The sequence below is a fragment of the Pagrus major genome, chromosome 7 (assembly GCF_040436345.1).
Source record: "Pagrus major chromosome 7, Pma_NU_1.0".
NCBI classification, from domain to species: domain Eukaryota; kingdom Metazoa; phylum Chordata; class Actinopteri; order Spariformes; family Sparidae; genus Pagrus; species Pagrus major.
Window position 1 is genome coordinate 14,734,815 of NC_133221.1, and position 60,948 is coordinate 14,795,762.

A 60,948-nucleotide genomic window follows, 5' to 3' on the forward strand; every position below is an offset into this window, starting at 1 on the left:
GTTTAAAGTATCCCTGATGTACAACAGGTGCCTTGGTTCTCACAGAAAATGTATTTTAAACATGAAGACGAGGGGAAAGGACAGGGCAGAAGCTGATCTCTCCCATCTCTGCTACTCACATTACAACTGTCACATGGCTCAAGTCTGATAGCGGTCACTTTTAAGTTTTTTCAGCCAGCCTTGGATTAGGAAACAAAGGTGCAGATAATAACTTTTTACATGTAACTAAAGGAGTATCTGCCGTTTTGTTGACAGGGATTAGTTTTTACCATCCTCACTTTAAAGTCCTGTATGTAATGTGAAGCAGTTGCATGTCGCTTCATTGTGTATGTAAACGAATTGTAACGGTATTTTAAAATTGAGACCATCCCTTTCTTTCTCTGTTGTCTGTGACAGCCTGTAAAATAATTTCTATGTAAATAACTAATGACGTTTCTTTTCTGAGAAAATCCCAGGGATGCATAATGTTTGTGTTCGCTCCGAAGTGCCTTCCTTGAGCATCTTTTCCACTCTGGTATAGTGCTAACAGTGTGCAACGCTAACGCTAGCTTAGAAACAGAGTCCGCTAATGTCAACAAATAACCAACACTTGCCACAAACACAGTCCAACAAGTCTAAAGTCAAAGCTAACACTGTGTCACCTGTGAAATACATTGTAATATTGTCGTTTTACCTAGCTCTTGTTAGCTAACAGGAGCTTGCTTGCTAATGCTGATGATTTTTTTTGTATTTCGACAACAGTGTTGATTTGAACAAACAATTAATGATATGACGTTAAGGTGTATTCCTTTCGGCTTACTAACCAACACCGATGCAAAGCAGGGCAGTCGTCAAGCCTTCTGTAACCTAAGCTTAGCTGTGATTAGCTGGCTCGCTGTGGCTTGACTGCAAACATGGGTCTGGTCTTATTTTCTTCTTGCAAATAGCAAGCTAGTTAGTAGGCCTATCGTAAATAAAATATAGCAGCATTACAGATAGCAGTTTTATTCTGAATTATTGTAATTTACACCCAGCATTCAGTGTTCATTTCAGTTTTCAGTCACTTGTATGTCACATGCCCAGAGTAAAAGGTTTTTTTAAGTTTCAGACAGTACCTTTAAGGGTTGGGCCGATGGCAGTGCCAGCTGACAGCCATGGACTACTAATCCCTGATCATCATAACATTGTGTTTTAAAAGGCTCCCCGCCAGAGAGAACACTTAAGTGGCGTGTCCCCTCAGAGTTGCCATAGGGCAAGAGTTGTTGTTGTTTGTGATATGTGGGGAGAGGAAATAAAAAGAAGTATGTTGCTGCTCAGTGCAACATTACGTCTCCATGTCCTGTTAATTATTTTTTCATTAAACGAACCCAGGACTCTCGGTTGAATTTGTGGCTGCAGTGTTTTTTTTCCCGAAGGCTGCTGTTTCTCTCAGTCATGCTGTTTTTATTCTTCTTTTCCTTGGCTCGGCAACTAACGTTTTATGCATACGAGGCTGAACAAAACTAAGTTATGGGCATGTGAGTGCGGAGACGAGGAGGCTTTTATACCTGGCACAGGCATGTATGTCGGTGGTAACTCCGCAGGGTGAGACAGTTGGAGATTCATGTCAGAGCAACATTGGGAAACAGCGGTGGCAGCGGTGAGCTAATATGCAACTGCTGCCAACACTGACGGGACACGCTGCCTCAAAATCATAAACAACGATGTCATCGTCCATCACGATGTTTCACTGGAGACATCGGCATATGCCAATTCGGCGGACATCGCCCAACCCCAGTACCTTTAAAGCCAAACACAGCTGCACAGTGCGGAATAAGAAAAACTGTGAATTACAAAGATAATCGGTCTTCAATTGGTTTGACTTTCACCACCACGTTGCTTTTGATTTTTAAAATTGTCTTCAGTGTCAAAACTGAGCAATTTTTGAAATGCAGTTGTATAAAGGTGTATTGAAATATTTAACCGAGAAAATAACGTTTTATTGCTATTTAAATGTTTTCCAAAAGTTGGCTTTAAAGTGTATAGGCCTTGACCTGTGCTGTGTATCCTAAATACGAGAGTTTTAAAGTGTTTCCAAGAATAGTCAGCTCACTGACAGCCGCTCCACAATGTTTGGAGAACGTAACTTCATTTTGCTTTAACAGACGCTGCATGACATCATTTTGCGTGACAAAAACTTGATTCATGGCAGTATCTTGGCTGCTGTATTAGCTTCACATTGCGGCTTGTCTAAACTGTGACAAGCATATTGTCTTAGATGACAAGCTTCGATTACAACTGGGAATGCAAAAGGTGACCAGGCAACACAATGCACATGTAAATTCTGTTAGAAAACCTCCATTTTAACTCTAAACCCTCTATAAAAGTAAGATCTATTCTGTCCTCAAAGACTGATCCTTATAAGTCGATGCATTTTTCGGAAATTGCTTTTCGACCACTAGATACCAGTTCCTCAGAGGAAATAAATATATCCTCAAACATTTGGATGCGTGTAAAGGTGAAGTTGACCTGGCAGTCATCCTTCTTGATAATTATTTCCAGTGGATGACAGCGGGAGGAACTGCACTACATCACCGATGAGAGACACAGAAAAACTGTTTACCTTTCTCGTTTTTTCTCTGCATCACCCTCCCTCTGTCTCTTTTCTCTCTCTCTCCGCAGCTGTCAGTCTCTCGTTCTCACCCCCTCATAATCTGACGCCGTTGTCAACACTCCCGGCGAGAGGTGTGTGTTTGTTTGGGCGAACTGTTGACATGGCACTGTTGCTCATCTTTTAACAAGGACTTGTATCTAATGACTAATGTATCACACAGAGAGGAAGAAACCTCTGCTAAATGTAAACTAACCTCGGATTGATGGCAGGCAACGCTCTCCAGAATGGGCTGTGTTTTGGCCCACCTGCCTTGTTGTCATTGTATCACAGTCAACACACTGTACTGTAACCACATGCAGTCATTTGGCAGCTTGTAGGTACCAGAGTCTGATCAATGGAGCATCTTGTGGACTGGCAGACTGAATTAAAATGTGTTACTCGCTAACGCTACATAATCAGTACCAGTAGATATGTGGCTGGGCTCCACAGCCTTGGGCTAAGCAATTAGTCTCTGTCTGAAGTATTTTACTCTCATGCTGCATAATGATTGGCTTTCCTGCTGCATGACTTATCTCTCCACATGCTTTGATCAAATCCTCTTCAACCAGGTAGTGCCATGCGGTGCCTCGAATGCTCGTGACAATTGAAAGCGATGGATGGCTCAACAGAAATGGTCCTGATTTACAGTTTGGCATGTGGCATCAGCCTGTTGTGAGAAAAGGGAACCTCCTTAGAGCCGGGGACATTACAGTGAGCCACATGAGGCTGTTTACATAAACATCCTCCTTGGTGCAAACTGTATGAGCCATGAATCATAAAAGGATATCAAACAACTGCTTTGTTTATGCCAGTGTGTATTAATACAGTATGTGGAGCATCTGGAAATATGAACCATGCTGTGTCTCTCATTTCTCTGGTATTTGCTTAAATGGTTTTGTAATACCTGTGTCAGGACTGTTTTCTAGAAGCTCTCTTATTCTCCCATGTATGTTTTTCTGCCTGGATACTAAAGAGGAAAGCAGCTCGCCGTCCTGTGCACATTAAAATGCAGGGAGCTTTACAAAGCACTCTGAGACTTCCTGTTTTGTCTCTGCCATATGGATGGCCTTTACCCCACCATTTGATATATGATGTATGTTAGCATGTAAAAACCATTGGACCATTTCAAGTGCCATTTTCCTCTCAACACCTTGCAAATGTGGCTGAATTATCTAACTTTCCAGTGTGTCTAGTATACACAATTTCTGGAGCAGAGCGTGGTTTTGTTTCTGCAAAACGATAACACAAACAAACAGCATTGGGAGCGTGTCCAAACTATGCTCGCTGAAATACAGGAGGGGCGTCTCTCAAGCTTGTGTGTGCATGTGTTTGTTATTTTGCATACAGTATTTGTGCGAGGCTGTCGGAGGGATCACCAGACAGGTTCTGATCAAGTGCTGAGGTAATCCCATAAGTCAGAGGTGCTCTCTAAACCGCTCTGACCCCTGTGCTCCTGCGCTGCAGTGTTTACGCTGGCTCCGCTGGCATTAAACACAAGCCACATATTTTTGACATTAGGATCCTCCCGGCTCACCCTGGGCCATGTAAATAGTGTGCTGCCCGTCAGCCGGGATCAATCAGCTCAATGCCTGTTTGGACCAGCTCCATATGTGCGTGAGTTAGTAGGTGTGTCTATGTATGATTGCATCTATTGAAGCCAAAATATATCAGTCAGGTTCTCAAAAGTTTCAAACAATCCGCTCACTCCATCTGCAATCCCGAACTGACCCCATGCAGCGGTTAAAGAAGTGTTCAGATCTTTTTATTTGAGTAAAAGCAAAAAAATCACAATGTTCAAGTATTTCATTACATGTCAATATCCTTCATTTAAAGATTTTACTTAAGTATAAACGCACAAGATTTATCTGAAAAAGGTAGACTGACCACTTTTGGAGTCACAGACCATTATATTATATTATATGATTACAATTGCTGATTAATTAACATGTAAGCAGCTTTTAATGTTGAAGCTATTTGGGGGTAACGCCTTTGCTTTTGTGTCTCTTAATCTACAGTAAAGCATTGTATTTAAGAGCACATTGCATGCTTTGCACAATATGAAAAACGTGGCCTACAGAACCGAAATCTCAAGCGCTTGAGCATTCTCAAGTTGTGGGAAAATACCTGAAAAATGATTTAAGAGGCTAAACTTCTCTCATGCATCTGAGTGGCTTTTTTTTTTATTGAAACAAGGCCAGTGACATCTTGATATTTCTCAGCTGCTCGAAGCTGTCTTTGAATTCTCGTCCATGCAGGCGATGCAGGCAACACTGACCTCTTCTGGTCATCAGATGCCATACTGGGAGGATTTCGATGCATTCATCGAGAAGACCTGTGAGCCTCAAAAGATTAACATCTCACAAGCGAGGTCGTAAAATCAAACATGTTCAGCTAAACATTTACAACACTACTAAACTTTCCAACACGCACCAGCAGAACGTTGTAGATAAGTCAAAAATACTGACACTCCAGTTTCAACTCACCTCAGCGACCTTCTGAGTGTTTGTGTGGGAGGAGGGTGTGTGTATCCGTACACATCACAGCATCTGAGCATGCAAACTATCCATAAAAAACAGTCCTACATGCATTCCCACATGCACGTGTATGGCATGTGTTTCTAAGATGTTCACGGTGGATTGCTTTACGCTTGTTATATGTAACATCTCATGAGGTGTGAAATGCCGCACATTCCAATGTATGGCATGTCTAAACTCTGAGAGTTAAACATGGCGAGTGTGAGTGTGTACTTTTCGTGAGATAAGGTCAGATAATGGGAGACTGTGTGTGTCTTTCAGGGCAGCGGTGGTCAGGGGAAGACAGATGAGTTTTCTAGTGCTATCAAAATCATCTCATCTACCCTACTAGGCATGTTTATCTTGCTTTATTGCACTTCTTGCACTATTTTACGACTTGTTGCAAGTTGACGGTATTTCAGTTTGAAGAAGAAAACTAGAACTAGTTCAATTTTGTTTTCTCTTGTCCCTTTTACTGTAAACTTGGAGACTGTGGTACAAAAATATCTTACCTGAAATAATGGTGATTAAAATATAATGTCATGATTGCTGATTTTCTTTCGGCTTTGTGTTTTTGTTGCACAAAGTTGCCTTTGCCACTCCACATTAGTATGTCCTGCATATGTCCAATTGATATATTGTGTATGAAAAGCTGAATTGTGAATCCATATGTTTAGCTTAAGTATTTGGTCTGTATGTGTGTGTTACAGAGCTGTGGTTCAGGGGGTCCAGATGGCAGGCATGAGGGGCCCGGCCTGCACTGGAGTCTGGCTCTAGAGTCCACAGGGGCTCCCACTTCAACTGGACACATTCCACAGGTACGCATGAACACTCAACACTGCAACACACACAATTTAGCTGCGTTTTGGTGTACTGGTAGTACTTTTGGTAAAGTACCCACAGAACGCGTGGTACTGTACCTGTACCGAAACAATGGATCTGCTTTGCGTTTCCACTGCAGACAGTACCCATATATGTAGGTTGGGGTTGTTAACAAGGGCTTTGAGGGTTACCCAGTTAATTTTTCTAGCAGAGACAGAGTAGAGTGGACTTAACTTTTGAGAACCTTTAACGACCAAAGATGCTCCCGTGATTGTAAAATGAACAAAACCTTTTCTCAATCAAAGCACTAACCCTAACCCTCACTGACAGAAAATCTGTAGGGCAAGGCTATTTTTTTAAGATTTACAGCATGTATGCATGCTAGGGCTGCAACTATTTATCATTTTGTCAGTTAAAGGTGCACTATGTAGTTTTGGGGAAGAAAATCGAATCAGAAGAGAAAGATGTTCATTGACTGATTTGTTTTATGCCTAAACAAACCAAATAAACAAACTCTCTTTGTTTTTATGACTGACATGACTGACAACATGATTCCATACTGTTTTACTTTGTTTATATTTGGCAGACCCTGCCACCTTTCTAGCTTCAAACAGTGTTCGTTGGACCTTATTTCCACTGAGAACAGCTTGTTTGCTTGTTTGAGTTGGTATTATAACCAACTTAAAATTGTAAATATTAAAATTCTGAGTTTGAATTTCTTGTCCAAAACCACATAGTGCACCTTTAATCGAAGAGAATGCATACCTCCGCCATGGCCCGACAGTCCCATCTTATACTCACTTATAGATACCAGCCATCAAGATTTCTGCATTATTCCCTGAGAAAATAACAGAAATGTTGAAAAATCTGTCAACGTGAAAGAAAGTAAGAAAAGTTTGTGGATCTGTCCCTTTATCAGGATCTGCACCAAAATTTCACAGGGTCTATTCTGGGCCGAGACACATCCTCCATCCAAGTTTTGTAGAAATCTGTTCGGTAACTGTTGTGTAATCCTGCTGACAAACCAACCAACAAACGGACACGGCTGAAAACTTAACATCCTTGGCAGTACCTGACTTGAGTACTGCGGTGGAAACTTAGACAACAACCAGCTGAAGCAACATTTTAGTTTCTTAAAAATGTGTTCCTGGGAGTTAAAGTTTCTGTTACTTTAAGTGGAAGCGCAACTTTTCAGTCAGCAGATCTCAAGCTGTATGTATGTAGATTAGGTATAGGTATACATTGTCTGATTTCTCTTTTTCCTGTGTTCGGCTCAGGACGTGTGCCCATGAGGTCGTCACCACTGGTCCTGCTCCTCTTGATCGGCGTCCAGGCTCTACTGAACATGGGAGGTGGATTGGCCTGGAGCGACGGGGCAGCCAACCACAAAGTAGGACAGCGGACGGCAGCCAATCACAGAGCAGGACAGCAGCAGACAGCAGCAGGGGACCACCTTTCTGAACACCATTCTTCACAGGAACATCGTAGGACCAGCCACCACAGGACCAAGAGGCCCCATCGGGCTGCTTCACACTCCCATGATAGGAGCCCTGTCGCCGGGCACTCTACGTCAAATTCCCCCCCGGACCCATCTAGCCCAGTGGTGGACCCCAAGCTCTTCTCCAAGAGACGTTACCGCTCCTCACCCCGTGTTGTCTTCAGTGAGGTGCCCCCATCACATGATGCCCTGGAAAGCGAGGGCTATGACATTGAAGGGGTGAGGGGGGCGAGGGTAAGGCGCAGAGCAGGATCGCACACCATGCACCGAGGAGAGTACTCAGTATGTGACAGCATAAATACCTGGGTGGGCAACCTGACACGAGCCACAGACATAGCTGGGAATGAGGTGACAGTGCTGCCCAACGTTACAATCAACAACGTGGTGAAGAAACAGTTCTTCTATGAGACCACCTGCCGATCCCCCACGCACAGAGGCTCCGGGACTGCAAGCGGGGGAAGGCAAGGGGGCCGGGGTGGCAAACAGGGCTCCAAATCAGGCAACTCAGGCTGTCTGGGCATCGACAGTCGCCATTGGAACTCCTACTGCACCAACACACACATATTCGTAAGCGCCCTGACCATCTTCAAGGAACGGACAGCATGGCGTTTCATCCGCATCAACGCCGCATGTGTGTGTGTTCTCAGCCGGAAGTCTTGGGCGGGACGACTGGGGCACTGACCGGGGAGGACGACTTGTGACCAGTGAACTATGAACCAAGCACACACATTTCTACTAAACAGCCACTGCAGCTTTATTGCCAATACTGTAATCCTCCTCCCCACCTCCAAACATACACACACACACACACAGACCATAGCATTCATCCGACACACACATACACACACACTCTCACACACAAACAGCTTCATCTATCCAACCCCTTGGCCCCTGACCCTACCTCAGTCTGAGAAGTCCTGGTTGTTTTAAGTTATGAGGACCGCATGTCATATTTATGGTTTATACAGTCAAATATGAAAATATATACAGTATGTGTATATATACAAAATGAATCCAAGCTTTTAATGTTGTTGTTATTGTTGTTGTGTTGTTGTTGATGCTGTTATTTATTAAACACCTCAGTACTTGCCTGGTGTCTTGTGTCAGTTGAAGATAGTGTTTATGTCTGCGTTTTGGCTTTAAAGCTGCTATAATCAATATATTTATATTAATAATGAATAAATTGTCATTGTTTTGATGTTTACTTTTTTGGTTCAGTCTCACTGCTCTCCTCAGCATTGATTCAAATACAACAGGCAGTTTTTTTTCAGTAAACAAAGCTCTAATAAACCCAACGTACAATACCTGTCCCGCTCTAAACAGCCAACAGAGACAATTAGCGTCTTGTTTATTTGGCCCAACCAGAGTAGAAAAGAGAGTCAGTATTGTCCAGTGGCATGACTCCAGGTTAATGTAAATGTCAATGCTGCTCTGTTTCTTCTCAATGTGTAAGAAGGCAACTGCTCTCCATAACAACTCTATGAGGTGATCATATTTGATTGTGTTTACTGCCCCCAAGTGGGCAAAAATCTAATAATGCAAGGTTTGAAAGGCCCACAAACTGCATTTGTGCTCAAATAAGAGCAATAAGTGCATATGAGCCCTGCCACAAGATGAATCTAGGGGTTATTAAATAATTAGTGGGGTAGGAAATGGATTGTGCTCAGAATAAGTGCACAAAGAATAGGTTTTTTTTTTTACTTTTTTCCCCTATTATTTGTTTTACGATGGAATGAGTGGAACACATACTACTTTCAAACATTCATGAAGTTTGGTTCAATAATTAATTTATTATAGGTCGTCTGAAAATGTGACCACATCTGCTGGATCAAAGCTATAAACACAGCAACTTGGATGATTGATTTTAGTGATTATAGAACGTTGGCCTCTTAACCTCCTCTGAGTGATTATGATTGATAACAGCAGATGGCTTTTCTGAGCCCATTTTAATAGGGCTTGTTTGATACACCCATTAGACTCAGCCACAAACACTACAATGGGAAGGTCTAAAGAGCTCAGCATTGATCTGAAAGAGCACATTATTGATTTGAACAAGTCAGGAAAGTCACTTGGAGCCATTTCAAAGCAGTTACAGGTCCCAAGATCAACTGTACAAACAACTGTAAGTATAAAGTGCATGGCACAGTTGTGTCACTGCCACAATCAGGAAGAAAACGCAAACTATCACCTGCTGCTGAGAGAAAAAAGGTCAGGATGGTCAAGAGTCAACCAAAAAAACTAAAAAGCAAGTCTGCAATGAATTCGAAGCTGCTGGAAGGCAGGTAACAGTGTCCACAGTCAGGTGTGTTTTGCATTGCTAAGGGCTGAGAGGCTGCCGTGCAAGAAAGGCTGCCTTGCTCCAGACGCGGCACCTTAAAGCTCGACTGAAGTTTGCTGCCGATCGCATGGACAAAGAAAAAGGCTTCTGGAGGAAAGTTCTGTGGTCAGATGAAACAAAAATGTACTTGTTTGGCCACAATGAGCAGCAATATGTTTGGAGGTGAGAAGGTGAGGCCTTTAACCCCAAGTACACTAGACCTACTGTCAAGCATGGTGGTGGTAGTATTATGCTGTGGGGCTGTTTTGCTCCCAGCGGATCTGCTGCTCTAAAGAAAGTAAATGGAATAATGAAGAAGGAGGATTATCTCCAAGTTCTTCAGGAAAACCTAAAATCGATTGGGACTCAATCACTTATATACCACTATTTAATACTTAAATCAGCAATCAGTTAATCGACTTCTGATTTAAATCCTGCCCATTCCAAGTATGATACAGATACAGTAATTTAGTTGGGTGAACAGATACAGATAATGGTATACTCACTCATTTACTGTTTATATAAGTATGTAGTTGACAAAAAATGACTGTGGGCCTCTATTGACTGCCTTTAAGTGGTTTTTCTTTTGGTATACAAAAGTGTATTTAGAAACATGAACACAAATATGTTAATTTTGACACATAGCTCCTCTAGAAGACAGGTAAACAAAACAAGTATTAATGCATTGACCTTGCTTATCATTTGGGTTGATTTTGTTCTATCATATTCCTAAGATTATCTGCAATCAATCAAATTACAACAAACTAACTGACACACAATGGTTACATGGCCTACAGGGTCTCTGCGACAGTAACAGTCGCTTTAACCAGCAGGTAATTCACTCCCTGTGTGTGAGTGAGCGCCAATTACAGAAATCCATAAAAGATGAGAAGAAGATCATTTAATCTTTACCAAAACAGAAATCTCTGACAGGATTCTGTAAGAATATGCCTCCTGACCAAATGAAAAGGAGAGGAAAATGGCTGTGTTCTGCATCTCTCCTCACATCACCCCCATCCCCGGGTGTCAGACTGTGCTCTCACCTTCAGTGCTGCTTCACAGATCATACAGAACACGGTGCTTTTCAGCTCGGACTGTGTTGCCAGGAGACCTCATCGCAGCAAGGCTTTCTGATCAAAGGTTTTTGAAAAGGTGACCTCGGGTAACCTTTTACTTTGGCAGGAGCTGCAAACGGGCGGTGTGGTTTGTTAAACACTTTCTCTCATTTTTTTGCTGCGGCAGCTGTGAAGTTGTACAAGGTGGTAACCTGCACATGAAGAGTGAAAGGTTCAATTGAATTCTGGCTGCAAACTATGAACCATCACAGACCTCCAAGCAGACTGAACGGATGGTCTCTGCATTTTCTTCTTCTCGTGATTTATTCCATATCTTATACTTTTCAAAATTGGGTTGAAAAAATATAATAAGCATCGTGATAAATGGTGAATACATAGTTAGCTATACTTTAGTTAATAGTCATTTGACTGTTAAAGGAGACCTATTATGATTTCCCCTTCCTTCAGTGTGTCCTCTCTCTGATAGAAAACACTGCTCCTGAAGTGCCTGAAACTCCTCCTCACTAGTCCCGCCTCTAATTCTGTGATTTCTTGATATCAGTATGTCAACATGTCACACATTTGCATAATGTATGTCCATCCTGAGGACAAAACACCCAGGCATAAACAGAGTAATGTAGTTACCTACAATGCTGTACTGAGTTCCCTCCCCAGAAAGCTTAGCAACCATTCACACCTGGGCTCACCTAGCCTTAGAAACCCATATGAAGGCCGGTTTGGTCAACGACCCACAAGTGGCCCTAACGACTCTGAAACTCAGAGCTCACACTTGTCCTTAACGACTCTGTAAGGACACTCCCACACAGAGTTTAAAAGCCTGCAACTCCCCTCCAGTTAGTAACCCAAAATAAAAATATGAACCTGAAAATGACCACAATACGCCTCCTTTAACAAACACCACAATGCTTTATAAACCATATATTAAGCAGAGTAGGGGTTCTGGATTGTGGCCTTTGATGACCCTGATGAAGGCCACAAGTCGAAACATGTCGGTCTAATAAAATTGTTCTCTGTACTCCAGGAGCTTTTTGACCTCCTTGAACGATATATTAAGCAATTGAAAAGGTTATAGTTGCAGCTTTACAATAAACAATTGTTTAATAAACGATTTATAAAGCATTTAATTGTTTGTTAACAGTGAAATAAGTATTAACAAAAGTTAATTAACTATAAATTTACCATTAATTAATGATGGTTATAATAAAGTTGTTTCCTGCTCAAGTAGGCAAATATTGATGTGGATGAATATTGTGAATGTAAAGCACTCCCTACCCTCATCAGCTGCTGTCAAGAAGCCTTTTAAAACACGTCACCGTCATTAACACACAGCACAGCTTTCCACTATAAATAAATGATGCAATGTTTGCAGTCTGACCCATAGATGGTGCTGTGCTGCCACAGATAGAAGTCTCTTCCACCACTAGATTCTCCTTCCAGTTTGTTTTATTGCAGCTTGATTACATTACAAAAATATAAGATTAAAAATAAAAAATAAAAATAAAGAAAAGCCTTTAGAGCTTCAGTTTAGTTACAGCTTTACTCGCCTCCTAATAGCGTGAGACCATCGCTGACCCTTACAGCCAACCATTATCACAGTCTGTCATCAATAATGACCTCAGAGCTGAGGAAAAGGTCCAGGCCCCGACCCAAACATGGGTGTAACAGATAATAACAAGCTTTTACCGATCCCACCCATTCAAGGGAGAAGGAGAAAAGCAAGGACTTTATTCAAATTCAGAAGATATTTAAAATAACCAACACAACACGTTAAATTAATTTAACTTTGTCAGTAATATCAAACGTGGCGACAGTACTATCTGTTGTCTAAAAATACAGAGCCATTGAGAGGGCCAAACCCACAATGGACCTATGAGCTTCAAAACAACCTCGACAGCTATTATTATGGAGGGTCCTGTTCACATGTTTGGAATCACATAACTAATCCACCAAGAGGGACGCAGTGGTCTTGTTTCGGAAGTCTTATCAGCCTTTCCTCTTTTGGCTCTGCTCTGGTTAGCGTCCAAACTAAACTGTTTTTGTTTTCTCCCCGTCCTCCACATCGTCCCTTAATGAGTCTGACAGCACAAACTCCTGCTGCTCCGAGAAGCTTTGAGACAGCCACATGTGCGACTGGCTGAAAAGAGCCACACGTTGGTTATGATTCACATAAATACATCATCCACGCATTTGTTCTCGCCCCCTCTCTTTCTCCACAATGTTATTCATGTCTGACCCCTTCTTCCCTCCCTCAGCTTGGCAGACCGCTTTGTTCCTCTATAAGGACATTTTCTAACCAGTGCCTGATTTCCCAGAGATATAAATGCACTGCTCTTTGGATGTCCCCCCTGCTCTCCATGGTTGTGGGGAAAATATTTATGTCGAACATGGTGTTGCTGCTGAGTTTTACGCTCCCAGTCACGGATGACACTGAGGGAAGAAATCCAGCAGAGGGGCCACTCTTTCCATTTCATTAATAGCAGACTAAGTTTGCGTCTTGATGATTTGCACAATGCATGCAGGGATAAGAAATGCTTTGAGCAATAGGTTGACTTTGGTGGAAAACAATTCAAGTAACCGAATTATGTGGGCAGATTGTAACCACCTTATTTTTAGAATGACATTTCCATAAGTGTGTTTTTGTTCTCCCACAAACGATGACTTATGATGAAAAGCTTTTTTTCTTTTTTTCCAGGAACAGATTTTCAGGCCATCTTTAAAGATTAAGTTGAAAGAGGAGGATGGCAGATGATAAACGTGTATGAAGTAAAGCTCTTTAACTCATCACTCCAAGTTAGTGTCATGGAGAGCAAACAGAAGGAATCAGAGGCTGTTTTGGCTCCCAGTCCATCCGTTGAGTTTGTCAGCTAATCTTCTTGATAAGTTAAAAAGCAACTTCCTTTTTTAATACATGTGCACATTTATTTACTTCCGTAAAAGGTTTTGCATGTTGCTGCACCAACATCTGGTTCGGCTGCACAGGAAACCTTTAGAACGGTTGAGCTATTGCAGTTAGGAAATGCCTCAACGCTTCACCAGTGTGGTTTATCTTGTAAAAAGACAGTGAGTCAATGTGATTACAAAACAGTTCTTCTGAAACATCTGTTCCTGCTGTCTTAATAGCGAGCTATTACAGTAGCCTAATTCTTCCATCAAATAAAATAACCTGCAGGTTCCCTAACTTCATAACTGCTGATAAAATTTTGGGTAGTTCGCCTTTTATGTCTTCATAAACATGAGAACGTAGCCCACTATAAATAGCAGTTAAAGTACAAGATGCTACTATATTGCAATTTTATCCAAACTGAAAAATATCTCAAGGTTACTATAGTGATGTGGAACACTGACTCATTACAGGATGTCTGGTTTGAACTGGCACAGTTACTATTTCAAACTCAAACTATGTCACTTGAACCGCTCAATAAGCAGGAAATAATAAGTTTGTACACATGTTATGGTAGAAATGATGTTTGTCACTACATTAGCTTGTCACCACCAATAATGAAGAGAGACCACAGTGTGATGTGTGTCTCAAAATATTAGCTTCAAAATATCAGCTTAATGGACAGAAAAAAGCTTCTCAGCTTAACTAAACTGCTGCACAGTAGATTCATGATGCAGTAACCTGTTCCTTGTTTAGTTTCCTCAGTGATTTCAGTTTTCTATCTTATCTACCTTTTTAAATCAACTTTTACGTGCAATATTTGACCTCTTTCAATAGTTTTATTGCTTGTTTTTATATTTTATTCTCAGTCTTTTATTATATTAACTATTCATTGTATTGCAATTTGTGCATTAGTCTTTTAATGTGTGTTTTTTTCCCAATCACTTGCAAAGCACTTTGAATTGCGTTTTGATTTGTTTGCAAGGTGCTATATGAATAAAGTGTGATTGATTGAGGGCCCGCAGGAAAAAGTCTCTATCTAAAAAAATCATAATTTATCTTATGATTATATTTTGTATTATCAAACTAAACCTGCCAATTAATTAGTGACTTAAGTTGTTAAATAAATGTAGTGGAGAAAAAAGAAGACTATTTGTCTCTGAGCTGTTGTGCAGCAGAGGTATTGAGTAGCAGAAACTGGAAATACAAGTGAAGTACAAGTAACTCATAATCTAAATGTAGCCTACTTAGTTACTTTCCACCATTGTAAGTACCATGATGTGCCAAAATACAAAAATGGACACACTGAGGTTAAACAACTGCTCGGCCAAACATTTGCCAAGTCCCCATCGTGTAGTCTCGGCCCCCCCTGCAGCCCCCCTCCGTATTATTGAAAGGGGCGGTCTGGAAAGAGTTTAAGCGGATCCTGCGGTGTTTTGTGTGCGTGTGTGTGTGTATGTGTGTGTGTGTGTGTGAGAGAGAGAGAGAGAGAGAGAGAGAGAGGGAGAGAGAGAGAGAGGGGGGACCGCTTCTTGATGCACAAGTGTTCTTACCGTTATTGTTGTCACAGCGTGCGGGGCCAACACAACCCTCAGAGCTTTTTTGCGGGAATAAAGGCGCAACGCAGACACATCCAGCCGACATGGGGAAGGTGGAAGGAGGAATGAAATGCGTGAAATACCTTTTGTTCGTGTTCAACTTTATATTCTGGGTAAGTGCACGCTCGCCGTTGTGCTGTGTGTGTGTGCGTGCGTGCGTGGATGAGGTGTGCGTTAAATGAACGCGGAGCAAGTGCAGCAGCGCAGACTCCTCACTCAACACAGCTGACTTTCACACCCACGTGTTTATTTTAGGAACAACGCTGGGACTGTTTGAACATTTCGGCATCCGTCCTCCTCTCGTGGGTGTCCTTTGTGCAATATTTTTTAGTGGCCCGTCCGGCGTGGCGCGGAAAGGGTGACTGCCTGCTGGTCTTTTGGTTTTGGCTCACCAGGCTCAAATCAGATTTTCCACAGAGGGAAAAACCCGCCCCCCCCCTCCCTCCTAATTTTTCCCGGGGAAGCGTGTTTTTAAGACTGAATGAAAAGACAGAGATTGAGGGACAGCATGGAAAACTAACTCAGCAGTTGGCTCACGCACAGCTTCATTAACAAACGCTGGAGAGCTGATTGATAAAGTTACACCCACCCTGGGGCGCAACATCCCCCTCCACTGCTGCACCCCCTGAATTCTTTCAAAGCAGCACTTCAGGAGGACACACAAGAGTCACTTTAAAACAAACTGTCAGGTGCATGTGAAAGGTGTGTGTGTGTGTGTGTGTCTGTGTGTGTGTGTGTGTCCTGCACACTTAATTTGCACATGTGACATCTTTGTCCACTCCAATCAGAGTGCTTGCTGAGTTTACAAGAAGATTGTGAATGAGCTTTGTGAGTGTGTGTGTGCCACCGTTCTCACTCCTCAGAGGGGACGCTCCTTTGTGTGTGTGTGTGTGTGTGAGAGAGAGAGAGAGAGAGAGAGAGAGAGAGAGATTTTCCAACAAGCATCTGTGGAGTGGATCAGGCGCTGAGTGCACCGTGAATGGATCCATTGTGACAGCGGGACAATAGCATAACTTCAGTCTGCTGCTCCTGCCTGAGCACTGGGCGCTGCAGCTCCACCGGTCCCACCATTAAGTTGTCCTATCTCCACTTCCCCACATCCTGCATGGGTGTGGCTGATGCTGAAATCTCCCTTTTGATTTCATTGTGCCAGAGAGGTGAAGATGAGAGGGAGAAAGGGGATGGGCCGATGTCAGCAGATACAGGAAAACACAGAGAGGAAATCAGGATAGGAGAGAAAAGGGTCATTGGGAGATTGAGAGGGATATTCGTGTGCGTGTGCGCGTGCTCACATGGCAGAAGAGGGACAGTTGGCCTGAACTTGACCCAGATAAAGATAGGAAATAGATCAGTATCAGGATAGCGGGATATTCTGTGTGTGTGTGTGTGTGTTTTGCTGCTCTGATTTGTTCTAAACAGTTTTGCACATTCCCCGGGCTGCAGATAAACAGTTGCGACACTCTGCTCATCATCACGGCATCACAAACACCCTGGGCCGCAGCCCTCTCTGTTGATGGTGGAGTGAGAGACGATGAGACGAAAGCGGGTGGAGGAGGGGCAGATATGTTTCCCTTTAAACCCCCCCAATGAGCTCTGACCGGACAGCAGTGACACCAAATGTTGTCAGCAGATGAAAGCTGTAAGACATACTGACACTCATTCGCTTCAAACACAAAGATGTCTTCACCTGCATGATAAAGAGTGTCACACACGGCCTCATTTGACAAATCACGGCCATCAATCAGTTCTTACAGAGTGGCTCTGTGTTTATAAACCTCCCTGACTTTACGTCACAGCATCATGATGTAGTGAGATTCCTGCACGGCTCTGTTACCAAACTGTCATTAATATAATGCAGGCCAGGCTCTTGTTTATATTACACTGATGGCTTCAAATACAACAGGCGCAGCAGAACATCAATACCTTTCTGGCTCGTCAGGCCTGTGTTTGTGTGCCATAGTTCACTGACTGCCCTATTTAGTCAAAAATTAAGCCTGTGAGGTAAACAGTGAGGGCCAAACACGGCTCAATGTGGGAGGAAGATGCGGCACAAAGTGTTTTTTCCCACATTTGTCCTTCCAGTGTTTTTCCTCCTCATCAAAAACAACTGATTTCACACATTTTGTTTGGATTCCTATTGGATTAATGATTAATTTGGTTTGTTAATGAAAACCAGTTGGTTTAGTGGTTACCTGTGCAATGGAAAATGTCTTTTTTTGTCCCTTCCTTTTAAAGAAAAAGGCCCCACTACTCTTTCTGTTTGTTATCTCCGTTGCTTGAATTGTTTCAGATTCTACAGAAATATTAAATGTATTTCCACAAAGAACAAAAGATTCAGTAAATAACCAACCCAATCATCGGACTAAATGTTTCCGCCATCCACGGATGTGTTGCAACTTTACATTTCTTTCGGTTCAGTTTTCTATTTTATGTTGTGACCACGCTGTGCTCATTGTCTGGTTTGGTTTAGTCACAAAAACACTTGGTCAGGGTTTAGGAAAAGATCATGTTTTGGCTCAACATGACTGTTCTGGTTGTCCCGAGGTCTCTTCAGAAACACCAAGTCTGTGGCCACAAACACAGCTGGAGATGTCCCAACCTCTTGTCAAAAATATCAGTTTTTTTGTCGGCTGGAAATTCGTCTGATGTTTCCCTAAAAATATCCAGTAGTTTAACGCTTATAAATGTTAAACGGCGGCCTTGAACTGCAGTCACTGGCATCCCGTCCACCTACCGATATCACGGTCAGATCATAAGCATGTAATCTGAACACGACATGATTTGTAGAAGTGTCAACACGCTACGTAGGACTGTAGGACTTTGGCACGTACAAATGCGAGCAAATCAGCAGATTGCAGAAACGTTACCTCCTAACATTTTGTTCTGGCGACTCAACATGAGCATAGTGTTATTGTGTGGCAGCCTTCACCATCTATGTTTGTCAAAAATAGTCGCCTTTAAATGTTTTTGTGTCTTAATCTGCATTATGTGGTCCTGATTTCATCGTTGAATAATCTAAAATAAACAAATGTAATAAGCAAATTTGAGAAATGTGTTTAAAGCGGTAAGGTAAGATCAGATTGTCTGACAAAAGGATTATCAGTCTGGTTTTTCTAACGTAAGAACAAGAAGAAACAGTCACAAAATGGTCCAATGTTCAGGATTATTTTTCCGATTTTGCCCAAAGCCGTTATTTTGAAGAGCCGCCCAATATGTTAATGATTTCTGGTAACATGCGTTGAATTTAAAAATCAATACTGACAGTAAACATTGCTCCAGCCCTACAAACACACTTGCCTGCGTGTGCTGTTGATGTGTGCCACCACGCTCCCCCCACCTCGCCCTGTGGCAGCGTACAATGGGATTTACTCCACCCATAGTTATCTCAGTCCTATTTACACTTTCCTTCTGCCCATCATTTTTAATATGTGCTTGCATCTGTTTTCCCAAACATATGCCAGACAGAGGGCTGTGTCTGAGCAGCTTGAATCACTCACCAATCACCGCGGGGTTGAACACAGAAGTAGTTTACAGTTGTTTTGCCTGCATACTTTTGTTTTAATTTACACTAAGACTTTTTCCTTAAAAAAGAAAGTGGATAATGCCACAGACTGTCTCTGACCAAGACCACAGCCCTGTGTCAGCTCTGTCTCTGTTCTCATGGAAATTCCCCTCACAAAAACACTATTTAACTGCGCCGTTAAAAAGTCGGCCTTACGCTGTAAAGGAACCTCAATAAAGCTTTGACAGAGAGATTTCCATCCCCGTCTAGCAATATCCAGAAACTATCCTCAGAGGTGCGGCTGGTCTCACTTCCATACAGAGACTTATACAGGACATAGATCGGAGCTTTAACTCAACATGATGTCGATTCTGTTGTCTGAAGAAAAAAAGATGACGGCTCCTCTATAACAACTTACTCTCCCTTCCCTCTTTCATTCTCTCTTTCATTGTGTCTCCCTCCTATTGTGCGCCGAAGCGTATAGTCAGAGGGAGACACAGGGTCTTTGTCCTTTGGGTGAGGTTGGGCAGGTGCAGGGGAGGAGGGGAATACATGGAGATAAGTCAGATGGGCAGGCGGGCGGGCGGGCGGCAGGGTAGATTTGGGAGGTAGAGAGGCTGTGAGAAGGGAGGGGTGTGTCTGGTGTCAGACAGGGCGATGATGGCAGACTAAGTGGTGGGGGGTAAAGCGAGGAGGCATGTAAGCAGTGGGGTTAATGGGACCTTTGGGATAGTCAGGCTCATGAGTGCCATAGCTGAGAGTGTACTTAGCACGTCAGCTACTGCCTGCAGTGTTGGTTGTAGCCCCCCCTGTGCTAAAATGAAAGCTTTCAGTGTGGTATGCATCTGGTTTTGAAAAGGCTCCTAAATGTAGCCGTAATAGTAATGAGGTTTGGCTGAGCTCTTTGCAATCGTGAAGCAACCACCTGCTCCTCCATACAGCAACAACACAATACAGCTTGGGACGAAACGCCGGCAGCAGTCTGCACCTCACACCTCCAACAACAGCATCGCACCATCGGGTGTTCCCACAAATACCAGTGTTAAACAGATCCAGAGCCCCTCTCCTCTCTAATCCAGCCTGGTTCAGTAAGTCGACATTTCTCCAGCCTTCTCTTCGTGGTGCTTTATGGCTTTGGACCTGCTAATCCTGAAACCCCACGAGCTCAGCTGTCCCATACATCACCACACATGACACTAAATCCTCCGTTTGGGAGGAAGCCGGCTTCCCAACACCTGTCCTTTTCTGATGCTTTACAACTGAGCTCTTGGCTTCACTTCAGACCAACGGCGTAAAATATAACCTGTGGAGCTGGAGCGGAGGAGTTTGTAGAGTCTGAGAGAACGAGGATGAGATGCAGAAGAATGAAAGAAAAGTTGCAAAGGCAGACAGGCGGGGCAGATTTGGTAAACAAGCGATCACAAAGTAAAATGAAGACACAGACGTGGAAGTGTTTGTTTGTGCCATGGCAACACGGTTTGTTTCTCTGAATAAATTCACTCGCCAGGGCTCGAGGACATAGAGACGGTCACACAAACAGCGGTCTACCTAGATGCTGGGATCTAGGACAGAGAGACCATGTGACGAGCTCTGCAAATGACTCTCCATTTAGACAAATCATTGTATTTCTCTGCACACAAACACACAGACACTGTGTTGTTTTGGGGGGAAGGTATTCAGACTGGATTATCCTCAGTGGGCTCAGTGATCATTAAAACCTCTCAGTATTGATCAAAGCTCCCACCACAGTCTCTCTCTCAGAAATAAAAAACAACATTTTACTTGAAGGTTTTCAGACCACTTACAGGATAAAAGTTCTTTTGCAGGAGTCACTTTGTCTTAAAGCAAGAGCACTGCAGGGATTTCAGTCGATGTATATTGATGGTGGTTTTGATGAAGGAAAATATGAGCAACTTGTAACCACATTTCCAAACAAACAGGAGAGCCTGTTAAAGCTCAAGGTGCCACACTGCTGCCCGCAGCCAAGAGGGTCATTTCTCCCTACTGGAGAGCCAGAAATCAAGTGAGGTGTTTTACAGTTACATAACTTTTCTGGGGTCTAGCAAACTCAGATGGTTTAGCACACTAAGATGATACACGTGATGCAGATGGATATCAGACCCATTGTTTTGACCCAAAATATTACATTTAACAAAACTAATTCTTGAAATGATGCTTCTGTTCGAAGGTCGGAGGGCTCAGAGCGGAAACTCCACAGCACCAGTTGCTTTATTTATGTGGAAAATCACACTTCAAGCCCTCTGAAGGCCTGAAAAGCAGGAACTTCCACTGATATGCTTTAGATGAAAAGAGCATTGTGTTTGCACTGAAATCAATTCACAGGAACGAGATAATAAGAGTAACATGCTTCATTATAACATAACAGAACATTTTGATTTTCCACTTTGTAGTTACTGATTTTTTCTGCGACCATGTGCCATTTTAACAGTTATTACATATTTTACCAGAGGGGAGAAAAGGAGCATGAGGGAAGACTAGTCAGCGAATACAGTTGGCATTTATTAGGGTGCGGTTACAGTTTGAAGCCTGCATGCACATTAGACTGTGGACCAATTGTCTACAAAAGTCCTTTATTTGTTACTTTTCCATGCATGATTTTCTTCTAAAGCTTATTACAAGTCTTCCTGCCCTCTCTGTCTCTGCAGTTGATGGGATCCTTTGTTCTGGCAGTGGGACTGTGGCTGCGTTTTGACCCAGAAACTGTGTCCCTGCTGAATGGTGATAAGGCTCCAGACACTTTCTTTATTGGTGAGTACCATAGCACACCTCAGCTAATCTAAACAGCAGAAGGTGTGCAACAACATGCCGTATCTCGCTCAACACAATGCTGTTGATACGGCTGGGCGATATGGTCTTAAAGTAATATTTCCCTATTGTTAGGCTATATCTTGATATTTAGAAATCTCGTCAAGAGCACTTAATAGATGCTAGGTTTGGACGACAAAAACATCACAATGTTTTTGACCACGTATCTCGATAATGTCGATATTTTAGGGATGACGATTGGTACTATTAGAAACATCAGTAATATGGATAGAGTGACTAAGTGGGTAAAAGCAAGTATAAAACAAAGTAGAGCAGACTGATAAGTTCAGAAAATGTCATCATTTTACTGTAGTGCAGCCTTTGAAACTACCCACTGAAAAGATCTATCGTCACAGTTTTTTGCACATTTGCATTAACTTGCTGCTGCTTCTTCATGCACAACCCAACCTACCTCAGTGCTACTTTGCACCTCATGTAAATAGTGTAAATATCTTATTTAGTTTATTTAGTCTGTTTTATTCTATCTTTATTTGATTCGTATTTATCTTTTCCAAGTTCTGACTTAACATGCTGACTTGTTTGTGTCTGTGTACAAGTACTCCGCGTGCCTTAAATTGCCCCCCGGGGACAAATAAAGTATTTTGAATTGAATGGAATTTAACTGTTGAAAAGACGTTCACAACTGGTTCAAAACTGAACGTTTTTTCACTGAATTTGCACATAAAAGGATAAAAGTTGTTTTTAAAGCAATAACTAATATTCTTATATGAGCGAACATGCTGCCAGTGAGGGGTGAAACCTTGTATTTACTTCCTCAGCTTGTGGAGTTTGCTCCACAAGTCTTGTGCTTTACAGAAGTAAGCGCAATGTCTTATTTTACATAAATATGTAAAACTATACCGTTCCATATTTATGACATTTTACATGAAAAATTAAATGTGTTGAAATGACATCTGTTTGTAGACCACATTTCAGCTGCTAGTGCAAAATGATTCCGGAGAAATACCCTCACATTAATCCCTTTGTGTTTTGTGGTGCGTTGATGTTGTTACCGCATTTTAGGCCATTGAAGCGACGGCGAAAATAGGTCGTAGAGGTTCAGACCAGATCAAAAATGTAGTACATTATGAGTTTCTGTTTAAAATTAATTTAGCCAATTGTGATATTTCCACAGTAGTCTGTCGAAAGTGTCATTTATCGTTATGATCTAATAATACAGTATCAGTTTTAAATACACCGCATACATACGTATCAAACTGTCATGTTAGTCTCATCTGTCTGTCTCTGTCAGGAAAGGGGTTGTGAAATGTTTTTTTTTGTTGTTTTTTTTCACATGATTCAGTACAACTGCTTCCCATGCACATTCACACAGACACACACACACTCCACAAGCACATATAAAAGCCAACACATGCACAGAAATGCGGTGTAAGGGAAAAGTATTCAGTGCTCCTCAGCAAATCATTCTAACCTCACCTCTGTGTGGTGTTTGACACGCATGGATAGAAATCTACATTTGATTAAATGTTTTCTGAACGTGGTCGTGCTACGTTCACACCGGAGATGAGAGTGAATAACAGGAAATGACTGCAGTACATGGAGCGTTAATGCACTAGGGAAACCACGGGGCGGCTCAACACCTCTCCGTCAGTCACCCTGCCCAAATGGAAAGAGAAATTGAGGGAGGGTGACAGAGTTGTTCTAACTGTCTGTATGGAACATGTCATATGGAAGAAGACAATTATATAAACAGATGGGGATCCATGGCAAAGGTCTGAAGGGAAAACAGGATGGGACGTCAAATAAAAATGACAGGGCAGAATGGGAAAGAGGAGGAGGAGAGAGAAGTGTTTAGCTGTCCCGTTCAGGAATGCCCTTCTCTTACCCTCTACTTAGCAGTAAGTGTGTTAGTCAGGATAATGTCAGTTATTTTAACAGTATCCAGACTAAACTACTCTCCTCCTGATGGGCGCTTTACTTCCTTCTCTGGAGCCAGTTTAGCGCTCACAAGTGATAGCAGTCAAGTGTTGCAGAGATTTACTTTCTTACAAGAGCCCATAATAACATAAAGATATTTCCTCACTTCCTCCTTTGTACAGTAAGTGTAAACTAAGGCTCTTTTGGACTGGAGATGGGTGGCCTGTGTCAGGTCCTCTGAGAGTACAGTGCTACACATGGCTTTGACAGTGAGAGCTCTGTCCCCACAGACACAGCTGAGAGCGGCCAACAGTTGCTACGCCTCGTTCCCAACCCCTTGGCTTCAAGCCCACGCAAAACATGTCTTTAATTTTTTACTTTGAAATGACATATAATAAGAAAATGAGAACAACTTGAGACTAAGAGCTGAAGGGAAAAACCAATGCAACATTCCGCCAAGCCAAACCAAGTAGAGAACCAGTGTCTCTTTCAGTTTGTGAGTGCAGCAGCATCACTTGTCACCAGTTCAAGCTGTTCAGCATGACGACTGATCATTTCATAATAATGATGAAGAAGAAGAAGAAGAAGAAACTTAAGCTGCAACACAAAAACAACACAAGAACTCAATAATTCACATCAGTTCAAGCTTTTTGTTTGATGCGGTGGGATCCTATGAACTGCCATCCTCTCTGGTTCCCACCTGAGCCCACATCACCTGGGGGTTCACTCGTCCTCTTTCACCCCTCTATGCAGAGCTGTCGCCTAGCAACAAAGCGCACCTGTAAGAGTGCACTAGTGGAACCAATCTGTTGTTGAATTCCTCCCTGCAGACCCACCCTTCATGTGCCTTTCCTAATTAGAGGGTTAATGGGAGATCATCTAAGAGGCCGTGAAGAATTTCCCCTAAATCAGGCTCCTGACTACAAGGAATGTCATGAGGACGCCATATAAAAGGCACAATAAAAGTAGCTCCACTCCTAAAACAGGAGCTGACAAAGCCCCGATCACTTTGCTGACCACAAAAGTAATACAGTCTGAAATGTTAATGCCACTGTCTGAGCTTTGCTTGGCAATCTCCAGTAGAGGACTGGTTAGTCTTACATTTCTAGCTCTATAACGCCCACTGCTGGTGACTCTGTAAATTAGACTCGCCAGATGAAATAACTGGGAAAGGTTTAAGCACAGTGAATGCAACTTTTTGGGGGCTTTTTAGGCCACTTTATGTTGATGAATAAACTATACAAGAGTTAAAGTTATTTTAACTGTTATTGTCTTATTTACCTGCCTTCTTGTTTGTTTGCTGACTATTATTCTCTGCTCCCTCAGGTGTGTATATCCTGATAGGAGCTGGCAGTCTGGTGATGCTGGTTGGTTTCTTTGGCTGCTGTGGAGCTGTTCGAGAGTCTCAGTGCCTGCTGGGTTCAGTGAGTACAAATGCATGTACACTCGAGAGCAAGAACTGAGCAGAAATGCTCATAATGCTTTCCAGTAGTTGGAAAATACCTTTAAGTACACATATTTTTCACAAGTACCGTACATTTATCGTCATCTGTGGATTTTTCCAGTTCTTCGCCTGTCTGCTGATCATCTTTGGGGCTGAGGTGGCAGCGGGGGTGTTTGGATTCCTAAACAAAGACAAGGTATATTTATTGTTTTACAGCTTGAGTAGCAGAACGAGTGTGGTAAATTCCAATGGCAACACGTCATTCATTTCTCCTCTCTCACACAGATTATCGAAGACGTTCAGAACTTCTACGGAACAACGTACAATGAAAACAATAACAGCACGCTAATCATCTCATACCAGAAAGTAGTAAGTAAAAAATGTGCACATCAAAAGTTACTTCCTTATCAGTGCAAAAAAACGAAAAGCTAAAACATGAGAAATAAACACTGAATTTGAGGAGAAAATTACTTAAAGGTCCAGTGTGTAGGATTAAGTGGCCTCTAGAGGTTAGGTTACAGATTGCAACCAACTGAACACCCCTCATCTCACCCTCAAAAAAAAATGTTCATTCTAAGTTGAAGAGAACACAACAATTTCTAGTTAAGGTAATTATACAGTAATGAAAACATAATTCTGAATATTATGTTACTTTTCAGCCAATATATTCACCCAAATCCCCCCTAAATCCTACACACTGCACCCTTAACGCTAATGAAACGATCTGTCCCTGCAGCAAGATCATTTAACATGACAAGAACTCTTGACATAAGTTGGTTCAGACTAGAAATAAGACTCTGATAGGTGAGGTTAGAGGTTAAAACAAGATAATTAATCTCATATTTCCAAATCCAAAATTAAAAATTTCAAAGCAAACATAACTGTTTGCAACATGCTCCCAATTCTTTAATGTGTTTTCTTTTTCCATTTCCAGCTGAACTGTTGTGGAACCATATCCAGCCCCTGCCCTGATGCCAAGCCAGACACCACGGTAAGATCTATCACCGGCTCCTGACTCAGGACAGAAAATTGAATTCTGCCTCTTTGTTGTCTAATGAATAGTGTACGAATCATCACTCCTCTTTGTTCTGCAGGACTGTGAGACAGGCATCAAGGACTTCTTCAACAGCAAACTCTACATCATCGGGTACGTGGGCATCGGCATCGCTGGAGTCATGGTGAGTCAGGCTTTCAGAAGAACTGAAAACAAGCAAATACTTTGTTTGTGAGAGAGAATGATTTTCATTAAAAGTCTGTTTTCCTTTCGACAGATCATTGGGATGATCTTCAGTATGGTGCTCTGTTGTGCTATCCGAAACAGCAGGGAGGTCATCTAAGCTGGATCCCTGACCTCTACCCCCCATCCCCGAAAGACTGTATAGCCTTCAGATCAAATGTCAACCTCTGTCCATCTTCCACCCAGGGACCCAGGAAATACCAATACTTCCTTTCCACTATGGTGCTCACCCGGCTCCCCTGACCCGATATCCCGCTATTTTCTCTGAATATTTCAACATTTATTTGCTGTCACAAGTTGCAAACATTCTGATAAGACTTAGACCATTCGCATATCCAGTGGGAACAGTATAATTTCGGCTGCTGACCTGACAATCTGTCAAATTGTTTTTCCACATGGCCATTTGGCCACCGCTACAAATTTTAACCCACATATTGTCGCAGACGTGTCAAAGCTTTTTCACACAGCCTTGACACTGACCCCTCGGCTGTGGGAAACTGAAGCCCGAGAGAGCAATCTGAGGTGAAAGCAGCTGAGTTTGCTTATCCGTGCACACAAATGAGCACACAGACACACAAGCGCAGCAATGTTGTGTTACACAAGACCATAGCCTTAAAAAAGGTTGAAGGAATCTCGTAGGGAACCCTGATTGGTGGAAACAGAGTGGGGTGTCAGGAGAGGGAATGGCCAGCGAATGTTTCGAGCATGCATTCACCATGCAAAGCGCTCTTCCCCACACACTTCTATACAAACTGAACAATCCACACTGAGAAAGATCGGCTGTGATCATAAAGGAATAGTTCAACATTTTGGGGAATACGCTTATTCACTTTCTTTGAGTTCAATCAATAAAAATGTAACTCTCTGGAGAAAGATGGCTGATTGTTGAGTCTCATCCACAGATCGTCTAATACTGACATAATGGATTGGCATCGATCAACTGAAGTTGTCAGCATTTAAAGATCTGGGGATGAGACTCAATAATCAACTATCTTTCTCCAGAGAGTTACATTTTGTTGCTTTAAAGCAGAAAACTGAGAGCACTCTCATGTCTGTATGGTAAATATGAAGCTACAGGCAGAAAACAGTGGCTTTAGCGTAGCATAAAGACTGGGAACAGCACACGAAAGATTTGGCAGAGCTTTTTAGGCAGGTTTTGTTACCTTTGAGCCAAGCCAGATGTTTCACCTGTTTCTGGTCTTTACTCTGAGCTCAGTAGCCCCAAGGGAAAAAGTCCTCGTCTGTTACAGACACCCGGTTACATAAATACCACTTTCTACAATTTCTTTGTAATGTATATGCTCCCTTGCATAACAGTACTCGGAGTCTCTGTTGACTGTATGTCAAGAAGATCTTGCGTACATGTTTACAGGCTAAACATATACCCGCCAGTCACCTGAGAATAGGCACTGGGGCTGTAAATTTGAGTTGTCCAAGCCGGCTCTTTGATCCCTTCCAACTTCCGTCTTTTTCCCCTCTGTGCCTTAAAAGTACAAACAACAAAACCAGAACTATCCCTCTCAAGACATGCCCAACCTGGAACCACTTCCTTTTATCCAGGGTAAATCAGGCCACTGTTAATTCTGTAGAGTTTATTAAGTGTCAGGACTCCGGTATGTAAATATGTGTGAGTTTTCTTCTAGTTGTACATTTGTGGCTGATGTGATGCTAATTAACATGCTGTGTGTAGACAGAGGCTTGCCGTAGTTGTACAGTGTTGTAGTCATGACAGTGTTTGCAATAGTCAAAGCAAATCCACACAACTAAAAAGAGCTTCTTAACGTGCCTTTCTTTGATAACAAGCTATTTTTCAACAACAGGCTGTCCTATCCTGAACGTAGCAGAAGGTCGTAGCGCACGTGTACATATGTTTGTAGAGTTGGACTGCAATTAATTGTCACACACATTTGACGAGTAGCACATATGGTTTGACTTGCCATCAAGTGTCACAGTCGACTGTGTCGCTGTGCAAAAACAGCTGAAGTGGCGAAAGCAACAGTTTCCCTGCCAAGTATTTCAAAATCCTCTTGGTACTAAAAAAAAAAAGAAATCTGTTCTGTGGACTTGAAACATTGTTTCGTATGTCCAAATGATCAAGATATGCTGAATACAAGCTTTACCATGTCACACTACACTTTGTCAGTGTAATGAGACACAGGTGACGAGAATATTGTGCCACTTCAGGCTGTTTGGATGCCACTGTTATGGGTGAGGTGACACAGCAGAGTCAGACTGTTGCTTCAGACGCTCTGGTGAGTTAAAACAGGATGAACTGGGAACAGTTTAGTGCAACTCAATCCACAAAGCCGTTGCTGTGTTCCTCAGTTATATTTGTTTGAGCAAATCTGGTGATGTGAAGACACTGTGTACACAGTCGAGCCTTTCGTAGTTGATTGTGTGTTAATTTATTTTAATACCATTCCAGGCTTCTCAGGAAGATAGGTGTTTGAAGTTTAATAAAGCTTTTAAAGTTTTACGCAGTTTCCTGTGTCGTATTTCATCATGTTTTGACATCATATACAAATCATGTACAAAGGGAGAGTGCTTGTGGGGGGGGGGGGATCACAGTCTTTGTAAGATGCTTTTTGTTTTGTTTTTAATGAGTATTTTGCACATATGTTTCTGATCTAGCTCTAAATGGGATTTTTCTCCATTAAATAACTTGTTAATCTCTCATCATAAAAGACATCTCTTGATTGTGATATCAGCATCAAACACCACCATTTTGTTCACAGACAGTCAAATTCTCTGCTATTCGCAAGGTTTCAGGCCCTGAAAATAAACCACGTATATAAGTCCACAAGTCCACACACTTCCGATTCTCTCCAGTAACTCCGCACCTTGCCAAAGGTAATTCATACAGGCTGATACTTATCTCATCAGATCTTATCTTAATTATACCAGAATGACATTAAAAAAAAAGCATAAAAGGAATTTTTTCCCCCCTTTAAAATTCTTGATAACAGATGTTGAAAATGAATCCCCTCCGCGCACAGTTACAGTTAATTAAATAGTTATATTTAGCTTTCCAAGTGTAGTATATGTATACTGTAGTTGTGGGTATAAATATAGAATAGATCATGTGATCCCCAGGAAAGCCAGGACTTATCGGCTGTAGTGTATAAATAAACAGTATGAGGAGACGTGTGCTAGAGATGTTAGAATGAGTTGTGCAGCTTGTGAAGACTAAAAATGACCAGAGAAGCGATTTAATACAATTATACCTTCAAACTGACAAACATTACGTTGTAAAGTGACGTCTTTTATAGTTCCTCACAGCTGATTTATTTGATATCCCCAACGATTAAGTAGGTTTCCAGGTTTAGCCACACGAGTTTCAGCTTTCTGCACTTGAGCTTAAAGCACAGCTGAATATTTAGTCGAGGGGCTAGTTATGTGTGTGATGAGCCAGAGACCTCAGGACTCCCCTGGGTAGAGTTACTCCAGCACTGCAGCATGAGCATTTTTGCTGCCACAAACTTGTCTATGCCAGTGATGCGTGTGTGGAGGAGTACGGTAACACCTCTTTAAGCTTGCATCAGAAAACATATCTTCATGTCCACAGTCAACCTGCTGCGATTTCCACCTTCATGTTATAGTTCACAGTCAAGCACCACAAGTAAACACTGCATTTAAAAATATTTATTCAGCATTTAGAAATCTTTATTTACATGCGCAATTCCAAAATGAACTCATAAATAATTATCTCCAACTGATTGAACAGTTTCAAAAGGTCGAAATGTTAAAACTGCTCAGTTTGAGAAAACTGAAAAAACAAAAACAAAACAAAAAACAGGAGAAACATTCACATTAGTAAAATAGTCAAAAGTACTTTGACCAATGACATTTTCTAGAAGAGAGAGAGCACAGCCCAGCCCTGCACCCTGTTCTGCTCCTACATACCTGACATGACACATTCATGCAGGCTCCTGTTTCTCTAACACCTGACCATTCACAGACAACCACAGTCAACTAAGAGAAAGTGGCTATATGCAGGTCATGTTGCACTTTTTTCCAGAAGACTTGGTCCCAAAAGCAAAGCGAATCCCATCAATACAGTCTTGTCCACCATCAGTCTAGTTCACCACCTTCATGACAAAGGAAGAAAGCAGCTCTCCCAACTGCAAGACGCCTTGTTGAGCTGCGTCGTTTCAGCTTGCATGTTACATAAAAAATTGTGTAGGCTGCCGCAGAAGATTCACTGTGCCCAGTAAAAAACACCCAAACACCTCAGCCACATTTGTTCTGAAAAATAAACACCAGTGAGCAACTATGGTCAGCTACAGTCTTGTGACTAACTACAAAGCAGTGTGGGTAAGCAGGCAAACAATTCACAAGCACTGTGACAGAAAGCAAAACAACATAGAATCCTTGTGGTGCATCATGGTGGACAGCCAGCCCAAAAGTGTTGTTCAACCGCTTCAGTAATTCAGATGTTTTCCAAACTACGGTCAGAAGACAACATGTGACAATAATTTCAAGAGTCAAGTTAATTTGTTTGTTTAAAAACAAATACACTATATACAAAGACAGGGGCCAACGTCCACGGCCCAGTTTCACATGTAACCCTTTAAAACAGGATCGAAGCTATTCAAGTTTCAGTATTCTGCCTCTGTTATTACTTTGTAAATGCTCCCAGGCACAGTCAGGTCCCCTTTTGCAACACTGTGTAACAGTGATCACCAAGATGTACAGGTTAGGGTTGCAGTGAAAGGTAACTGATAGGGGGCATATTTAAGGATAGGAGCTAAATCTGACGAAACAGGGGCAAAGGTTTGGTGTTCAGTCTGACTTGGGTGAAATGTTGATATATGTCAGGCCATCAAGTCCCCCAGTGAAGGAAGTAATTATTTCCTTGTAATAAGCTCAGCTGAAGCCCATATAGACAGGCACGTTTCAACCTCAATCTCTTAAATAAGAGATAGTCATGCTAAAAGGTGTACTTTACAGCCATTTTGAAATGAAATGGCATCTGTCTGGTCCATTTAGCGTTTTACTCTGAAAGCCTCAGACAATAAAGAAGGTACACAGTAACAGAGAGCTGGGTCCATGGCTATGCCAGGGGCATAGCTGCCTGTAATTTAATGAGGCGGCAGAAAATACTAGGAAACAGATTGTTTATGCAGAGTAGATGTTGTGGGGGGTGTACCCCAGCAGGAACTCTCCAACTCCTACAAAGTACACAACCTGGGCAATGCCAAAGAGTGGGGCAATAACCAGAGCACGGCAACTTGCCCCCTTGAGGAACGCCGTGGGACCCTCCTTCTTCAGGATCTTTCTGCAATTCAAACAAGAGAATGAGGGTTAGCATGTAACCAGCCATTCATGTGAACCCTGCATAATGTTTGATGAAAGTATGAGTCATTTACCTGATACAGTCAGCTACTCCATTGTAAGTTTCCTCATTAGCTCCTTTTTTGAGTGACTGCAGCCTCGTTTTTACCACTGAACAAGAAACACAGAGCTTATTTTAGTTGACAACTTAAAACTGAAGTTAAAAATAATACTGAAATTCACACATTAACCAGTAATCGGCATTAACTGAGTCGCTCACCGTCACAAGGGCTGACTGTCACAGCAGCAACGCAACCGGCCATGCAGCCAGACAAGAAGGACCAATAGAAGGGCACAGACGGGTCTTCAGATGAGCGCCGGCCGAGCTGGTGCAGATGTGCAAAAAGTGGGAAGTACACAACAGAAAATGGGATGTCCCTGAAAAGGCAACAACAGCCAAAAAAAAGGAAAAAAACACATTAAGAGACAGTCGAAAAGATGGAAAAACCTTCAAACAAGAGCGAGCATCTACTCCCATCTCACCTCATCAGTGTGGCTCCGAGTCCCCTGTACAGTCCTGTGACTCCTTTGGTCCTCAGCAGCTCTCTGGTGATTTGTGTGGCGGACACTCGCATGATTTGAGACGCAGGGCTGGTGTTGTAGGCGCGGCTCAGAACAGCACTGGTGCCCCCCATCTTCAGGGACGTTACTACACTGGGCATCACCCTCTGCTGGGCCGCTGACAGGTACAGGACACGTATTACAATCTGACCAAGGAAATCCCAAAACTGATATATATTCTGTGCATTTTCCGTGTCGTTACCTAGCCTGCCAGCATCCTGCATCTGGATCTTGAGCATCTCCATGGGTGTGGTGACAATGACCTGGCACATTCCTGCACAGCATCCTGCCAACATCTCCTTGAACACCGTCAACCTGCTACTGAAGACGCATAGAAACATAAACGGGGTTATGAACCAAGCATGACAATGCGGTACAGCGTCTGTCTTTTGGCGCCAACACTCACCCGTCTTTGCTCAACTGGTGGCGGAAGAAGTCGTTAGCAGCTAGTTTGATGGCCTTCTCGGGGGTTACCAATGTGAGATTCACTGCAGCACCTGCAATACCAAGAAACGTCCATGACAAACTGAATTCTGATTAGACATAACTTGCAGTGGTTCGATAACTTATTTTAATTAAAAAAAGCAGAGCTATAACAACGACAGCAGGGTGTCTGTAAAGGAAATCCCCTCTCTGGATTACAGAGGTTGTCAGTGAGATAAAGCAGTAAGAGTTTTATGCAAGTCATAAACAGTCGTAGCTTCAGCACAGGCCGTGCAGTGAGGTTTATGTGGTCACGTTCGTACAAGATGGACCGCTGACCCACTTCTCTACGAGCCTATTTATATTTGATCCGAGTAATAAGATATGAAAGCATGGAGAATGAAAACACGACAAACACATCTGCATGATAGCCATATTCTATTTACGGAGGCCATTCACTAGGCACGTGAAAAAAGATGGCGTGGACAGCGTCCCTGGTCTTACCTCTGTACATGCCAAAGTAGCCTTCGGATTTAACTGTTTTTATTAGGCAATCCATCCTGGAGGGAAAAAAATGAGAGAATTTCAGATTACAATTTGCTCAAAAGGTTGAGTCTATTCACCAAAAGAAGGATACATTTTCATTTTTCATTCTGAGAATTTGGACCGTTTCTCAGGTTTAATTCTTGGAAGTAAAGTCACTGACACCTTACTTATCACTAGCTTATCATTCCTTGACATTCAAGGACTGCATTTCCTGCATTCTGGTGACATTCACAGAATGAAAATAACACATAAATCAATAAATAAGTAAACTGCGACATTTTTATGTCAAATAATTGTAATTGTATTTTTAATTGTCAGAAAACAAAGCAAAACAATTCACCCTCTTCAATAAACGTGCGTATATCTGGTGCATAACGTAATATTTATCACTTTTTATTCATTCATTTTTTGCCCCGGCCTTTTAGAGTCCGGGCACAACACTGCCCTATGTATGCCTGAGGGGGACTGATGGAGATTATTGACAGAAAAATCGGCATGGCAGATTTTACAGCCCTTTAAAACTTTACGTAAGAAACAGGTTTTCTTCCCTTCAGGGTTTCAGAAAGTTATTTAAATACTATTTTTCTTCTCCATTATTCTGTCTGTCTCTCACTTCCTGAGGATGACAAGGAGCAACAGTACAGCAGACTACACGCTGTACAGTGCCAGAAACAGGTTTTGATAACTAAAAAGGGGAGACAGTGTGACAAAATGTCAACGATCTGGAGAAATATGGAGGAATTGTGACCCTGGGAGGAAACCAGGAAAGGGCTATGAAAAACGTCTGTCTCCCAAGAAAATTGTGAGGGTTGGCAGGTCTGGGGATGTGGTGGTTCTTACATGTTCTTGTAGAGTTGCTGCCCGCTGCGTTGGTTCTGCAGGCGGGTCTTGGCCAGGTCAATTGGGAACACACAGGTGACTCCTACCATGCCTGCAACCCCTCCATTGATCAGTTTGGCTGGGAGACTGTTAAATGACAAGTCCAAACAGACATGCGCACAACAGTCATTCCTTTTTCTCGTCACATTCCTGCATATGGAGCAAGATGGGGCAAAACCAGTTGAAACTAATCTAAACCAGCACAAGGACTTGTCAGCTACAGGACAAGGTCAAGGACATTATCTTCATAGGAACGTAATTCATTATGGCTTTTAAAGTGTATGTGTAAGGCATTAGGATTGCTACAGGACTGGGTATAGGGTGACTGCTTCTGGGAATTCCCAAAATAACTTGTCGACACAGTACATTAAACATCATATGAGCAGGAGGCATTACAGATCCTACGGCTTCTGTGATTACATCTCGAGAAACAACAGCTGGCAAATGAATAGGATTAAACAAATCAAAGCATGCTTTATAAGGAGCGTTTGGTACGTTGGTCTGACAGACAGAGCAGGTTCATACCTAATCTGTTGCTGGGCCATGGTTCTTGGTTGTTGTCAGTGCAGAAGTTGGTCAGCACGGAGGAGGACGAGGCCGCAGAGGGAGAGCAGGCTGAGAGTCCCTGAGAGACGCTGAGCAAGGCGAGAGCAGAATGAAGCACAGGGTTATATATATAGAGAGAGGCAAGTCCAGCCCTGCAGATCCAGGGATAAATTCAACATTACTCTCCACCCACTGCACCGCCAGCCAAGAAATGGAGCCAGGGTCAGTCATTACCCTGCTGAAAAATCAAACCACAATCCAGATAGCTTCCAAGGATACACCTGACTACTGTGTGATGGATTTAGTTCCAGTGGCAAACAGGTCCGCTGTCTAAAGCCTGACGAACTATATACACCCAAAAAGAAAGATTTTAAGATTGCAATATGAGTCACGATAAGTGAAAATGATTATTTTTGCATCTTAATTTTCATTTTCACTGAAAAAACATACTAAAATCATGATGTTGAGACATTTGTTGGAGTCTGTACCAAACAAACATGTTTTCTTACAATACACTAGTCACAATTAGTTAGGGATATTTTAGTGTTTCCCTTGATTGTTTATTCTGTGACGTATCTGAATCTTTATTTTTATTATTTATTATTTCTTTTATTGCATACCCATGCACATATGAACCCATATCCCAATATCCCTGACTAATTTTGAGTAGGGCATATTTTTTTGTTGTTTTTTGCTGTCTATTTCTGTGTTGTCATCTTTTTTTGTTTATTTATTTCTATGTATACATATACATAATGGAAAATTGTTAATGCTGACCGACTGTTTGGTCATACATTTGCCCTTCTTTATCAAAAAGCAAGCAATATATTGCAGCAATATTATCTAAATTATGCAGCCCTGCCATGGATTGTGTGGAGTCAATAATACACTTGTTTCAGTGAAGAGACTCAGACCGGTTAAATGACATGAATATGGATGTGCAGGTGCTGTCATACATTATCTGGGTAATTTCACTCATGGTAATTAGAAAAGTTCTACAAGAAAAAAAACTCTAAGTGAGAATATAACGACTTTTCTCTTAGGCTTTCACCATTATTCCTCTAGATGTGCCTATACGTGCAAATACATGTCAAGTCGAGCTCGTAAACGCCTCGAGTTGTTGAACATAGCAATTATGTAATATGACATTTGGGGGAGCAGGCGTCAAGTACTGAAATAAAATGAGCATGGATTGGCCAAAAATGTAGTTTCTGGTATCACATCTCAAAATAAAACTAGGGGTTCATTATTTTAGATGACAGCTGGTGAAGACTTGCTGAAACTTTTAATCAGAAAGTCTCCAGGTAACAGAGTAAGGTGTGGCACTAATTTCAAAAAGGTAACTGCGTTTTCCTCTGAGTGAGTATATCATTAGATTACACAAGTATGGATATGCCCGCACTTGACCAAAATGTGCACATCTGCTGACAAAGACCTCGTAAAAGGTTGGTAAAAGCATGCATGAGTAAGAAGACTCCGGTCACACCAGCTACACTTTAAAAAACGATTGCGCGTCTACATCGCTTTGCACGGTAAAGCGCGTGGGACAAGGGCTTCATGGTGCATTCAAGAGCACGTCGTGAACTCACAAATATGGACTCAAATGGCGACGAAAGTTGTTTAAAACGGGAAAGGTTCTGTTTTTCTTTCTTATTTTCCTTTGTTGAAATATTTATTTCCGCCAATTATTAAGAAATGCTGCAGTAAAAGTTGTCACCACACAGATACCTGATGTGAACAAGAATATGGTGAAGTTTGTAGAAAACAATTTGATTGGATTTTTCTGGGATTTCATTTTAAAATATGCCAGTATAGTAATGAATGCATATTGGGAAAGACGGAAGTATATATTTGAACAAAGAAAAATGAGAAAGAAAATAGAATCTTTCCCGTTTCAAACAACTTTCGTGCCATTAGAGTATATATTTCTGAGTTTACGACGTGCTCTTGAATGCACCAAGAAGACCACCAACGCACTTTACCGTGCAAGGACATGTAGACGCGCAAGAGGTTTTTTTAAGTGTAGATGGTGCGACCGCAGTAGAAGAAAGAACCTACCTCGAGATGAAGTCACAGATTTAATGCTGCAGTATATAAAGTTTAACTGCTGGCTCTTCCTCCGCACCGAGCTGCAGCAGGACTCCCTGAATGAATGACGGCGCCTGCAGCAGCAGCAGCAGCACAGAAGCTCCGGGACTCTCACACCTGACTTCTTCTTGACCAATGTGAGGAGTTCACTTGTAAAGTGGGATGGACCGACGCCTCCCAGAAAAAAACTAACCTGCTAAACCAGGTGAGCATGATGCAATGTGTGCTTGAGGTTGTTTCATTGCAGGGCTGAGAACTGTGTCAAACACAGGCCACATTGATTAATTCATTTTTTAATTTTATTTATTTATTAATTAATCATTCACTTTCACTATTGCAGTCACAGGACTCTGGTATGGTGCATGGCTCGCTGACACACTAATACATCAGACCCAATCATCAGCATCACCTGTGCCTAGATCATTTTAATTGAAGTGAATACGCAACAAGGATAGTCGGTGTCCCTTTATGCACGTATAGAAACAAAATAAATGATTAAATCGTAAAAATAACAAATAATCATTTCAGGGGGAAGGGGGTTAGGTTATTCATTGCAGAGGAAGAATGGAGGAGTCTCATAGCCAGAGGAAAGAAGCTGCTCTGTAGTCTGTTGGTACATCAGTGGATACTCCTGTATCGCTTGCCAGCAGGGTGAACATGCTGTGTCTGGGGTGGTCACTGCCTTACAGTTTCCTCAAATGCCTCACATTGCCTGTGTCTCAGCCAAAAACGCTGCACTTGAACACATCGCAAAAGCTGAGGCCGGCCGCAAACAAGCTCGTGTTTTTTGACACCACTCTTGCTAATGTAACAGCTTCTAATAGAGAATAGGTCTGATAAAAGGTTGCAAATGGCATTGGCAAAGAGGCAGAGGAGAGAACCAAGGAGAAACTGTGCTAAATGGGTGAAACCAGCGACAGATTCTGCGACGCTGAATCGGCCAAAAAGCCTCATACAAGGGCCGTCTGGGACAAATTGCACCAACTACAGCAACTGACGGTCCTGATAATGCCCGATGGCCAACCGTCGGCCGGGTGTGTCAGTGCCTAAGTATGTACAATGTAGGCTACAGAGTGTGTGTCCTGTAGGTGCAGAAATGAGACTTTATCGAAATGCACTCACTATGCAGTCATTTATTTCCACATATTCCTTGTTATCGCTTCATTTACACAGGCAACACAATTCACAACAAAGCTATAATGCATGCTCAACAGTGTTTTATTGCAATATCTTGCCTAACAGTCTAGAGATAACAGCATAGCTGAGGAGCTGAAATGCACCACAATAACATCACTGCCAATCCATCCAAGTCCAACAGCTGTATCATTTGCTATCCATGTGCATTGCCGGTATTAGCATGTTCTCAGGTTGTCAGAGCAGGCTGCCTCTGGCTTTTCATACCACCAAGAGTTGCGGTGCATCGGTCATAAGAGATTGGGCTGGCGCGGACACAGTGGTGTGTGCGTGTGTCACAGCGCCTGCAGCTGCACCGGTGGGCCACAGGATAATACTGCTGTGGGTTGACATCCTGAGGGCAGCCCGGCACAGAGGTGGTTCGGTACTCCAGGGACAGAGGCACACAGCTACGCTGGATCAGGAAAATTCTCCCGAGCCGTCCCCTCAAATTGGTGTCCTGAAAGAGGGGAGACAGGCTTGTCAGAGGTGAGGTTTGGTAACCCTTCATCACACACCTTCATCACACCCACCTATATGTATAATATGACCTAATGCTTAGTTACCACATGCAGTACAGTAGCTCCTTGTTCATTTATTTATTCCTGTGGAAAGAGGAGAGAGTGATTTCAAATGTGTCTGAGAAACTACCACTTCTGTTTTTTTTGGGGGGGGGGGTCTGGAATTTTCCTCAAGTACATTGAAAAATGTTTTACTTAAAGCCTGGATTATACTCCAAATTGGACAGTTACACAGACAAAGTTCTGTTTGAAGTCCAGGGGGTATAGTTTCACCACCTCGAGACAACATCATGCAATCGGATCAGACTCACTGTGACGTCCGTCAACATGCTGATGTTCTGACCCATGAATGGTCATTAATAGATTACATGACACACCTTGATTGCCCGCCCCCTCTTTTGCAATGGATGAAGAAATACATACGTTTGTGGAAATAAATAAGGAGAAGAATACAGAAATAAACACATATACATACACAAATACATTTAGAGATGTAGCGTTTTAATAAAAAATAAATCAAGTGGTGAATAAACTGGAAAATTAAAGTAAATAAATAGCTAATTAAAGCAGAAACACCAATGTATGTCATATTTTATATACAAGTATTTTCAATGTCTTTGGTGCATATAATGGCATATTAATTTATATATTTGTTTCTGATTTTGGCAGTTTCAGTCCTCCATACCTACCTGTGTGCCACTGGAGCTCTTGGCTCTCTATCTCAGCATGTGGTACCCACTGTTAAGAACCTTTGACTTATATTAGACCAGAATCTCACCCTTGAATCACATGTTAAACATTTAGCTCAGTCTTGCTTTTGCCACCTGATAAATATCTCTAGAATTAAGTCTTTTATTTCTTTTAATGATCTTGAAAGACTGACTCGGTGCCCTGGACAAAATATGACTGCACGGCTTCAGGGTGTCCAGAACGCAGCTGCCAGACTTTTAACGAGATTGCAAAAGGATGATCATATCTCCCCAATTTTAGCTTCCCTTCACTGGCTGCCTGTCCATTTTAGAATTGATTTTAAAATTTGACTCTTGACTTTTAAAGCCCTGCATGGTATGACTCCGAGTTACTTGACTGAGCTTTTACATCATCGTTCACCAGTTCGTAGCCTGAGATCCTCTGAAAAAGCTCTGTTAGATATTCCCAGGTCAAGGTTGAAGACCAAGGGTGACGGGGCTTTTGTTGTTAGGGCTCCAACCCTTTGGAATAGTTTACCTGAGGAACTTATACTGGAAAAGTCACTTCCTGCTTTTGAATCACCTGTCAAAACGTACCTCTGCCATATGTCTTTTGATTAACTATTTTATTTGTTCTTATCTGTGCCTAGCTTATTTTTATTTGTTGACTGCTGACTGTATTTTATATTGAATGCTTTCTTTTAATTGTCCTTGGGTGTGAAGCACTTTGTAACGGTTGTTTTCGAAAAGTATATACAAAAGTTATTATATTATTATTATTATAGGGACACATTTTGTAAATCCACTGTAAAATGAAGCAACTTATTATGTAGCACAAGTGGTTTAACAGGGCAGCGATGTGAAAGCTTTTCAGTTTTTTCTTCCCCATGGAGAGGCCACTGCCATATTTGTGCAGTACATCTGTACTGGAAAAGTACTGGATTTCTTTTAAACAGTACCATTTTCTTTTGTAAGTTAGAAACCAGTTCTTTCAGTGGAACGCAAGCCTTATCCTACATTATTCACAAGATAAGACACGAAAATCTGAAAAGACAATTAAAAGCCACAAAATAGACTTAGACTAGAATAGACTAAAATGCTCAGATTAAGAGTTTCCATGAAAAGTGTGACAGAGTGTGTAGCAGTTGTCACCTGGGTGTAGCAGTAGCCGCTGCAGATCGTAGTGTTGACAGCCACACACTGGCCACAGTCCTGCCTCTCAATCCATATGGTGTGATTCTTCAGCATACAGGCACACGCCGTCCATCCCGTCATTGTACACAGCAGCATGCATTTCAGCAATAATGGGGGCATGCTAAAAGTGCAGAATAACGTCAATATGTGTTGAATTTAGAAGAATTTGATTGTAAAGGAAATTATTTTAAATATCCAAGAGAGCTGTGTTCTGATGACCTTTCTTCACTGGATTCTTCCTGCTGTTGTGTCCACTCTGTTCCCAAACTCTCCACTGTTCCTCTCCTCTGTGAATATCTGAAAAGCTCATGGGCGGCCATCCTCTTTTATCGAAACCCTAACCCTCCTGAAGTGGCCCGGGCAGACTTCAGTCTACATAATCATTCCAGAAATCACATGTCAGCCGTCTCAAACGTGTGCGGCTGCTGAAAACTGATCCATGTGGTTGATTCCACACGTTTTAGGAAATGAGAAGTCCGCCTACCATCTTGTCAAATAATTAGAATCAAATAATCAATTGACAAAATAAAATGTCAGTGTCTTCATGAATAAAAATAATAAAATACAGATTAAAAAAAAGAAGTGATTTAAAAACAAAAACAGTAGACATGACCCAAATCACTGAAGAAGCAATTCAAAAACCAAAACTCTACATTAAATTAAGTGAATTAATTAAACCGTTTCAAATTACTATTAAATAAATCTGTATTCAATTTTATTATTAATCATGATATCATGCTGGTGCTGGGTCAGCACACGTGTTTCTGTCTTACCTGAGTGAAAAGGTTATGCCCTCCTTATCTAAGCCTTTAATGCATCCATTATTACCATCTGTTCCTAATGTGAGTAGCCATGTGCCCTCAGATTTTTCCCTCACAAAGTGGTCAATGAACGTGTTTACCAAACACAATTGAGGATAAAGAGAGCCCATAATTCTTCCTGGTGACGAGAGACTCGGGAACTGAGACAGTTGACAGTTAAGCAGTAAACAGATATTATTCTCATTATTATGAGAAAATAATAGTAATAATATTATTTATTGCATTTATAACATTACATTTATTCAATTTTGTAGTAGTAGTAATGCCAAATATGGGTATTTAGCCCATAATTCCTAGGGAGGCTCCTGGTGACCAGCTCTTGAGTTTGAGAGTTTGTTTACTGTTTGTAAACACAGGAATAACTCTTTTTCATTTCAGAAACCTAAAAGTACGGACGCCAAGAAGTTCCATGCGTGTGATTCATTTTTAATGCCGTTATCTCAAGATGACAAATTAATTATTTTGTGCTCTAGAGATAACAAAGCTTGTTTAATTATGATAACAATCAAAAAGAATGTTTTCCCTGTGTGATTTGATCTACTGTAGGGGTATTTACATTATGGCTAGGTACTGTCAGTGGTAGGCTTACATACAGGGGTCAGTTTAAGGCAGATGTGTTACTATTCAGTAGGCTACAACCAAAAGCATTTTTATTGGCTTAGGGAAAGTGGAAAAGAAAACTACCTTTAGTGGTGAGTTTTTGAATGGTATAGACTGACTCACCGTGACATTGCGCCATAGTCCAGGTGATATGTGAAAAAAATTTCACTCGGTACAGTCGTACAGTTTGGGGCCCTGACAATTTTCTGAAATGGAGCCATCACACAAACATCTCATGGCAACCATTTTACTTTCCGCCATGACAGAATTACGCATTTTGCATTATATCTCCCGAACGAAACTTATTGATACAGAAAAGGTAATGTATCCCCCTATGTTTTAGTGGTCAAGGATTACAGTGTCACCATGAACAGTATCATAAATTGTTCAGGTAAGCAGTTAATTGTGAATTCAATGACGTTGTAAAAAGGAAACTTGAACCCATCTTTCAACGGGATTACAGAGTGGTGTAGCGATGACGATTTCGATGATGATTTTTGCAGGCTAACCCGGAAGGTTAGCGTCCAACAGGAAAATTAGGTCTACAAACTTAAGTCAAACATGCATTTTAGATGAACACTTTGAAATAACATGAAAAAAGACATTGAATTGTATGTAAGCTAGTGTGTGATGCAGGGGTTTTCCACCCAGACGTCGTTTGTAAACAAACATTGTGATTCTTTTGGTTTATAAAGTATGTTCATAAATAATTAAGATTAAAGTGTTGATCAATAATGTGTACTAATTGATCTGACATTTTTTAGCTTAAATTAGTTGCTACAGTTGTGAAGACGCCATCTATGCATGTAACCCCCTGATCTCTGATAAACATCATAAGAACCAAGAGGCAACAACCGTCTTTTCTGTTGATTATTGATGATGTCGTTATCTCGAGATAACAAAGCTAGTTTTCTCAAGATAACGAATAAAATAAAAGTCCTTTTTTAACTCAAAGTTGAATTCTGTAATCATTTACATCAATATATCTGCAATTTACACGGTCAACTCAACTACAAATCTGATTCTAATTAAACTGTAATTCATTAAAACACGGGCAGGTTAATTAGTCCACTTTTACACGCTATACACACCTGATTCCCTGATTTTGCCACTATGTTCAGCTTCTGACCTGGCCCCTGTTTTTGTTATTCTGTTTTTGCTTCACATCTCTCATGTTGGGTCACAGTTATGTAACAAATCCATCAGCTAATTGGAGAAAGTGGGTCGTGGACAGTTTACCAGCTATCTGCTGTGACACAGATCCAGTTTTTTTGAGACGAGTGGATTATTATTGGTGTGAGTTCATGAGGCAGGACAGCTATCTAAAATATGGATCTATAGTGGCATGCTGACAAACATTGGGAAGAGCAGGTGGGCAGATTACAAATCAAGGTACGATACCTCATAGGACATAAAAAGTTTGTCATACCAGGTCGTCACAGGGTTGTGCTTTGGTCAACGCCACAGATAGAAAGGTCCAGATTAAAACTAAAACTACAACAACTCCGATAAGGCCCTGGAACTGGGTCACATAGAAACATGAACCACTTTTGTTTTAAAGGGGCCATGCCCCAGCCATGACCCCAGGACAATAAGTTCAGACAGTGTGCTTAAGAAATCTTGAAAATACTGTTTGATTTGGCTTAATTATGAAGACACCTATCAGAAGCACACACCTTAAAAAAAACCTTTAAATTTGTGTCAAATTGGCAGAAAAATCTTACCTGGAATGTGTTTGGTGGATTTTTTGCTAAAACCTGCAATTTACATCGTAAGTACTGCAGTGTTACGGTGTCATCTTTTATACAAACTGTGTACCAGAACAGTTCATACCAATACATATAAGGCCTGGGGAAAAAAAATCACTTTCCATTTTCCTTTCAGTTGTTGATCAATCAGGAAACGGTAAAATGATGAACATTTATCAGATTCCCTACCTTTATAGGACTTGCCAGCTGGAACACAGCAGGACAAAATTTGAGCTTCCCATCCTGAGCGTGATGGCCACCGTGTGAATATGGTCTATTCCATTATCACAAATGTCCTACTGAACAATTATCTGAACGTTTGGGAGTAATTGACAGAGAATTTATAGGCTACTGTAGTTATTTTTTAACATCTAAGGACTTCTGCATCACTCAATAGCCTATGGGATTTTATGTCAAACAAGCAATATATACTATACATATATACAATATACTTTCATTCTATACTGAGCCTCTGAAACTAAATTTCATTCTGTGTTCACTTGTTGCTCACTGAATGACAATAAAGTCTGTCTAAGTCTAAGTCAAACTAAATTAAACTTGGGGTACTTAAATTAACAAGGGGGTACATCTGTGTATTTTACTTTGCAATAAATGTCCAGGGGACACTATATTGTCATGGATACTGTCAATTGTCTTAATTGTTTATTAACCAGGTGTGGACAGTTTGCATGGTCTATCTGATTCTGTTTTCAAAACTTTCTTTATTAACAACATAGAAGTATAATAACAATTGTCACACAAAAAAGTACCAAAATAAACTTTGTAGAAGCCAGAGGAGTCCAGAGTTAAAAAACAATGAACTTCCTTTAAAATACTGAAAGTGTTTGCAGCTTTTTTTGTTACCTGATGCTTAACTTTTTTTATATATATATATATTATTAATTTAGTGTGAAAAATGGATGAAAATTCAAATGTAGTGTGAAAAACAGATGGATTTTTTTTTTTTAATTTAGGTTAATTATTATTTTTTTGTTACCTGATGCTTAAAAAAATGATATGTTTTTTATTTATTGTGAAAAACGGATGAAAATGTGGGGGGAGAGTAGTCTGAATTGGGTTCTGGAGCCGTGCTCCACCTCATACATCGCACTCATTCGCCAGCCGCGAGCGATTCCAAGCCAGTGAGCGTCGCATCCGCTGGCGGTGCTGAGAAACTGCACCACGCAGCTTCTCCTGCTACAGACGCTCACAGTGACCCATGTTTTCTGTTCACTCGCTCACCCGAATCAGGTGATGCCCTGCGAGGGCAACTATTGGCTCTTGTCTCAGACCTTCCCCGAGGTGATTGGTGGAGTGACGAGCACTCAGCATGTGACCTCTACAATGAGCTTCCGCCCACGGAAGTAAAAATGAGAGACGCGTCGTATTAATACAGCGGCAGATGTACATGTACTCTTTGTCACGGTGCATTCAAATACTAAATATTGTTAGTTGTCGATGAGGCTGTCAGTAAAAGGAAAACCGAGTACGGTCATTGTACAGTTTTCTGTTTTCACTTCTTTGTATTTTAGGTATATCAAGATGAACAGTTTTGTGGACGCCCGTGGCATGCTGGGAAAAAGCGCCGTTTTTCATTGGTTTCTCTCTAATCTAGTTTAGACTTAACTTGCTCTGACCACCTTTCCAAAAACAAAAACCTTCGTAATGTAGCGACTTTATAAGCCTACGGGGACGACACAGAAGGTGAATGCTTTATTGTAACTATAGTCAATATTTCTCTTTGAGTAAGTAATTTATTCGGATTATAATCTTCTATTGGAAACTACAATCAGATTGTGGGAACATTTTGATGTTTACTCGTGAAAAGAAACCTACTGATTTGGAAAAAGTGTAAGTTTTCTGGAACTACATTATGAATGTAGTTGAATTTTGTTTTGTTTTGTTTTTTTGTTTGTTCGTTTGTTTTACTGATATTTGGTTTATTTAGCAAATTTTCAGTGTTTAATTCCCCAAAAATATACATATGGTGGCAACTGTAACAACACAAATAATACCCTCATATAAATACCAAGGACCACAGTAAAGACCCAAGAGTATATATATATCTGTGCTAGTTGCAATTTGAGAATTACAAATGCTACGAACATAAGGGCCAAAATTAAATATGTTGTTAAAGAAAATATATAAGTACATAAATACACAATTGTATAATTAAATACCAAAATAAATGAATAAATACATAATAATATAACAAAATCTTTAAGTACACAAATTAATATGCAATTGTATAATGAGTGCTTTAATAAATACATGAATAAATCATTATGATAAATAATTTTACAAGTGAATCTTAAATAAATTATTGATAAATAATGATTTAATGTAATGCTTAATTGTCACCATAAATAAATCACAAATTAATGACACATCAAATCTGTCTAATGCACTTTTACCCTTTTACTTTACTTTTATATTTAAACACATTACATGAGCAAAACAGTTGCAGGAAGAAGAAAAACTTCTTTGTATTACCTGCCTCTTTATTATACCAGTAACAATAATATAAAGGGCATCTTGGAAGAATTTCCCATTAAATAAAACAATTCAACATTTGCACCTGACTGCATTTTTTAACATTACTCAAGGGATCGGTCATTTTCCCACACATTCCTTGAAATGACTCCATTTGACCAGTAGATGGCAGGCAAACTCAATCTCACATTTTGTTCTCAGTCATGATTGTGATACTGTGTGCCTGCATCTCTTGGTGTCATCAGTTTTCTTTTCCCCATAGGCAGCTGTTAACATTATCAGTCACCTGTGCAGCAATGTTTAATAACACTCCAGGACCCAGAGGAGATGTCATTATCTAAAAACTAAAAGCTCAACGTGGCAGGTGTAAAATGAACTTGGCCAGATGTCCCAGCTGGCGAGGAACACATTCGTCCCTCACATATCTCAGCCCACAGGTAAGGTATTTATTGTCCTTTCATTTGAAGTGTGCACACATGCACACAGACAGCTCCGTAGGCGGCAGTGACCATCCTGCTTCCTTGGTCATACAATAAGTGGTCAAGGCAATGTCCTCTCCACATAAAGAGACAACAGCAAAGAAATAGTGGATGATGTTTGACAGAGGAAAAAAAGATTGTTGTGAAAGAATTATGAACTTGTGGTAGACTGTCGAGCTTCACAATGAATGAAATTAGAAAATAAAACATCTCCAAGGACAGTCGGCTCTACAAGGTGTTTCTTGTCTGCTCACACCAGATGCTAACACATTTGTTTCACCTGCCAATATGGCAAAGAAAGGAGACATCTCTTGAAATTGATTATACAGCTGCCAGTGTTCTGCATCCAAGGTATCATCCCCTAAAAGAAACGGCAGCCTTATTTCACAGAGAGATATTTCTGGGGGCCATTCTTTTTTTTTCTTCTCGAGTAACCTTGGTACACCTCAGGAGGAAGAGGAAATAGTTTGACCCAAATCATCATCGGTGTCCTTGAAGACACACTCTTATTAATAACCTCAGGAATCTGGAGACCACCTCTACTCCTCCTCCTGTCTCCTGTACCCTATCCTAACTTTTATTCCACCTCCTTTTTTGGTGTCTGTGCACCTCCACTTTCACTCACAGAGGCCCCCACAGGGCCTCAAAATCAATCTCACAGAGCTTAAAATAATCAACCTAGTTGTAGAAGAGGGCTTACCAGCAGTAACATGTACAGTAGCTCACTTCCTCACTCCTTCCTTTCACTGAGAGTGAGGACTGCCAGCCACCTGAGGACTCACGAGGTTTCCGTTAATTTCAGTGTTGTTTTATTTCATTTGATTCATTAATTTCATACATGTGCAGACTTTTTCCATTTATTTCCCTTTATCTCAGAGTTTCCTTTAATGGGCTTTCCTTTATTAATTTTGTTTTGTTTGATGTTTGTTTTTTTGTCAAGGAAGTAACAAATATATTTTCAGTGGGCACCTATGGAGTTCTTACTGGTGCTGGAAATCCTTGAAAATACTTGAACTTAAAGGTGCAATATGTAAGAATCGGCCATCTGTTGAATTCATACGCAAAGCAAATAAGGAGAAGCATATTGCGTAACCGCTAACTGTAGCTACCATTAGCTAGTTAGCTCAATTAGCTGTGCAGCTGGCGGTTCAGACTGGGAGCTCGGAGACCAGATGTGTGTTGGTGTTAACACCACTAGCACGGGAACCTCAGACTGGGACAGGCTGGGGCTAGCTGGCTAGCATGCTAACTTCTCTGCAACATAATAAATCTCTTGTTTTAGAGATTGTGTGAATGTGAAGAAATAGCATTTTTTACGTTATAATATTTATGTATTCTGTTGCACACACTCCCCTGGCCTCCGAGCATCCAGTCCAGCTAGTTGCATGGCTAACTAAGCTAACTAGCTAACGGCAGCCTCAGTTAGCAGCAGTAAGCAGTTACCTAGGTGATATCCTGTCCCCCATTTGGTTTGAATATGAATTTAACAGGTGGCCAAAAATTCCTACATATTACACCTTTAATGATGAAGTTAAATAATCGTTTTGAGTGTATATGCCCCTGTATCTATATGCAATTTACCTCAACTGTAAAGTGATACTAGCAGACCTGTTTGTCCTTTCACACCAGCAACACGGTGAAAGGGAGAATAACTTGAAAACAAACAAACACACAGAAAACTTTATGATAAACTTCATGATACCCTGTAACTGCTGAATAATTACAGTGAAAAGGAGTAAAGAATAGAACACTTACTTTAAACATGTAAGAAGAAAACATAACAAAACTAAATCCTGCCTATTAAATGAAAAAGGAAGAGGAAAATAAAGGTTATCGCCGCTCCATAATTGGTGACCCTTGTCTCAGTAAGTTGTGACCCTCAGACAGCTGAAGAAATATCATCGATCAGCCACGCAGGATAAATATAGCACCTGGAGGCTGGCCTGTAGCCACCGCTGCATACGTCTCCTCCTCACTAGTTTGGGTAATTAACGACAGCGTTCACAGTGACGCATCCAGCTAAAACTTCAAACAATCCCTACCCCTGCCTGTTACAACCTTTAACTAATGAGTTCTCCTGCCATTTAATGCTGCCACCACGAGGAAAAAAAAAATTGGAAAACTGTAGCCTTACCCAGGTCTGATCTGAAAGACACATTTAATGAAGTACAATCCACTGAAGTAATGGCTCTTTCTCTTTGTGTTCTTTCTACCTTTTCATCCTAATTCCGTTGTGTCTGGTGAAACTCTTTTCAGACGGCTATTGATTTGTAAAGGTATGCAAATTTTTCCCAGTGGTGAAGTCAAGGAGGCATTGCCCGGCCTACATTACAACTCAAATATAGCTGCACCAATTAAGGCCAACTCTCCTATGCTACATTAAGCACGTGGGAGAAATCATTCTATATTAGCGTATTATTTATCTCTCAATGCCGGACTGTACAGACACATACCTTGTCAGCGGTGAAATCAGCTGGAACCCTTGTGAGGTACAGCACACTGAATTCTCCACGAATGTGAGCATTTTTGTAGAGAAAACAAAAATCTTTTTGCCCTTTGGTGTTAAAAAACAAAACAAAATCTGAGGGTTTAGTTTTGTCCTGTTAGTGTGAATAAATAATGAGTCTGTTTATGTTTTTCTTTATTCCATTTCTCTCTTTTTCTTTCTCTTTTTTCAGCTGTCAGAGGAGGAGTCAAGTAATTACAACCTGCCTCTGACCCACACTGGCCCGCAGCCCAATGAAGGGCTGGAGCAACAAAAAGAGAAGAAGACGAAGAAATAAGACGCATTAATAGACAGGAAAATGGGAGAAAAAGAGGAGGAAGAGATGGAAGAGGAGAAGAAGAAATACAGGAAAGTGAGTGAGTGAGAGAGTGAGGGAGGGAGGGATGCTGGAGATGAGTGACGGGAAGAAGAAGAGGGCAGGCGAGATGACAGGACAGGGGGGCGAGCAGGATGGCAGAGGGAGAAAGGGAGGGTAAGCTTCCGACAAAAGGAAGTGGGAGACAATCCAGCAAAACACATGGTGAGTGAGTATATTTGTGTGTGTGTGTGTGTGTGTGTGTGTGTGTGTGTGTGCACGCATGCACTCACGCACACGCCTGAGCAACAACGTGGCAAGAGAGTGCAAGCAGTAGATGGTCACAGCCCTAATAGCATTATATTACTTGATGCCAAATTTAAAATATACGCCACAAGGCTAGATTGCAGGCTGTTAGGGATTTGATTCTAAAATAAGCCTCTAAGGGGAAAATTTGCATGTAAATCCATGTACTAAACCATTTCTCTATGTATGCACAACAATTAGAAGCATTTAAATCAGAGAGTTAAGACAACCGAGTGGGCGCCACGGCAGCTCATAAAGACACGTGCGCACACACAAAGGAGTGTGCTCGAGTCGGGATGATAATTATTAAAATGCATCGTTTTCTCAACCCCTATTCAAGCCTGTGAGGTTTATAATAGCTGATAAGTATCTAAACTCGCAAACACAAACACACTCGCAAGCGCACACATACACACACACAATCTGTGAGTAAAGTCCAGTGTAGAAAGGGAGAGCAGAGGAAGCAGAGGAATGGAGATAAAACAGTGTGAGTCGACAGAGAGAGAGAAAGGGGAAGCAGAATGTGACAAAGTGAGTGAAGGAGAGCCAGAGCTCTGAGCCCTCCTTCTAGATGGCTGCTGGCCTTGAAGCCTGCCGGCTCCGAATGGCACATTTGGCACAGGGATGTTTGCTCTGAGTCCACCAAGCTACGATGCATTTTGCTGCGCTGCCTGTTGTGCTTTAATGGCACAATTTAGTTGACCTCTTCTCTCTGCCTCGCTAGAAAACAGTCTTTGTCCAGCAGTGAAGAATGGGCTTCAACAGTGAGTGTTTTTTTTTTTTCGAGCCTGGCTTTGAAGCCCCCATGGAGGTGAGGGTCAGCGCTTACTGTTGCAAATACAGTGACTCATGATCATGATTCAGAATGAAATACAGTGGTCATCTCACACCTCTGCACCTGCCAGTTAGAGAGCCGGCATGTAATGATGCTCTCTCGGCCACATACACCCGGTAACGACATCCTACCAGGTTGTTGTGACCTGATATCAGCATCCACCACATGATGACCGTGCTCGTTTTCTGACATTTAATATACCAGAAAGTAACAATCTACTTTATTTCATTTTATGTGATCAACAGGTGCAGACCAAAATCACTCTGTAGACCTTCAACCAATCAGAGTAACTAAACATGTGGCTCAGCACAGAGTGACACATGCAAGTTTTGCTGGTTCTTGGTCCGTTTTAAAGCAGGAATAATATAGCAGCCAGGTGTGTTTCTGAAAAAAAAAATGAACATGGGTTAGGGTTAGGCAAATGCAGCACCAGAATCTTGACTCATATTTGATCGGCACTGCCTTGGCAGGTTGATCTGAGTTTCATGAGCCTGGACGGACCTGCAGACTGGATGTTTGAGTAGCTAACGACTGAATTTTCACTTTTGGCCAAACTTACCCTTCAATGATTAGTGGTTTCCAAACTCAAAAAGTCCAGTTGGGGCTCTTTGACTTGTGTTAGATGTCTTTCAATTGTTTATTTCACCAAAGAGGCATTTCACCAATAACGTGTCGTGGCTTACTGTAGAATTTTCAGTCCAAAACCTGCTAAATTAATAGAAATTTGTGTATCACAGCGTGTCATTTCCAGTTGACTTTTTTAAAATTCATTTTGATATTAGTAGAAAGATCTGAATACTCCCTCCAACCTGTCAAATACCCAGGAGAAGGACACAAGAACAGACACACTTCACACTCAACAGACCTGGCTTGTTATTTTCAGACTGTCATTGTTGATCCCACTTAATGGTAATTTGTGAGGCTGTATTTGCCCTCAGCTGCACGGTAAACTAGAGATCATCACTCTAAACCGTGATTTACCTGAATTTGCCTGCGCATACACTGTGAAGCTGGGTGTAGCTAGTGCAGAACCAGCAGAAACCTTCACTGATGAGACTTTATGCTTGGTGTTTCCACACACACATACACACACACACACACACACACACGTTTGTACAAATGTATTTTCAGCAAATGGAAGCTGCAGCAGACTCAAGGTCTCTCGTGATTGTCGGAGGGAACAGACTGTATGCAACTGGACGAATAGGAAAAACCATAATGCCACACAGCATGTGTGTATGTGTGTGCGTGTGTGTGTGAAAGAGAGAGAGACAGAGAGAGAGAGAGAGAGAGAGAGAGAGAGAGAGATTTGGTAGATAAGCGTTTTGAACAGGACAGAGATATCTGTTGCTTCTGTATCAAAATCATCTCTCTCTCTCTGTCGTTCTTTCTCTCTCTCTTTCCACACACACACACACACACACACACGTAAACCACTAACAAGCATGTGCACGGGCATGCAACCTCACAGACACGTAGAAACCCAGTAGTTAGTTCCTGCGTCATTACAGTAGCCATCTGTCAGTATGCAGGCACACACACACACACACACACACTTGGCTGTGTGTATGAATCCACTGCAACACACACATTGCATTTATACAAACACACACACATTCACCCAGGGAATGTCTTGACTGTGCCCTGCTCGCCCAGCTATAGTAGTCTGATGGATTTTGCATGAAGCGTTAGATTAACGTGGATCAATCTGAGAGGTGAAAGGTCTCCCTCTCTCTGTGGTTCTCTCATTTCTCCTCCTCTCCTCTTCCCTCTCTCGTCTCTCTCTCTCTCTCTCCATCCCTACCCACATGAATCTGTCTGTTTGTCTGCGTCTGCCAAAGGCTGATGTCATTGTCCACCAGCGTGCCTCCAGTGTGTGTGAGATGAAATGATGAATGTTGAGGTATAATCCCACGGTTTAATCCCGGCCACTCCCAATCCGCTGTAGTCTGCACACACCGGACAGCCGGAGCAACTCCTCTGACAGACGCACAGACAGACAGTTCTGCTTTTATTATTACCATAAAAAAACGAAAACATGCAGGCTTTTTGGAGGAGGGTGGAGGACACACATTTGGGCCTCCAGCAGCCTTTAATAATGATCTCACATTATTCAAAGATGCCCACCTGCTAGGCACAGAGAAAGAGAGAGGGGGAGAGAGACACACACACACTCACAGAGAGAGAGAAAGAGAGAGAGGGAGAGAGAGAGAGAGATGAAAGATTATTTATTTCTCATGGGTGGGAGACAGTGAGTGAGTGAGAGTGAGTGGGAGGGAGGGCGGCAGTCAGAAACAAGCAAACTAATTCTCACCGAAGAACAGACAGTCGTGCCAGAGCTGGAGCTGCGGTTAGTTCACCTCTCTGACGCTCTGAACAAAGAAGCTTTATCAGCGCTGTGTTTTTTCTTTTTTTGTTTTTTTTTTTGTTGTTGTTTTTTTTCTTCTCATCTCGAGTCCGGCTGCCCAAGTAGGACCAAAGAGTTTCCATTTTGGATAGGGGGGGGTGCTGCAAACACACGCGCCCACACTACTTCTCCAAGCCGCGACAAGTCAAGGTAAGGCTGTAAAACTCAAAGCGTGCTGAATTGTATTCTGCTGGGGGGTCGATACAGAGATTGTTATCTTTTTGGGGTTTTTTTTAATCTTTTTTTTTTTTTTAAATAAAACAAGACAGGGATGTTTTCTGCCGCGCTGCTTCTTCTGCTCCTCATGATGATGGTGATGATGGTGGTGATGCGCGCTGTGCGGCCACCGCGCGTAAAACAGCTGCAGTGAAGAAACTGGCACACAGAGAGCTGAGAAGCGTCTGGCTGCTCGTCGTGCCAAAATAAAGTTAGACAAGGTGCAGTTTATGCAACAACCGACTTGTTGAATTTACCTTAAAGAAATCACGCCATCACTGGAGCGATTGTAACGAACTTATTGTACATTGGTGTTTTTATCCTGACTGTAGCCTGAACGTTAACTGTCTGTGAGATGTGTTTAATGTTCAGGCTTTCTGCGCAGCATTGCAGTGAAAAAAAAAGAAGAGAAAAAAAAAAGATGGTTTCATGATCTCTCTTTTTAACATTACAGTTGCTCCACTCAGGGTGCTCATTTTGTGCCATTGAGAAGTTCCTCCAACAGAGGTATGGCTGTTTGTGTGATAGTCTGGAAGGAAAAAATAGTCCTCTTTAGTCCTCCTCACACCTTCCTCCTTCGCTGCCTGCTTTCTGTGAATCTGCATCCAGCGTTTTTTTCCCCTAGTTATTCACTTGTTAATTATGCATTAAACAGTCCAGAAGCACTAGCCACTTTACTTTCTCCATACTGGGTCAGCATATTGACTGCAGGCTTGTGCTGAATAAAGGCTGGTGCTGTTAGGTTTAAAGTTGGCATTTGAAATAACCGAGAGCAAGCTGCCTCGCTGCTAATGCCCAGAGTTCGAGCAGTACAACTGTGGCAGCAGAGCTACGTGAATAATTTCATATAAACATATCAAAATTGATTAAGTGCTTATTACAAGCCACAACAGAGAGTACATCATATTTCATTTTTGCAATGAAAGCAAAGTCCACCCCCTACTGGCCTCATTAACTTGCTTTATATGAGCTTGTGCAATCTGATAAACGAGGAGAGCAAAAGAGAGGAGAGAAAACATCACAGGAAATCTAGTGTAGGCTACTACACTACTGCACCCCAGAGAGGGACTAAAGGAGGTTGCTGAACCAAGAAAGCGAACAAAGTGGCAGAGGAAAAGAGGCTGGGGATGACAAAAGGGGGGCAGAAGAGAGAAAAAGTGAAGAAAAAAAAATGTGGTGTGCTCACAGATTCGTCTGAACTGCTGTGTGTTTCCCAGCACGGTTGCTTTTAGCCTTTGGATGGCGAAGAAAAAGCTCACTCTGATTTTACGTAACAGGGTGCGAAGAACCTTGTATCAGGCAACATTTCAGGTGCCTCATCTCTCGCAGTTCACACCTGTCTGCTGAGCTGTGAGCTGCACTGCACATGTCACATGATGGTTTTAACCCTCTATCTATCTATCTATCTATCTATCTATCTACAAGTCTCTCTCCCCTCGTTCTTCGTAGTAGCCACTATCCTTTAAGTCAACCTGTAAGCTGCAGTATTTTATGTTCGAACTCATCTCTCGAGACCTCATTTAGAGTTTGTGGAAAGGCTGCAGCCTAAAGGACAAAAGGCTTTCAAATCATTTGTGTGCCTTTTTCATTGTGTACTGTACTCTTCATGGCCAAAACACATCTGCTATCCTAGGATGTCACTGAACAAGTCAGATAACTGACGAGCTAACACAACACCCACATAATCAAACAAAGCTGGTTTCAGTGATACACTGCCTGAGTGTGTTTTCAGGTGTGTGTGTGAGTATGTACTTTATGTTTTTGTAGTCGCCAACGTGCTTTTTTTGAAAAAAAAAATTGAGAACGGAAGATGCAGCTCAGGCTATGACCTTCATCTGCACGGTTAAGCCTGCTGCCTTTTAAAAGTCTGAGATTCATTTTTGGAGATTTTCAGTGGACTGACCTTTTATGTGCACTCACTAGTGACAAACATTTGGAGGATGAAGCAGATTATTAATGGACAGATAGATGGACGGATAGATAGATAGATAGATAGATAGATAGATAGATAGATAGATAGATAGATAGATAGATAGATAGATAGTCACCCAAAATTACACATATCAGTGATCCTAAAACAAAATGGCTGTTGCAGCATGACAGTGACACACGTACGCTACCGGAAGTTTGTCATATGGTTGCAGTTTCGTTTTCGTTTTGGCAAGAAAAACTTGGTTAGGTTATCATCATTAGGTTTGACCCATCCGTACATGGAGTTGTCGCCATTTATACTATTTCTTGTCACTTCCTCTTCTACAGCTGCAATACCTACTACAGCCACTAGAGATCGCCACCAAACAAAAAACGTAAACATGGGTCGTAATGACCTGCTTGATTTTTCAACCCACATGGAGGATAGGCTAATGATTAAATCTTTGACTTTTCACTGTGTTGAATATCAGTTTTAATTTTCACGTAACCATTTTATCTCATCTCAATTCTTCATCCATTCATTCACTCATCCACCTTGTCTGCTTGTGGCTGGAAACCCAAGTGTTAACAGAGACAAGTGAACCGGCTTCATGATACCTGTTATCAGGATCATCACTGTTAGTTATTGTGAAACAATTTAGTTAAAGACTGACACAGACCTCAGGACAACTGCTAGCGGTATGGAGGTTGGCTAACAGCCAAGTTCTGCAAAAAATGTTCTTGCCCATGACAAACTGAAATTACGAACTTCAATCAACACACGACATGCTGCCAACACTGTTGTCATGAGTGTTGTTTGTGTAATGCAGTGTCTTGGCGCTTTAGCCTCCTTTGTTTCTTCTAAGACATACACGGGCGCGCAGAGTATCTTCTTCTTTTGTTTCTTTCATGGCAGGCTTCATACAAAAAATGCTGCATCCACCCATCTGAATGTAATTAAACGCATGAAAGTACGAGCTTGAACCCGTGATGACGGATGACAATTTTTGTGGGGGTCAAATTTCCCTCTTTTGCACATCAGTTGGGATGGGTTCCCCGGTCCCCTATGCAAATACACACATGAACACGTGCATTTTCATAATCATGTCTATTTCCAGTTGATTGAATGCAGATAAAAGGCATTCCCCAACATTTTTAACATTAGAATAACAAATTAAGAGGAGCTGAAGCTTTGAAGAAGGTATTCACTCTCTAGTGTCTGATTAGTTGTGCTGTTGAACAAGCTGAGCATCAATCGCTGGTTATTCTGCTGACTTGCGTCTCAGTTTTGCTTTGGTTTTAATTTACCAGCCGGGTTGTTTTATTCAGTAAAAAAAGAGAAAATGCTGACAGGGTATTATGGTCATACTGTATAATCAAAGATCGAGAAGTGCCTGTTTTCTGTGTTCATATTTCCATGTTTTGAACTCAATTAAATGGAAGAGAGAGCTTTGATTGTGTACACCAGCCACTCGCCGTCACTTCTATTGATTAGCAAACAGCCCATCAAGGGGCGATGAATGTAGTTATTACAACACCTGCACAATACAAATAGATTTCAAGTAATGCCTTTATAATGGATAAACGGAAGAATGGATGAGGATGGTAGAGACGAGTGATCCTCATGTTTACAGTTACATTGGCGGTATCGATCAGCCCACATATTTCTCAGAGTTGACTCACTGCAGTCTGAACTGGGAGGTTGAAGGAAATGTACTATTTTAGACAAAAAAAAATCTGAGATATAAAAATCTTCAATATTGCTTATTGATTGCCAATTACAGATTGGTCAATGCTGGAGAGAAGGAGCGCATCAGATCCAGTCGTGGTCCAGCGGATGAGATTTATGTTTGTGTGGATGCTGCTGCAATGCGGGCATCAATATCCCATTATATTGTAATGGTATATCATAATAACTGATAACAGTGGATGTAGTAAACGCCCTCTGATTCTCGTGTGGTGTAATCTGACTGTTTCCCACTGAGACTCTGCTGCTGAGGCACAGGGAACAGAGTCTTTGCTTCAATCTGCACCACCATGTCTACAGCCACAGAGATCTTCCATCACGGCAACCAGAAACAGTCACAGATGATGGTTGTAGGTGATGAAGAGGTGCATCAATCCATCAACATGACTTTTTGAACCCTCTGTGTAATGTGGCACAGCGATCGCTCCCTGCCACCATATTCGTCGGCCTGTAACGATCCTTATGTGTCCCAGGGGCTTGGAGAAAATGCTGTTGTTTACAAGGATTTGGCAGCACTGGCCAAGCTAGAAGAAGTAGTGGTAAGTGTAGCCAGCCGTGCTTATTTCCACACACATGCCACCTATGTTACATAAGGATGAGCTTCAGGATGAACTGCACACACAGCATATGTTTGTTTTTTTTCCCTTAACTGATTTGGTGCCAGAGGTTTCTCATGTACTGCCCTCCTTGCTCATCTTCTGCCTCCTTGCTCTCACATCTCATCTGCTCCCTGCCTCCTGCAGCTGAGCCCTCTGTCCCCACCTGAACCCCCAATGAGCTTTCTTTATATATCCATCCATCTATCCATCTATCTGTTACACTTACTGGATATAGTGTATAACCTTGATATGATCCATGGGCCTCATGCAAGAAGATTTTCATATTTTTATACAAATGTGCTGTCAGGAAAATACGACTCTAACACCTAGTGGTAGGCTAGCCAGCAAGATTTTCAAACATAGGCCTCATTAAAGCACAACTCCACCAATTGTACACATTAAAGTGTGTTTACAGGTCTTGGGAGGGTACTACTGAATATGTGAAAAAGTAATTTAAAGCCTCTCGTGGCTCCATAGGACGCTGCATGTAATCTGATAAACTGCCTCCAGCGATGTCACGCATTAGCTAAGTTGCATTGTGGGTAATGTAGGTGCCAAGTTTTGAAGAGGAAGAAGAAAGCGTGGGATTTTGTTTACATACTCATGTTCAATGCGTTACAACAATATACGCGCTCAATTAATTCATTTTTATTTATAGTACAAGTGACTGAGTTGAGGTCGCACACCACTTGAGTAACAGAGTGAAAGCTAAAGGTAGCATGACTATCATTCAAACTTTCATGTGGCTATTTCCCTCTGTGATATATATTTTTGTAGCGCACTGAGCAAAAAACAGTCAGTTGCTCTACCATGATTTCTGATATAAGCAAATGAAAACACCCATTAGCGGTAGCTGGACTACAAGAGGTAGAGACGTAATTTTGGCTGATTAAGAACTATGATTGAAAGCACACACAAATAAAATTCAAATGTATATTGATAATAAAACATTGCTATTAAATAACTCTAAAACTGTGCCGGGCTCTCTCACTCAAACAAATCTGAAAATAAAGTGCTTGGACAGAGCTATTTTGTACAAATGTGATTTATTCAATCCACCTACAATGCTAGTAACGAGATGCTACAGCTTAGCCAGTGGAAGCTAATAGTTGACAGAGCTAAGTTAGTAGCAATTAGCACTCACTGGTTGTAGTGAGGTTAATGGATTAACTGAAAGAAACAATGACTGAACAAACAAATCAAAACAATAGGCAGTTGACTACTGGGTAAGTATTTTAGTAGCAATTGTAACATTTCTTAATCTAACAATGAGTAATTGATTGTAGGACTAGCCCAAGTAGCAAGCAGCTAACCAGCTAACACTATGGGTAGGCTAATTATCAGAACAAACGCAGTTGCTATGATTGCCAGCCACAGCAGGTAGGAAGACGTACTCTACTTTGTATAGCTACATTATCTTTGAGGAGACAGCATTGCTATTACTTTCATCAACACTGCTAGCAAAAAGAGATTCTGGGGTTTAGCAAATGGAAGCTAACAGTTGTAGCCTAACCTACAGAGCTTGTAGCAGTTAGCACTCGCTGGTAGAAGTGAGATTCATGGATTGTTAAGCCGTAAGAAAAACGTAATGAACCAGCTAAGAAACAACAATGAGGAATGTGTTTTGGTAGCTATTGCAACATTGTTTAATCTAACAGTTAGTAATTAATTGTTGGCTCAAATGGCCATAAGTAGGTAATTAGCAGAACTGACACGGTAGCTTTAAGCTTATAATTATATAGCTGCACAAATGAGTAGCCGTTGTATAACTGTATTGTAATCGGAGGGAATACAATATTATATTCTACATTTCTAACTCTTTCTGGCTGTTGGATTTTCCATAGCTTGCATAAAACAGTATTTCAGTCAAAGCTACAAAATCAACAACACATTCACAGTGGCAGGAATCCCACATTAAGGTCACTGCCAAAATCGGATCATCTGATCCCGGGCCAGGGTTCTGTTCACCAAATTTTAGCCAAATTCACTCATAACTTGTTGAAATATTTTGCAGACAGAGAAACAAAGATGGGAGAGCACAGGCATCGACCAACTTCACTGGCAGAGGTAATGAAAGAATTTCAGCATGCGTACACCAACACACAGAGACATCAGCAGCTCTCCCTCGCACACAAGCACACTCACAAATGTGTTTTTGATTTTACTTGTACTGTTGCGGTGGGACAATAAATATTAGAGCCAAACTGTAGAGAAACCACAAAACTACAAGCTCTGATTAAAACAATGAATCAAAGTCTACTAACATGTAGCAACACAACACAACCGGGGAGGAATTAAACTCACAAAATCCTCATGGAATAACAGATCAACATTGGGCCAAGCTAAAATGAGATTTGCAAAGCATTGCATACACATGACTATGGTCTTGCAATGCAGCCATAGTTTACTATAATGTAAAATGAGCTGCGTTGAGTTAGAGACTCAAAGCTCTGTCTGCTGTTAAAGGAAAATTCTGGTATTTTAAAACCTGGGCCCTACATTTTTATGTTTTTGGTTGGGAAATGATTCATACTCACCAAAAGTTTGGGGAATTGGTCCAGTAGATGACCTCAGCTGGCAGCAGCGACACGGCTGCAAAGTAATCCTTTGGGGCAATTTCAACTATTAAAGTTACGTCCACAGAAAGTGCTTGTTTATGCCATTTGAAGGCTGATGCTGTTATTCTGACAACATTGCGGAAACGATTCCGATTCGCTCTGAAATCTCGCAAAGGTGAGTTGTTGTAGGGAAACGCAGGTGGAAAGAGTTGGTGAGAGGAGTTTGTAGTTTATCTAAAGAACTGCCAGCCGCATTTTATTTCCAAAGTCATGGCTAGATGAGACAACAACTGTAATAACTTCTCTCTAACACTCATTTCAGTGCGAGACTTCTCCTTACACAGCACTTGTGTTTCTGGTTACAAAAAGCATCTTATTATTTAACAAAAAACTTCTCTCTCTAGAGGAATCGTTTCCGTAATGTTGTCAGAGACTTAGAATAACAACCTCAGCCTGTCAGTGGCAAAAAGACACACTTTTGGTGGACGTAGCATTTGACGATCAGAGTTGCCCCAAAGGACTACCTTGCAGCCACGTAGCAGCTGCCAGCTGAGGCAATCTGCCAGACCGATTTAAAAAAAATTTGGCAGTATGAATCATTTAAACACCAAAACATGTAAATATAAGGCACTAGTTTAAAAATATGGCAACTCCCCTCGAAGAAAAGACGCTGGTTTTCAATCATCTGTATGCAAACTACTGTTGTATTTCAAGAAGGTGAACAGAGAAAGCAAATGTCAATGATATCCCCACAGTGTTGCTTTCTCCGCCCTTGAAAGGTTGTAAGCACACGAAATAAATTACACAGCGAAAAGAAATTCCCTATTTTATCATTGTGGTTCTGTGTTCAGGCATATGTAAGCCTTATTTTACATTCATGAAGTCTATTCATTTTACCCCAGGTTATGGCAGCAAATCTCATTTCTTTTCTGTGTTTCAGAAGTTTGCTTAAAATTACCTTGACAGCCGGACAAGAAAACATAGCCATTGATTGCTGACCTTTACTCAATAGTGTCTGACTTCTGCTTTAAAACCTGCAGAGTGGAAGAGTTGGGGGGAAAAATGAGACAAGATAGTCTTCCATAGCCAGCAGTTTAGAGGTAATCATACTGATAAAAAATGTGTTTTTCTGCGCTTTGACGTAGGATAGTGAATAAACCAGTATTATAAATACATGTGGGGGGGGGAAACAATGAATTACTAATGAGTTATCCTATCCTCATGGCTCTGTAGTGACAGGAGAGAGAGAGGAAGGGACATTGTAAGTGAC

General features: G+C 41.5%; 4 protein-coding genes across 6 annotated transcripts; 2 read left to right on the top strand and 2 right to left on the bottom strand.

The window, feature by feature from the left end:
• The first annotated feature begins 5,909 nt into the window (after positions 1-5,909).
• Positions 5,910-8,138, top strand: ngfa (nerve growth factor a (beta polypeptide)). Its single transcript, XM_073471180.1, has 2 exons — positions 5,910-5,942; positions 7,224-8,138. The coding sequence occupies exon 2, from the start codon at positions 7,235-7,237 to the stop codon at positions 8,123-8,125; it is 891 nt and encodes a 296-aa protein (XP_073327281.1). The 5' UTR covers positions 5,910-5,942; positions 7,224-7,234; the 3' UTR covers positions 8,126-8,138.
• Positions 8,139-15,262: 7,124 nt separating this feature from the next.
• Positions 15,263-28,679, top strand: LOC140999458 (CD9 antigen-like). The gene is made up of 8 exons (XM_073469847.1): positions 15,263-15,429; positions 21,485-21,587; positions 24,849-24,946; positions 25,088-25,162; positions 25,252-25,335; positions 25,901-25,957; positions 26,061-26,144; positions 26,238-28,679. The coding sequence occupies exons 1-8, from the start codon at positions 15,361-15,363 to the stop codon at positions 26,301-26,303; spliced, it is 636 nt and encodes a 211-aa protein (XP_073325948.1). The 5' UTR covers positions 15,263-15,360; the 3' UTR covers positions 26,304-28,679.
• A 2,566-nt stretch (positions 28,680-31,245) lies between these two features.
• On the bottom strand, positions 31,246-34,581 carry LOC140999888 (mitochondrial glutamate carrier 1-like). Of its 3 annotated transcripts, none has more exons than XM_073470451.1 (9): positions 34,472-34,581; positions 33,908-34,033; positions 33,026-33,081; positions 32,505-32,595; positions 32,301-32,416; positions 32,021-32,216; positions 31,758-31,915; positions 31,573-31,648; positions 31,246-31,481 (listed from the first exon to the last, which is right to left on the bottom strand). In XM_073470451.1, exons 1-9 carry the CDS (start codon positions 34,489-34,491, stop codon positions 31,322-31,324), a joined length of 999 nt encoding a protein of 332 aa, XP_073326552.1. In that variant the 5' UTR covers positions 34,492-34,581; the 3' UTR covers positions 31,246-31,321. The 3 variants fall into 3 exon arrangements, with proteins under 3 accessions (XP_073326552.1, XP_073326551.1, XP_073326550.1); XM_073470450.1 differs by having other exon boundaries at positions 32,301-32,419; positions 34,472-34,575; XM_073470449.1 differs by having other exon boundaries at positions 32,021-32,419; positions 34,472-34,575.
• Positions 34,582-37,943: 3,362 nt separating this feature from the next.
• On the bottom strand, positions 37,944-40,238 carry LOC140999378 (follitropin subunit beta-like). The gene is made up of 2 exons (XM_073469734.1): positions 40,116-40,238; positions 37,944-38,213 (listed from the first exon to the last, which is right to left on the bottom strand). The coding sequence occupies exons 1-2, from the start codon at positions 40,236-40,238 to the stop codon at positions 37,944-37,946; spliced, it is 393 nt and encodes a 130-aa protein (XP_073325835.1).
• Between the last annotated feature and the right edge of the window lie 20,710 nt (positions 40,239-60,948).

Excerpts from the sequence above, each read along its gene's own strand:
- ngfa (XM_073471180.1), top strand. The coding sequence starts at position 7,235 with ATGAGGTCGTCACCACTGGTCCTGCTCCTCTTGATCGGCGTCCAGGCT.
- LOC140999888 (XM_073470449.1), bottom strand. The coding sequence starts at position 34,491 with ATGGCCCAGCAACAGATTAG. Across the intron at positions 34,034-34,471 it reads ATGGCCCAGCAACAGATTAG|TCTCCCAGCCAAACTGATCA; the intron begins GTATGAACCTGC and ends GTCATTTAACAG. Across the intron at positions 31,649-31,757 it reads GACAGTCAGCCCTTGTGACG|TGGTAAAAACGAGGCTGCAG; the intron begins GTGAGCGACTCA and ends TTTCTTGTTCAG.
- LOC140999378 (XM_073469734.1), bottom strand. The coding sequence starts at position 40,238 with ATGACGGGATGGACGGCGTGTGCCTGTATGCTGAAGAATCACACCATA. Across the intron at positions 38,214-40,115 it reads GCGGCTACTGCTACACCCAG|GACACCAATTTGAGGGGACG; the intron begins GTGACAACTGCT and ends CCCCTCTTTCAG.
- LOC140999458 (XM_073469847.1), top strand. The coding sequence starts at position 15,361 with ATGGGGAAGGTGGAAGGAGGAATGAAATGCGTGAAATACCTTTTGTTC. Across the intron at positions 25,336-25,900 it reads TCATCTCATACCAGAAAGTA|CTGAACTGTTGTGGAACCAT; the intron begins GTAAGTAAAAAA and ends TTCCATTTCCAG. Across the intron at positions 25,958-26,060 it reads ATGCCAAGCCAGACACCACG|GACTGTGAGACAGGCATCAA; the intron begins GTAAGATCTATC and ends TTTGTTCTGCAG.